Genomic DNA, 72089 nt, shown 5'->3' on the forward strand with positions numbered 1-72089 from the left:
CTTCTTAGGAGCTGAGAACAATTAAAAAGGTCTAATTAAGCACATTATTATTTCAATGAAGGGTCTGATTAAGTAATTGAGAACTCAGTTGGAATGAAAACTAGCACGATTGGGAAAATCTGTTTTAAAGAGTAAAGTTATGCTGTTTTTACAATAGAATCAGCCAGGGGTCAGTTTCATAAAGCACTGCTAGCACTTAGAAGGCTAGCTAGCGCTGAATACTGGAACAGGACCACAGGGAGCACGCCAAAGTAAATGATGGTAGCAATGTGTTTTGCAAGTCATTTTTCAATAGATATTTTAGTGTGTCAGGATGATGGATTACGCCATGTTGCAGTGACCCAACTTACACAGACACTTGACAAGATACACCTGTTTCCATTTGGACAATGGGCTACATACTGTGGCCTATTAAGAACACAACATAAGAAAGTTTACAAACGAGAGCAGGCCATTCAGCCCATCTTGCTCGTTTGGTTGTTAGTAGCTTATTGATCTCAGATTCTCATCAAGCAGCTTCTTGAAGGATCCCAGGGTATCAGCTTCAACAACATTACTGGGGAGTTGGTTCCAGACCCTCACAATTCTCTGTGTAAAAAAGTGCCTCCTATTTTCTGTTCTGAATGCCCCTTTATCTAATCTCCATTTGTGACCCCTGGTCCTTGTTTCTTTTTTCAGGTCAAAAAAGTCCCCTGGGTCGACATTGTTTATACCTTTTAGGATTTTGAATGCTTGAATCAGATCACCGCGTAGTCTTCTTTGTTCAAGACTGAACAGATTCAGTTCTTTTAGCCTGTATGCACACGACATGCCTTTTAAACCCGGGATAATTCTAGTCGCTCTTCTTTGCACTCTTTCTAGAGCAGACGAGGTGACCAGAACTGAACACAATATTCTAGATGAGGTCTTACTAATGCATTGCAGTTTTAACATTATTTCCCTTGATTTAAATTCAACACTTCTCACAATATATCCGAGCATCTTGTTGGCCTTTTTTATAGCTTCCCCACATTGTCTAGATGAAGACATTTCTGAGTCAACATAAACTCCTAGGTCTTTTTCATAGTTCCCTTCTTCAATTTCAGTATCTCCCATATGATATTTATAATTCACATTTTTATTGCCTGCGTGCTGTACTTTACACTTTTCTCTATTAAATGTCATTTGCCATGTGTCGGCCCAGTTCTGAATGCTGTCTAGATCATTTTGAATGACCTTTGCTGCTGCAACAGTGTTTGCCACTCCTCCTATTTTTGTGTCGTCTGCAAATTTAACAAGTTTGCTTACTATACCAGAATCTAAATCATTAATGTAGATTAGGAATAGCAGACCTAATACTGATCCCTATGGTACACCACTGGTTACCTCGCTCCATTTTTGAGGTTTCTCCTCTAATCAGTACTTTCTGTTTTCTACATGTTAACCACTCCCTAATCCATGTGCATGCATTTCCTGAATCTCTACTGCGTTCAGTTTGAGAATTAATCTTTCATGCGGGAGTTTCTCAAAAGCTTTCTGGAAATCTAAATAAACCATGTCGTATGCTTTGCAATTTTCCATTGTCGATGTTGCATCTTCAAAAAAATCAAGCAGGTTAGTTAGACATGATCTCCCTTTCCTAAAACCTGCTGTCCCCCAGGATATTGTTACCATATAGCTAATTTTCCATTTTGAATCTTATTATGGTTTCCATAAGTTTACATATAATAGAAGTCAGGCTTATTGGTCTGTAGTTACCTGGTTCGGTTTTGTCTCCCTTTTTGTGGATCGGTATTACGTCAGTACAACTCATGTCATGAGACTGTTGCATGATCTTGGTTAGCAGTTTGTAAATAACTTTTTTCATATCTTTGAGTACTATTGGGAGGATCTCATCCGGCTCTGGGGATTTGTTTATTTTAAGAGCTCCTAGTCCCTTTAACACTTCTGCCTCTGTTATGCTAAAGTTATTTAAAACTGGATAGGAACAGGTTGACATGTGGGGCATGTTGTCTGTGTCCTCCTTTGTAAAAACCTGTGAAAAGTAATCATTTAATATATTTGCTATTTTTTTTTTTATCTATGATTTTGCCATTTGTGTCTCTTAGACATTTAACCTCCTCTTTGAATTAATAAGGCCATTCTGTTTGTTTTGTTTACACAGTACAGTAAGGGTAGTTCCATCCAATAGCTTCCTGCACAAACTTCAAACGCATCGTTTTAAATACCTATCTTGAAATGAAATAAACAGCACCCACCGCAGGCCACAAATGGAGCACACCATGCTGCAACCCTGTCTGCCAGTGCATGGGTGTCAATAAGGCTTTACATCTCAAATACTGAACAAAAATGCATTCTCACAACATGAGCTATACTATAAAGAAAGGGCACAAAGGAGCAGGCTTATGTCTGTGTGATCAAATGGGCAGGCAAAGATATATATTTTTTTTGTGAAAAATACACGATTTTTGGCAGAATAGTGAGGTTTAATACAGCATTTTACAGACCTTTGATCCAAATTAAACTGCCCATATAACAAGATGCAATGGTTCACATTGAAATATACAAGTTTATTTTTGGATGAATAATGGCACGCTCACCACCATCCTGCTAAATTTGGATATAATCTCATGGCAATATGGATCAGGTGCATGCTGCTGCATGGTTTCTGGATCGGGTGCACGCTGCTGCATGGTTTCTGGATCGGGTGCACGCTGCTGCATGGTTTCTGGATCGGGTGCACGCTGCTGCATGGTTTATGGATCGGGTGCACGCTGCTGCATGGTTTCTGGATCGGGTGCACGCTGCTGCATGGTTTCTGGATCTGGTGCACGCTGCTGCATGGTTTCTGGATCGGGTGCATGCTGCTGCATGGTTTATGGATCGGGTGCACGCTGCTGCATGGTTTCTGGATCGGGTGCACGCTGCTGCATGGTTTATGGATCGGGTGCACGCTGCTGCATGGTTTATGGATCGGGTGCACGCTGCTGCATGGTTTATGGATCGGGTGCACGCTGCTGCATGGTTATTGCTCCGAAGAGAATGAAAGAGAAGAATCTGGATCCACCCTATAAACAAGCATGTGTATAGTATATCCTACAAATTCTTTTTTATTTATTACGTAGTTATGAAATTCAAGGTTATCATATCACATGAGCCCGGGGTGCCAATAAAAAGCGAGCATGAGAGAGTAACTGGGAGCTGTATTGTTGTTGCAGCTTGTATTGTTTATCGAGATATTTCTTGTGCTCCTTATCATAAAGAACAGGATATTCTGCACTGCTACCATCCGATGTTCCCCCAGCTTGCCTATGATTTTTGGCACGCAAGTCTGAATAAAAAAAAAAAATACCAGTGAATCATCGGGCGTAAAAAAAACAGGGAATAAACGCTGTAGTGTGAAGAGCCCTTTACAAGCATTCACCTGTCTGTCTGAAGTAGCCCACTGAAAGATGTTTTTTTTAGAGCAGGGCTCGATGGTCCATGTGAAGCGTCTAATCAATAAGCAGTGGATTCAGAACAGGCGTCACTAATCACCTCCCAGCTATGCTTTCCATACCGAGTAACGACAGAACCGCTGAACAGGAGAGCGCTGTCCGGTTGTTGTATAATTGAGGTTTAACCCCACGCCCATACATTGTACTTGTTATGTAATCACAACACTATGAACATAGCGTGCTGTGGTTACTTCAATCATGAGGAAAGCCGTAACCAACCCACTTGAAGCTTTAGTTTGGGTTACCATGACTCCATGTACAACTCACCCAATGCATTCTGGTACGTTTTACCTGGCTCAGCAACCTTTCACAGCAGGACTACACTTACCAGAATGCATTGGGGTGTGAGTTGAAAAGCCTCACACTGGTCTAGTGTACAGTAAGTCATATGGTAACCCTTGTCAGGGGCTTATTTGGCCATCCTCATTTGTGGAATTACAGCTGCTCCGTAGTGTCTCTTCTTATGAAACTTATTTATATAAAATAAAATAAAAAAGATTTTCAACCAAAATGCTTCAGCTTAAAATAGTGCAGAGAAAAACATTTGGATATTTCAAACAATACGGCTTGAAATATATTCATATAACACAATTTAAAAATTACTATCAAAATATCATGCAAATAAAACCCACTGCATAAATTACATTTTAAACAAAGAATGCATTCTATGGTATTGTTTCAAATTCTTTAAAAGGGGTCCTGGTCTTTGTTCCAACCCTGTTCTAAATTGTTCAATTGAACCAATTAAACCTCCATCCAGACCCTCACATAGCTGATTATCTCATTTGACCTGTTAAACCTGGAGTGGAATGGCCCTCCAGGACTGTGATTGATTGGACACCCCTGCACTAGACCATGTTAACCAATTTAGAACAGGAAGAAAAACACACTTTTTGTTAACAGATACTCTTGAGCTGTATTATACCCTAAAAAACGTTTATTTTATTTAAAGTACTTTTAAAAAGCAGTAACTGAAGAAATTCTAAGATGCATTTATACAAATGGGGAAGTAATGTGCAGTAGATTTTAAAGTTATCTTGCTAAATTATTTTTATATATATAATGTAAGGTTTTTTTTTTTTAGGTAGGATTTCTAGAGTGCAAGAGGGTATTACTGATACAGTACAAGCCATTAGAATTCCACGCAGGGTTAAATATATAGAGTAAGAGTAGAAAAACACAAAGTGAGGCAGATGTCAATGTAGGGGCGTGTGCCAGGGAAGTGTGGGCACTGGGAGTGCAGAGTTGACCCACATTTCCAATAACACACCGGCATGAAAATGTGACCAGTTTCCAATGAAGAGCCTTTTATATAAATTAGGTAACTATTCCCAAGAAGCACAGTAAAAGAATATTATCGCCCTAATCCCCCAGATTCTTCTTCTTTCTGTTTTAAAAGCCTTCATCACTGCAGCATGCGTTGTGGGGAATGTTTATGAAGTGGTCTTTATGCACTGCGTGAATGCTGCAGGCTCACGTAGCTGTCTTAAACTGCACAAGCCAGGAACAGACAGTACATCACCCAGCAGGGCAGGTCTGGTTAGACACACACAATGAGAACCGTGGCTTTAAAATCCAGTTAGTAAGGATGATTAAAGGCTTCACAAACTTGTGCATGGTTTTGAGGAGGAAATCAAAACCGGTGCACAATTTTGGCTCTTGCTTAATTTCATTGTGAATGTTTTGGACTAACCATAAAAATACATTTACTAAAGTCCTACCAACCAACACTTCCATTTCCGACTATAAACAGTACAGTATTATATAATCACCATCACCTACCCAGTTCAGTTTAGTGCCTTTAACTGTTTTTCAACCCTGATAGACCAGAGCTGGTGTCACAATTGTGTATCTAATTTCAGGGATGAAAGTAAAGACTTATGAAAGTATAGAGGATTTGGGCATACATAGGAAAGACAGTTTAGAGGCAAACAGAAATATTTCATCACAGCTTACACAGAAACATCAGCTACTTTCATCCCTGTAATTTGACCCTGATATTTTATTTCCAATAATAATAATAATAATTAAACAAGTTGTGAGGGCTACACACTGTCCTATGTCATTGCTCTTACAGTACGGTGTTTGCAATCATTCTGAGCGCTTCTGGGCTGCTACAAGATTGAGTTTTTTCTCTGCCTGGCTTTCGAGTTTGTCTGGAGAATCCTAAGTGCTTTGACTGAACAGCCTTCCTCAGTGCATTCAAATCACGTGTCATTGTGACCTTTCAACTAGCCCCTGCTACTCTCTCTGTCTACTTAGATGTAGAGGAAGTGGCAGCGTTACATGGGGGGACACATGATTTGAATGGAATGAGGAAGGCTGTTCAGTCCTGACACACAGATTTTGCAGACAAGCTAAAGGTAAACTCAAAGCCACGTAAAAGGCAGGTTCGGAGAGTAAAAACGATTATAACAGAATCCAGAACTACTCAAAATCACTGAACACAAGTTAAAAAAAAAATTAATGAAATATGAAGCTACTTAAGTATGCTGTATGAAAAGGGTTAGCTAGCACTAAACTCAACCAGAGGGGAGAGGGGATCTGGGGGAGGGCGGTGCTGCATTATAAGAGCCCCTGAAGATGATATAAAGGCCTGATGTTCAGCACCTCTTTGAGTACATTTCTGCGTCAGCTCTTTCAATCAGGGTAGCTGGTGAGTGGGGAAGGCGAATGACAGAAGAATGAAGCTGGTACATTTCTGCTGGCTGCTGTTCTTTTCTTCTATAGTAAGAGGCAGCCGTTCTTCCTCCGGCTCTTCTTGGCCTGCAGTGCGGCGCGTGTGGCCATCTCGAACACCTCCCTCACCCCATCCTTTGTCTTGGCAGAGCACTCTAGGTATCCGTACGCGTTGATCCTGTTAGCCATGTCCCGGCCCTCCTCAGGCTTCACCGGCTCCTGAGGGGAGAGAGGCAGGGAGAGGGCTCAGGAGCTGAGGGAAACTGAGGGGGATCTCAGTGCAAACATAGCTTCTCTTGAGAACTACAACACAGCCTGGCACGACGAGAGAAGCACACAGACATCCATTCCCAACTGCTGGAAACAGTGCTCTAGGAAACCCAGCAGGCAGCGCTATTCAAATGTTCCTGAATAAGACAATTCTACCCCCATCTGTACTCTGCACTGTTAGACAGGAAGCAGGCTTCATTGTGTTTGATAAATGTTCTCTATTGGTATTTTAAGAGCTAAGCAAGGTTTCTTACTTCTTATTACCACTAGCAACATCAGTCATGCCCCTTTTTCGTGTTGTATTTTTTGTGTTCTATTAGAATATCCAAAAGCTAATAAAATTGGCGCAATGAGAACTTAAGTATTCAAAAGAACCAAGAAAAAGAAAAAAAAGTAGATTCTTTACAAAAAAACAACTGAAAACAAGTGCATATTATTATACATAGTAACACACAACATGCATTGAGAAACCAAGGTTTTATCATTAAATTCTTCCGTTTCTCATCAAAACTCAAAACAGGCAAAGAAAAGCATGTGCTTTTGGTTAGCTACTAGGGATGTGCTTTTGGTACACTTTTATGAACGTTTAAATGCTATGCAGGTGTCAGTGTTTAAACCATAGCTACATACACACACACTCTTTATATTAGATGATGTATACTGACAGCCCTGGTTAGTATTTTCTAAGCAGAGAAACCCTACATTAAAAAAAAAAAAAAAACACACGTACACACCAAAGTATTATTGAAATTAGTGCTGTCACTCGATTAACATTTTTGATTGGTTAATTTATGGGCATTAGTTGATTAACCAGATTCATCCGTGCACATTTTTAATAAAGGTAACAATCTTATAGCGGCTGTCCTGCATGTAATACTAAAAAATCAATAGAATCTAAAAAAAAAAAGTGCATTTGCATTATTATTTTTATCTTAGTAAATGCCTCTCTTTGTATCTGTACTGCACTATTGAGATGTACCTGCGCTGACCCTGTGGGCACAAAGTGAAGAAACTATATTATATTATATTCAAAGAACAAAACAAAACCAATAATAATAATAATAATAAAAACACAGCTTACATATATTACAGAATCTATCAAATTCACAGCTTCCAATACATTGTTATATTAACTCTACTGTTCAGGGATGGGTGCCACAAACAGGAAATCCATATATATACAAGAACATTTACAAACGAGAGGAGGCCATTAGCCCATATTGCTTGTTTGGTTGTTAGTAGCAGCAGCTTCTTGAAGGATCCCAGGGTGTCAGGGGGTAGAAAGGGGGCTGTCATGGGGGATTCCCCAAATGATCTTCATCAGTGTGCAGCAGTGTGGAGTAGTGGTTAGGGCTCTGGACTCTTGACCGGAGGGTCATGGGTTCAATCCCGGGTGAAGGACACTGCTGCTGTACCCTTGAGCAAGGTTCTTTACCTAGATTGCTCCAGTAAAAACCCAACTATATAAATGGGTAAATGTATGTAAAAATAATGTGTTATCTTGTAACAATTGTTAGTCACCCTGGATAAGGGCGGGGCAAACACAACAATGTGTATATTGTACACATGTTTCCTATGCTGTCTGCTGCTGTGAGTGATGCGAGTCTGTTTCGCAGGCTAATCTCTCCCTAGCGGCCTGCCTGCATGTCAGTTGTGTATGTATGAATGCGAGTGGATATCGATGGGCCAATGGGTGATGAGCGGGCGGAGTCAGCATCCATAAAAGGGCATGCTGCGTGCCAATTGATGAAATTGAGTAGAGCAGGGAATGGGGAGAGAGAGAGAGAGAGAGACCGAGAGAGAGAGAGAGAGAGAGAGAGAGAGAGAGAGAGAGAGAGAGAGAGAGAGAGAGACCGAGAGAGAGACCGAGAGAGAGACCGAGAGAGAGACCGAGAGAGAGACCGAGAGAGAGAGAGAGAGAGACCGAGAGAGAGAGAGAGAGAGAGAGAGAGAGACCGAGAGAGAGAGAGAGAGAGAGAGACTGAGAGAGAGAGAGAGACCGAGAGAGAGAGAGACCGAGAGAGAGAGAGAGAGAGAGAGAGAGAGAGAGAGAGAGAGAGAGAGAGAGAGACCCCCTTTGAATAAAACAACGCGAAAACGATTTGATAAAAAAAAAACAGTTTTACTGCTTTCGCTGCACCCTGTTGTCTGTCTCTTCTGTGACCACCAGAACCCCAGCACATAGCCGACCGCTACAATATATTTCTTGCCACTAAGCAGAAAATTAAGTGTTTTGCAATATTGATTCCAAAGTGCTTGCTGATTGTGGGATTAACAATAGATTTGTATATCAGGTTTTGCATACAATGACATATTGTATTACATTTAAGTCTTGCTATGGTATTGATATCTTCATACACAGGAACGAATAAGAACATTAAAACAAATTAAAAAGTAGCACACATTTTTATTTTAAATTCTTGATTGCGTTTTGTTCATTGCATTTCATTTATGCCTGGCTATGGTATGGAACCTTCAAACACAGGAACGCAGAATAACTTTTGAAAATGAGAAAATAAGTCTCTTAATAGATGCAGCACAGATGCTATATTATTTTTACTGACATGTATCTGGAGTTTACAAGGGCACACTATCACAATTGTTACTTTTTTTTTTTTTATTGATGAGCCGGTTGCCGGTGAAACAATTTAATCTGCATTTTTTTTTCCACCATGGAACAGATATCGATACATTGGGTTGTATATGCAGCATTGCCGCTGGGAATGCAGTTAAAGCTCATATAGTCCAGGGTGCATGGAACATCTTAATGTACGCGCATCAAAAAAACATCAGCAGCCAAAATGTGCCGTGCGACCTGGACAATGATATGAACGATAGGCTGAAATACATCGAAATTGTTCAGTATGTGCTCTCTATGCCATGCACCATACAGCAACACATTTGTAGAGCTCGTTTCTGCGGCGGTGGTGAGTTGAGGATGTAAGTGGCCCACTCTGCGGCTGCCCGCAGGTCATTTGGCCCACCATGAAATTGAATTGCAGACCTGTATAGTGACAGCCTGGAGAGACAGCTGACAGGAGGAAATAGACCCCATTGGGACTAGCAGGGGTTAGCCACTCTAGCTGGCAGTATCCAGCTCTGTGTTTTCAAATGAAACAAGACGCTGGAGACACCCGCCCACGGCTTCTAAGAAATTAAAGAGAAAAATACTCCTAGAGTCTGCGAGAGCGGGGGCGGAAGATGACTCAAAGTCTGACAACACAGTTCACGACTTAGGAAAGGAAACGGATATGAGAACGGAGAGTACTTTGCAAAGGACAAGCTCAAGATCTGCAGTTAGCAAAGACATGGAGCTCCATGTTTGTGTCTGTGGCTGGAGCAAAGTGACAACGGTCAGAGGTTTGAAGATTCATGAAGGGAGAATGAAATGCTTGAGGGAGCAGGGACAAGAGCCTCGCACTGATCAGTACTTCTTACTAAGTCAGTCAAGTCTGTCAAATGAAATCCAGTGACAGGAAGTAAACCAGAGTTTGCAGGATATCAGCACCCCTGTCATAGATTGTAATGTCACCGCTATCTACAGGGTATTTGTGTCCCCTAACAAGCTTTTTTTATTTTTTGGCAATCTAATCAGGAACAAGTCAGCTGATTGGCCAGCTTTCATTCTGATGAGATTTCCTTTGTCATGCATCACAAATCTCCGCCCATTTAGCTTAGTGTTAGTGCGACATGAAAACAGCGGAATTATTTTCTTTAGTGAGGAGAAACTATCTGAATATTCTTACAAACATTGCTGCACTTTAATTCGAAGGCAAAAAAAGTCTGTGTGTAAAATGGCATGTGATGTGTGGTATTAACACAACATCAACAAAGTGATGCTTCAGATTTGGCAAGCGAGTCAGAATTGGGGGACAAAGATGCTGGTAATGCACAATTTAAATAAGTTAGAAATGTACTTTAGCTTAGGTATTGTATTAAGTTATGTGATTGATTAACCTACTACGTTTGACCTGGTGTCAGAACATTTTTTTTTTTAATCTTGTAAAACACCAGATTTGTGTCTCCAGTTTATTATAGAAAGGCTTGGGAAGTTGAGAGGGGCTGCTGTATGTTTGGCTTTATTATAGAAATACATGAAAAACTTAAGTGCATATGTCTAAATTTTCTTTATTTTTCATATGATAAACTAAGTATTTTCAGGACAAAATAACAATGCGAGCACCAGTAAGTGTTCAGGAACAGGAAATTGGTCGAAGAAACAGAGCCTGTCAAAGATCTTTTACTTGGGCTTAAAAAAACCTGTTTGGCAACAGTAAGAAATGCACCTGCAGCACGCCTCTCAATGATGGCACGGTGGATATGCAGTTTATTTCCCCCTCTGTTTAATGTCATGCCATGTATTTAATTTAGAAACTTTTCATCTACATTTAAACACACTGGAGTTAGAACATGCATATTTAAACACCGTGCTACACGTTTAACCAGGCGCTTAATAAGATGCTTATACAACACAAATAAAGCGATCACTAATTGACACGCTTTCATTCGTCAACTTGAATGCTGGCTGCACATTTTCAAAACATTTTCTAGTTTTAATAAAATTAAAATGAATAACATGCTGTTTTATGTATAATTATTTGTTTGCAAGATGTCGTTTGAATATTGTGAGAAAAATATCAGGAAAAATTATATTTCTATTTTTATTATTAAATGACGATCAGACATTGTATCATTGGAAGTAGTTATTTCTGACATGTATTAGTTGATTGGAGTAGTGTAGTGTTGCAAGGTTCTGTTACTGTATGTAAAGTATGATTCGATAGCCAGCTTTTCATGACCATTGAAACAACCCCCCACTTGTACTCACATCTTGAGCGCCCTGTGGCCCCCCATGGTCTGGGCATTGCCTTATCTGGCACACCAGATAATGTAATTGAGTAACCCTCCCATAGGCAGAGAATTATTTATTGTCATAAAGCTGCAGAAGGACACAAGAAGATTTCCAAGCATTTGAGTACCCCAATTTCAACTATTGTTTCTATTATCAAGAAGTACAAGACTCATGGTACAGTCACAACGCTCCCTCGGTCTGGAAGAAAAAAGGTTCTCTCACCAAGAATAAGTAGAAGAATTGTGAGGAAGGTTAATAACAATCCAGGATTGACTGCCAAAGATATTCAAAGTGAATTTGCTGCAAGTGGGTACCTGGGGATTCCATTTCAACCACAGGTCGAGTATTGCATGGTGAAGGTCTCAATGGTCGCAGGCCAAGGAAAAAGAAACTCTTAGGAAAACGTCACAAGGACAATTGCTTAAAGTTTGTAAAACGGAATTTGAATGATGGATATGCGTTCTGGTCAAAGGTTTTGTGGAGTGATGAAAGAAAAATCGAGCTACTTGGTCATGCTGATAGTCGTTACGTTTGGAGAAAGTCTGGTGAGGCGTACTCTGATAGTCAGCAAACAATGCAACGTTGCTTCAAAAAAGCTGGGGTTTCTGCAGTTGAGGAGTAGAGTGCTGAAAAAATACAACTGAAACTGAAACTGAAACTCTGACAACACCAGAGCTGGTAGTGTCACGTGAGCTGTTCAGTGTGTTGATACTGTAACGCAGCGGAAGCTGATTTGCAAGACGATGTGGGAATGGACCTGATTATGGACTGGGGAAGGGGAAGGGAGCACTCTGTAAATAATGTGTGTTTGAAAACGGTGTTATTCTTGTTCAGATCTGTTAGCGTTCTCTGAGTGGGGTGGGAGCAGGTCTAACATGAGCAGTCAGAGACAGGGAGTGTTGGACCAAAGAGTGAGGAAAGGGGAGGGACTGGGGGGTGTGTGTGTGATGAGAGTTTGAAAGAGAGAAGCGGGATGTGGCAGCAGGAGAATTAAGAGAGCGGTTAAGAGAGGTTGAGTTTGTGAGTAAGAGAAGAGGAATGAGAGCCAATGTTTCTCTGTGCGTACCTGCTTCATCTTGGTGAATGTTTAATAATGTCCCTGTTTCTCTGTGCGTACCTGCTTCATCTTGGCGAGCTCACGCCTCGTGTGGTCGTCATTGCGCAGGTCCTTCTTGTTCCCAACCAGGATGATGGGCACGTTGGGGCAGAAGTGCTTCACCTCAGGGGTCCACTTCTCAGGGATGTTCTCTGTCAAAAACACAGCACAGGGGACAGCGGTTTTGATGTGGTATAAAAAGCAAAGCGAGGGTTCCCTGCAGCAACCAGCTTTGTTTGCAGGAACATAAATATATTAAATATATTTAACATACAAGCTTTATAGACGTTAATTGATCAGAAAAGTATATTTTCAGTTTTTAAACAAGAGGATGGTTTTGAATTGACCAAAACATTCACACTTTTTCACTCCTGCACTGTTTGTGTAACACCCTTGGCCGTACTTTCCTACAAAATAAATTACTCTATTTTAGCGAATAATTTTTTGCTGACACATGTCATAGTGTTCAGTGTGCTGATCTAGTGCATGCCTACGATTCAAGAACTTTGTGATCTGTGCACCTGCACTACACTACCTGTTGGACGCGATTGTTTAAGGCGCAGTAAATTGCTACTTGAGGAAATACAGTACAGCCCACGAAACATATTTAAATAAGATTAACATACAGGCTTTACAGACATTTAATTGAAAACAGCATATTTTCTGTCAGTTGTCTCATTTACTCACAGGGAATCTCCTTCAGCTGCATGAACAACTCCTTATAGCAAACTTCCTAGCCCTGGGGGCGCTGTGTTCAGTGGAAATGCAGTAATACCCTGTTCCTAGCACTGGGGGCGCTGTGTTCAGTGGAGGAGCAGTAATACCCTGTTCTTAGCACTGGGGGCGCTGTGTTCAGTGGAGGAGCAGTAATACCCTGCTCCTAGCCCTGGGGGCGCTGTGTTCAGTGGAGGAGCAGTAATACCCTGTTCTTAGCACTGGGGGCGCTGTGTTCAGTGGAGGAGCAGTAATACCCTGTTCCTAGCCCTGGGGGCACTGTGTTCATTGGAGATGCAGTAATACCCTGTTCCTAGCCCTGAGGGTGCTGTGTTCAGTGGCGGTGCAGTAATACCCACTCACCTAAGCTGTCGGGGCTATCGATGGAGAAGCACATGAGGATGACGTCGGTGTCGGGGTAGGACAGCGGTCTGAGGCGATCGTAATCTTCTTGCCCAGCCGTGTCCCACAGGGCCAGCTCCACCTGCACAGGAAGCACATTTATTACAACCTGCCTCTTACAGGACTTAACACCCTCAAAGCACTCCACAGATTATTTAACTACTTCAACACCCAAAAACCCACTTACAGTACCATGCCGTACCTGCGTCAAGTTTCCCATTCTATTCTATGATCGGTTTCTTAGTCTAGCATTTCAGGTTTCATTCTCTAATGCAGTGCTACTCCTGTGGAATGTGCAATGAAAGTTGGGGGAGGGTCAGGTGACATTTGTATCCAATTGAGTGTTGTGTAGAGATTCCAATCTACTTGTGGGCGTTTAGAAGACAGATATATTATTATTATTATTATTATTATTATTATTATTATTATTATTATTATTATTATTTATTTCTTAGCAGACGCCCTTATCCAGGGCGACTTACAATCGTAAGCAAATACATTTCAAGTGTTACAATACAAGTAATACAATAAGAGCAAGAAATACAATAACTTTTGTTCAAGCAAAGTACAAGTGTGACAAACCACAATTCAATAATACAGCAGATAATAGTGATAGTTACATCAGGATATGATTAAATAGTGATAGTTACATCAGGATATGATTAAATACAAAGTACTACAGGTTAAACACTTGGCAGATTACAGTATTCTGAAGTACAGGATTAAATGCAGTAAAATAGGGGGCAGATAAGAGCAAAATAAAGCACATATTGCGGGAAGCCATTCAACTTTTACAAGTATATATATATATATATATATATATATATATAGTGTTTTAAATTATTATTTTTTGTTTTATTATTAGTTTTTCTTGTTTAGTTGTAGTTTATATAGTTTTTAGCAAAAGCTAAACATGGCAACGTACGTGGTCTTTCTATAATGAGCAACGGGAGTGAAGTTGGTTCGGAGGATTTCGATACCAGCGACAGTGATGCTGACTTATCACTCAGCGATGATGATGATGAAGAGGATGTTTAGTGGTTGTGAAGGCAATCCCGGGTTTTGTTGTATTGAACATTTCAATAAAGGCACAGAGCAAGTCGATAAAGCCACACGTTTTTATGTTGTTTGATTTTTATTTGATAATTACTGTTTATGGATTATTATTCGCAGCGTTTTTGTTTTCATTGTTTAAAAAAACAAAACGTGTTTTTATCTCTCTATTGACTATGGGTATGTAGTACACAGCAGCATAAAAGGTTAATGAAAAACACAGTTTATGTCATTTATTTGTGTTTTATTTATCATATGTTAACATTTTATAGCAATTACAGATTTGAAAACATTATTATTTTCAAAATCTGATACCTGATGGGGTTTCATTTTTACATCTGGAATTAAAGTGGTTAATGAAAAAAAAACTGGGTAGGTGTATTTGGAATAAACACAGTTTCATTATTTTCAAAAGTATGTTTTTTGCATTTGCCTATAATACCGTACAGAGTTCACAGACTAAATCCAAGTCATCCTGTTTCAGAGAAGGGAAGTGAAAATCGAGTGGAAAGAGCCATCATTAACTAAAGGCACTATGGAGGGAGAGACAAGTGTGTGGCTCAATGGTTTTAAACTATGATGTTATCTGAGAAGTTTCTCCAAGGTTTAAATGATTTTCCTAAGCAGCACCTCCCTATTTTTTTCCAGTGATAATATAATGATATCTGACATATCATACAACTGTTTTATAGTTCCTTACTTTACTGGAGCTTTTTGCTCCCTGTGCAGCGGTTACTGTGACTCTTTATTCTCACCAGAACCCTGCTGTGCTCAACAGCAAAATCCTGAACTTTATTTTCTGTTTAGTTCTGTTGTTGAAGCGAACGCGAATGGAATGTGATAGATCTTTATTAACAGAGAATGGGAAAGTAAATGTTAGGCTTGAAAGTTCACTACTGTTTTGCTCGCCTTTGTTTTGTGCACATTTCAACTTTTCTCGGATGAATAGCTTATTTCTGGCTGATTGAACATTAAAATAATATAACTCCTCCAGCATCCAACCACCCCGATATTCTTACTGCAAACTTTGTTCATTTTTTAAAAACTTGACTTTTTTTTACATGTGACATAATTTCCTGCTGTACCAAACAGTCCCCTGAAGAGTGTGTTTTTCTCAGAGCCGACGAGGGTCGCATGCAGAACTCTTCAAGACCACAACCAGTTTGACAAGAAGCAAAAGCACTGATAACTCACAATGGAGAATAAATTCATATAAAACACACATATACACGAAACAAAATAAACACAGTTTTGACAAAAAAACACTAACAGGTATCACACTATCTTTCTTTCTTTCTTTCTTTGTACGCCTGCACGCACTCGCAAGCGGGCTCTCCACACAGCAGCCCTGCTTTCCTTTTATCCCCTGCACCTGGCTCTAATTTACAATAATCACCAGGTGCAGGGGATAATCACTAATAAAACAATTAACAAATTAAAGTAAACAATTAAAAACAAACTACGACTGTTCCCCTCTGGGAGATGTAGTCCCATTCCCCCAGGACTACACGAGAGAGAGAGAGAGAGAGAGAGAGAGAGAGAGATTCATTTTAAGGTAATTAATATGGCGGTTATTAGATAGACTTGCAGACAAACTTTATTTGTAGATTCCTCGCATACCAGCTAAAAAAAATGGTGCATTTTTTAAAATAAATTATCATATATTATTCTCTATGATTTTATGTGGCCTACACAAACAGTTTATAGCTGTTGTTTTTTTGTTATTTATATATATATATATATATATATATATATATATATAGATATATAGATATATATCAGTGGCGTGCAGTGGGTTTCCCAGTAGATCATGCAGCGAGACTATATGAATGAAACATTGGATAGAGGTCGGCACTGGTACCCGAAAACTAGGCACTCATCGGGTTTTAAATTACCTGACACGACCCGGGTATCGATTTATTAAATTTTAGAAAATATGCCATTGATTATTTATTTATTTATTTATTTATTTCTCTGTAATTTATTAGTATACCACAAGTCAGTGTTTTGGGTGGCACTAGGACCCAGTGAAAAAGCTAGCCTGCCTGCCTTGGTTGTTGCACAATGCATTATGGGGCGCTCTAAAGGTACAAAAAAAATTAAATCAGTATGAGCTAACGACAGAGCACAGTCGTAGACTGTCGTGCTACTTGAATACAGCATGACTTGACTTAATTAAACAATGAATAATCCTCTCCCTACACTGAAACCCTAGCCTTAAGGTCAGTATCCTATACTACAGTCATACACATCTAAAGTAGTTCATGTTTGGCAGTGAATAAGCGTTTTTTTTAGTGGCCGGAAGTGCTGACTTCCTCAGTTGTCCTCATTTTGTGGTACCTTTGTAAGCACTGCGACTTGTGCTCCACTATGTGCGTGTGGCTGCAAAGTCACTCAGAGAGCCTGGTACTGCTTTAAGTGCCAGACTAGTCATGCAGAGCTAACACAGCATGACCCGAACATAGCACAAAGAATGGAGCGGTCTGCGCAATGAACTGGCAGAAAAAAAAGATTATCCAATGTTACATTCGTATAGTCTCGCTGCACGACCTACTGGGAAACCCACTGCATGTGCCTTTGTTTATTTGTTGTTACTGTCTAAGGCTGGACCACACAAATATTAATTGTGTTGTTTTATGTATGAATGTGTCTGTGTATGACCAGGGAAAGAAACATGTTCCCCGTGAGGCTTCTTTTTTTTTTATCACAGGCATAAAATCTTTTTTCTGTGCTGATTTCTGGTTGTTTTCAACCGTGTAACAGGGGGTCTTAGTACCTGCTACTTTTGTTGTGGGTGTCCGCTGAATGATAAGAGAGAGAGATAGAGGGATGCAGTTGACAACACCACTCAGGCATCCAGGTTTAATTCAAATAAACAAAGTGTTGCAGTGACAGGTGGCCATCACTATGGTATCAGCAATGACAGCCCTAGTGCACGAGGACATACACAGACAGAGTGTAATCAAAGTAAGAGCTCCAAAAATGCAAAACAAAATACAGTGAGAAAGCAGCTAAAAAACAAAAGTTTGCCAAACACTGGCTTAGCACTGCTCCCACTAAAAGGGAGGTCCCGCTCCGGAACCTACTCTATGACACACTAAAATAAACTGTGGCGGGATCAAAATCCCCTAAATGAATCCTTACACAATTCACGCACCCTGGCTCAACACACAGTAGTGAGGCTGCACACTTGCTGGAACTAGAACTAAAAAACTGGTTTTCCAGCTCCTTTTTTATACCATGTGGCTGGGCTTAATTGATCATCAATTGGTCTATTAAGCCCCAGCCACATTCCGTAACGTCAAAATTACAGGGTTTTTTTTGTTTGTTTTTTTTACTTTATGGTGAGTCTAATATGTCACAGGTAATTCATGTTGGCCCCACTCAGTCTTCCAATGTTCTGAAGCTGAGAAACAGCAAAAGCAGGCTACTGCATAACCGTTTTACTGTTCAAACTGCAGCCAGAAAGCAATGCAATGCAGAATAAGGGAAAACTAGCATGCAATGATGGGAAACTTTCTTTGTTAATCTTTAAGACCTATTATTCCCTTTAATGATTGTAAACACAACATGCAACACCTATGTATCTCATCATATGGGATACGCCAAACAGGCATTAGAGTCAATTCTGAACATAAAAACATTGCAAATAAAGAGTGAAATACTGGAAGAATAGTAAACCTATACATCACAGGAGCCCATACACAGTCCCCATAGGCATTTAAACAAGGTACTGACTTTAGCCCTGGCAGTCCCTCCTGAGTTAACCCTTCATGGTGCCTCACCTGCTTGCTGTCCACCTCAATGTCTGCCACGTAGTTCTCAAAGACAGTGGGCACGTACACCTCTGGGAACTGGTCTTTACTGAACACAATCAGCAGGCAGGTCTTTCCACAAGCACCGTCCCCTACGATCACCAGCTTCTTACGAATCGCAGCCATGTCTACAGGAGCAGAGGAGAGGAGAGGCTTCATTAGTGCTGCTGTTACACTTTCAACTTTTTCAGAGTCTGCATGTGAAATACAGTGTGCTCTATGTAGGGCAGCTAGCTTGCCTTACATTAGTGCTGCTGTTAAACTTTTAACTTGATCAGAGTCTGCATGTAAGGTTGCCAACAGTCCCCTTTTATAAGGGACGTCCCTTATTTAAATATAAAATTGCCTGTCCCGCACTAAATCAGTACGGGATATTTTTTCCCGTATATCAACATATTAAAAAAATGATCATTATGCAAAGCCTGTTTTATTATGACCTTATCTTCCAATGATATAGTGTGTGTTTAATTAAACAATTAAGTAATGCAGAATCAGTCCCATACTTTACTAAACCAAATGTACCTATAGCAGAACTAATACTTGGAACTCATATTATTAGCAGCTAACATTAGCTGCAGCACACTTTCACTATGGAAAACGTTAGATGCAATGAGTGAAGCAGCGGGAACACACGACAGGACCTAAAAAGAAAAAAAAATGAAGAGACTGTAGATATAAAAGCCAATGGGAAGAAAAATACACCTGGCTAAAACCTGTCAGTTGCTATTCTGGTAAAGCCTTTTGTAATTTATGCCGGCGTGAATTCACTACAAGATGTCTCCGACGTGCCTATGATATTTTACCGTATCAGACAGCGTTCAGTGCGAGCTGCTCGATTTTTATGAAGACAGTGATGAATCTGCAAAAGGCATTCATCGTGCTGTAATGAACTGCCTAGAGAAATACCAGCTTAACGTTAATTGCATTACTGCATACTCTGCTGACAATGCAAATCTGAACTATGGCAAACAAATTCAGTGTATTAGTTGTTATGTATTGTAAATGACCTCATTTTGAAGGCGAACTGCTCTGCACACATAGCCCACAATACTTGCAAACACACGAGTGATCAGCTATCGGTTAACATAGAAATGATTGTATTGACAATTTACAACCATTTTTCTGTGTCCGCAAAATGCAGAGAAGAACGCCGAAGTTTTTTTTGAGTTTGCTGACATTGAATGGAAAGAAGTGTGAGTAAAAGACGGCGATCCCTTAACCCAGCAGTTGACCGACTTTTAAGAAACTGGCCAGCAATTACAGCCTACTTCAAGTTACTAGGGGATGCTTGTCCAGTAGCATTACAGAACATTCACAGAAGATGGAGAGTATGCTTGCATTGTGGAAACGTACATGTGCTTTTCCACAACGTGGCTTGCTGTGTCTTTGACGAACTTTTGAGAAAGTTGAAGGAATCAAATTGTTTTTTCTGGATTCCAGGCCAAACAACAGATGGAAAAGCTATTACCACAACAAAAAGCAAAGGTAAAGCAAGACTTCATTAGGTTTTATGACTCTGTGCTTTTGTACATCGATAAATGGTTTGATTTCTCTACTGACAATGCAGTGATGAAGGTGAAACCCATTGGCCTCTACGAGAAGCTTAATTTCTCAAATCTTGACACAGACGCACTCAAAATTAGGAAAATCATTAACATGGACCAGCTCTATGGGGAATTCTGCACCAGTCGAGATGTGATCGAAATATCAAGAAATTACATTTCCAAATCTATCACTAGAAAATAGATGTGTGTTTTTCAGAAGTGTGGAAAAGAAAACTTTAAAAACTTGTTCCAAATTGTGTCGTTTGTACTTAGTGTACCAGGATCAAATGCATTTGTAGAGAAGATTTTCTCATTAATGGGGAATAAATGGTCTGACGTCTGGAACAGATGCAGCATAGATTTAATTAAACGTGAACTCCAAATTCGCATCAACTTCGAATTATCCTGCAAAGATTTCTTCATCTCTGCACAACAAGATCGGGAGTTGCTGAGTGCTGCAAAAAGCAGCAAGAAATACCCCTGGTGAATGTAGGTGAGTACTGCTTATTATTATTATTATTATTATTATTATTATTATTATTATTATTATTAATAATAATAATAATAATATCGGGAGGAGGGGTGGGGTGGGGGTACTAGAAAAATAGTCCTGTATTTTTTAAATGCAATGTTGGCAACCCTTTCTGCATGTGAAATACAGTGAGCTATACAATGTAGGGCAGCTAGCCTCCCTTTCATTTCATCAACTCTTGCATGTTAGAACATACTGGGAATGTGTGTGTCACCAGTCAGAAAAATCACTACATGTATTTGTATATAAGACTGCCTGCATATAGCATTTAAATAAAATGTATGCGTTACTATTATTATTTTGTTTATTTAGCAGACGCCTTTATCCAAGATGACTTATAGAGACTAGGGTGTGTGAACTATGCATCAGCTGCAGTCACTTACAACTACGTCTCATCCGAAAGACGGAGCACAAGGAGGTTAAGTGACTTGCTCAGGGTCACACAATGAGTCAGTGGCTGAGGTGGGATTTGAACCAGGGACCTCCTGGTTACAAGCCCGTTTCTTCAACCACTGGACCACACAGCCTCCTATAGATAAAGATACCTTAGATAAAGCTGTCTACCAAATAAATAAATAAATAAATAAATAAATAAATAAAATAATTGTACAGCACCTTTAGTCACTGTGTGTATACTTGTACAATGTTAAGTTTCCTATCTATATATCTATTTTATAATGCATATATGTTTTGTTTGTTTGTTTTGTTTTTTCAAAGTTATTGCAGGGCAACTTCTCAAACTCCATAGAGTTTACATGAACTATTTCAAAATTTCAAATATTGTTGTGAAATACTGAATATGAAATAATTATAGTATCCCACAGCATGTAAAGGAAACACATTGTGTGTGTATATATATAAATATATAAAAGTGGTTAAACATTGAGTAAAATTCATATGTATTTGCAGTCTGTTCCACATACACATCAGTACTGTACACATGAATACTGCAGTCATGAGTGGATGCGTGCATTCAAACTCTCTTAGGACAGTGAAATGCAACTACCCTGGTGCTGCTATGAGAGTAATGCCTCATTCTTCCCCTATGCAAAGTCAATCTGAGAAGGCGCTAGATGCAATCATAAGAAATTTGAATACACACTGATCTGAGCTGGTATTGGGTCTTCTTTTACAATGGGAAGGTTGCCCAGACTTTACTGTATCTATGTACCTCTACTAAAATGAGGCAGAAATGATCATGCTCGTATAAAAATATATAAGTGTAAAAAGAAAAAAAAACGAAAACATCACACAAGAAAACAAATGGAATTGCTGTTGAAATAAATACAACATTCTGCTAGCGTTTATCTTACAACACCCTTATCAAACTACGGAAAAGCAACATTATAAAGAAGTTACTGTGTTCACTCTTAAATCAGCCGCAAACCGGAAGTGCAGATGCAGAAACGCGGCCTGACTGGAAAATATATCCTTCCGCACTTCAATTCAAAAGAAAAATACATATATACATGACATAAACATTATATATATATATTCTATAATGTATTTAAACGCTATATATCCTGGGTAAAACGGTAGTTTATTTTCTCTGAACAGTAATCCAGCCCACCGCCGAGAGCTCCCTTTCAGAACAAGGCCCACGCGCCGCGCCCAAACCGCTCCGCTCACACGATAACAAAAAAATATATAGAAAATGATTATCGTTTAAAATAAACATACATCTATATCCCTAACTAAATCATATTATAATGTAGTTTAGGATGAGAACTCCTTCGTACAATAGGCACCACCCCTCCCCCACTTCTTTGTGTCGTACATTCATCTTCGCATTTGTTTCTCGAAAACTACAGGTGAAAGGAGATAATCACAAATTAAAACTAATATCAAACGTAATGTTAAGATGAATAAAGTATAAATCGTAGCTCTGTCGGATGTTTCGTTTCATAGTCATACCTGAAGTTGTTTTTAAATGTGTACCTTTTTTAAGCCCTCAATTGGAAGCTTCTAATATATATATATATATATATATATATATATATATATATATATATATATATATATATTCTACTTGGGTAGTTTTCTGGAATATAAACGAAATTATAACTATGTCCCCGGTCGGAAAGAGTCATTATAAACCCCGGAACAGGGCTGAAAGTTACATAACTTTTCATTCTAAACTTTTGGGTGTTTTTTTATGTGTTATTTGATAACCCTTCCTTTTCAATACTTAAAACGTTTTTCAATTCAACGAACCACCCCCAGAATATCAGCACTGTAAACACGCTTATTTTCGAGTTAACACATACGGGATCATTTTATTTACCGTATTATTTTCTCGCTGTCAGAATCTTCTTTTTTCCTTTTTCTTTTCCTGTCCGACTCTGAAGCCACGCCTCCAGCTCAATTGCCACTCCAATACCACCCGCCCACTAGGGGGTTAAAGTGACCAATCGAAAGCCAATGTTTTATGAGTGGCAGGGAAACTACCAACGACAGCGTGTCGCTAGTCAATTTTTTTTCTGAAGTGACAGGGTAAAGAGCAACAAGACAATTGGTGTCTTTGATGGCCACGATGTCCAATAAACGGCGAGTTTCTAATACGAGACAACTCTGTTAGCCAATGAATTGTGGTGAATATGAGCGGAGGCGTCCTATGTCGAATTGACCAATCGAGTACCGAACGTCAGTCCGAGAGAGACAAGCAGCATCGAAACTGCAGACGGGAAAAGTGACATTGTCGTGTTAGGGTTTTTAAAAAAATATATATGCTAATAATACTGTTATTATCTCAAAAACCCTCTTTGTTAACGTCCGTGTGTTTCCTGAAAAATGTTATCAGTATAATACAAAGATTGCAATAATAATACTAATAATAAAAAAGCCATATATTTTACTGTACAAACCAGGGGTGGCAAAAGTAGGCCTTTCTGCTCCTGGTCTTTGTTCCAACCCTGTTCCAAACTGTTTAATTGAAACAATTAAACCTGCATCCGACCGATGAGCAAACCTGGAGTGGAATAGACCCAGGACCGGGATTGGACACGCTTTGTATAGGCTGTGTCACCGGCACTATTTTGATTTGCTGGAAGACTCATTGACTCATAAGTACATAAATGGGAATGTATAGGATAAAATGATACAAACATAAATTAAGCTGTATATAAAATAATGTTTCTCACTACAGCAGCTCCCTGTTGAATCCACTATACACATACTGTAAAAACTGTGACAGTTCTGTCTGTATTTGATTGCACAAAGATATGATAGACCTGTCCCCATAATCCTAGGTCACTTTAAAGTAAAACAAAAAATAGTTCTCTACAATTTATCCATCATCCACATATATTCATTATATAGGTCACATGTGCAGTTTTGAAAGAAACACATTTTATAGCAAACATGTATTTAAATTTCAAAACACGATAACTGATGCTACACTAGGTTAAAGAAAACACAAGCCATGCTTTTAGGACTGTCTTACTTCCTAGGTCACCTCCAGGATTATATAATCCTTGGGTCACCTGGGGCCGGTTTTTCACATTTTTTAATCTAGCTCAAAGTGATCCAGATTTTGTAATCGTGATTATTTGTTATCTGGATACATGTAATCCAGTAGTGACATTTTCTGAAAAACCGGATCAAAATGATCCACATAAAAGTAATCTCAATCACAAAATATAGGATTACAAAAGTTTTGAAAATTGGCCAATCAATCTAGCACAGAGGGTCTCCCCTAGTAAAGGCACGACTGTGTGGTGTGCAGGGCAAGTCATAGTCAGGGAAGACCAGGTTGCTGGTCTTCCCATGGATTCCACAGGGAGCATTGGGTCTGGGGCTCCTGCAAGGAGAATGAGATTTAAATCGTCAGGGTCCTTAAAGGGACCTGTCACAGACGGTTCTGGCATGTGCCTTTTGTGCTGTAAGTCATTAGATCCTTTTGCATGGAAGTCCTCGGTTGCAAAGGTGTGCGGTTCTTTGATGGACCCAGATTCAGTTAAAATGTGTTTGCCCACTGACGATGGGAATGAGAACGTAGAGATGGGAGCCCAGCTAACAAGACTGAAGTTTTTGCAGGTATCAGGCTTTTAAAGACTGTCACCCACACCTCTGAGCAGAAACTGACCCAACACTGTCACAGCTACTGCAAGCAGGCCGATCTTTGGGAAACAAATTGAACATTTGTGAAACTGCAACACATATTGTAATGACTAATGTGTTTTAGAAAATATTTTTAGCAGATGTGCACAGGCCTGTCGTGTTCGCAGAACCAGTCTGAGCTGAGCCTGGCGCAGAGTTTGAATCCTGTTGGGAACATGCCGAGTTATTAGACATGAATTGGATGATTTAAACTAACATGTATTGATTGAAACAATATGATATACTCTTTGTCAATAATTATTATACTGTATGCAGTGCCTATAGAAAGTCTACACCCCCTTTCAAAATGTTCACCTTTTGTTGCCTTACAGCCTGGAATTAAAATGCATTAAAATACATATATATATATATATATATATATATTTCATTTATCTACACATCCTACCCCAGGAGAGGAAGGACCTCCATGTGACATTCCTGGACTTGGCTAATGCATATGGTTCAGTGCCACATGAACTTCTTTGGGCAGTATTTGATTTTTTTCAGTGTACCGATGACAATAACAAATTTAGTGAAAGCCTACTTTGGAGATTTGCAATTTAATTTTTCAACTTCAGAATTCAGCACTACATGGCAATGCCTAGAAGTTGGGATAATGGCAGGATGCACCATTTCTCCACTGGCTTTTACCATGGCAATGGAAGTAATCATTAGGGCATCAAAATGGGTAGTGGGAGGAGAGCTCTTGGCTTCTGTAATGCGACTACCACCAATTCGAGCATACATGGATGACATGACAACCATGATTACAACAGTAGCCTGCACTAATCGGTTATTGGGCAAATTAACCAATAACATTGAATGGGCACGAATGCAATTCAAGCCCACTAAATCAAGGAGCATCCCTATAATTAAAGGTGAAGTAGTAGATAAAATGTTCATTAATGGTTAGGCAATACCAACAGTGTCTGAGAAGCCAGTGAAAAGTCTTGGGAGATGGTACGACAGGGATCTAAAGGACACAGTTCGTGTGGGAGAAGTTAGACAACAAGCAGTGGACGGGTTGAAGAGCACAGACAGCAGCGCTTTACCAGGCTAACTAAAACTCTGGTGCTTTCAGTTTGGTCTACTGCCGAGGCTGCTGTGGCCACTGACTGTGTACGAGGTTTCTCTGACAACAGTAGAGAAGCTGGAAGCTTTAATCAGTTCATACATCAGGAAATGGTTGGGAGTGCCACGCTGCATCAGCAGAGTGGGACTTTATGGTAAAGGAATACTGCAGCTACCAGTCTCCGCTCTAACCGAGGAGTTTAAGTGCGCCAAGGTCAGACTGGAAATGACATTAGTAGAGTCACGCGACAAATGCGTAAGGGAGGCAGCACCTGTGTTGAAAACTGGAAGAAAGTGGGTGGCAAAGAAAGCCGTGGAAGATGCAAAGGCTACCCTTCGAATCGGTGATATCATGGGGCAAGGGCAGCATGGAAGAGGGTGTCTTGGTCTCAGTTCAGCTCCTCCTACATGGCACAAGGCAGCCCCAGCTCAACGGATGAAGCTGGTAGTCAACGAGGAGCAAAAGCAGGAGGAGAGAATGAGGTGCGTAAAAGCCGTTTCCCCGGCCAAGCAGGGAGAATGTATGAGATGGGAGAGTGTGGAACAACACAAGATCAGCTGGCAAGACCTACGGACAATTGAACAGAGCAGGATCAGTTTCCTCATCAGGTCAACATGTGATGTTCTCCCCTCACCACAGAACCTAAACCTCTGGGTAGGAGATGATTCCTCCTGTCCTTTCTGTTCATCACCTACAACATTAAGGCACATTTTGACAGGATGTGAGGTGGTTCTTAGCCAAGGACGGTTTACTTGGTGCCATGACCAGGTGCTGCGAGGTTTGGCCTTAGCATTGGAAGACAAGTGTAACATAAGTTGCCACCACTTCCATCAAAACATTACACACAAGAGACAACATTCCTCCACCCAGGAGAGCAACTGCCAAGAAAAGGTGTTAAAACCAAAACCAATCATGCAAACCAGACTCGGCAAGAAAAATATTGACTCAGGATCACTGAATATGAAAAAGTTAAACAGAATAATGACAGATGTACAATATGATATACAGGTTGTGAATCCATCAGCATTACCTTTCTAAAGGTACATAATGCCATTTGGAAATAGCACATGTACTATTTAAAGTATTTTTTTTCCCCAGTGTAGGTTTGTCTAAAAAGATCCTTATGCTGCAAATAAATATTTATTTTGAAATGCAGGCGAAAACAACCACTTCTTAGTTTGCATTGGATCTTACTTGTTGTGAGATCCCACAAATAAAATAAGTTAAATAAAAATTATGTTCAAGAGACATTTATTGGGAAGTTATATCTTAACATAGAAAGAAGAAAGTTTGTCTGTCTGTTCCTTTATGCATTCGGACCCTGCAGGAGCCCGTGTAAGCAAACTTTGCATCGCATCCTCTTTCACCCAGAGGAAGGTCGAAGGCTATGTTTGGATCCAAAATGTTAAAGGGAAAGGGGTCCGAGCGCATTGTGCAACACTCAAGATCAGTAACTTATAGGAAACCACAAGGCTACCGTTCCCCAATTTGTCATGCATGAAATATTGAAATGCTGAATTTCCCCGGCCAACACTGGGTACTTCAAACAGCACAACTTATTTGTTACTAGCTGAATTGTTCATTTCTGCACTATGACTGTGTCTGCAGTTACTCCTCATCTCCTGCAGAGGGCAGGATGATCTTGCTGGGGTCATAGTAATTGCCATCAAGGACGGCGATCCCCTTGGCCTCTCTTTCTTTGATGAGTCTCTCGGCCTCCCGTCTAGCCCACTGCCTCATTCTGAAAAACAAAAGTAAGATTCAGAATAAGAGAAAAAGCAAATGTATTGGAACACCCCATTGCTTCTGTTTTCAATTGTTGTGCATATGAAATCAAACCACTGCAACGGAAAATGTTGGAAAATGGTTAATAGGCAAATTAGTGAGTATAACTGAATTAATGATATTAATAGGCCACACATGCAATCCATTTAAACTTTGTACAAGTTGTTTACGAGGCCTAATTAAAGCACAAAGTGGGCTAACATTTTCACACACGAGTACCTACTGTTTCTATATCATTATTCAGCGGAAATTGAAATTCTCACAGCGGTTTTCATGCAGGTAAGTAAGTATATAATTGATATAAAATTAGCAATCTTCAGGTGTTCTAATACATCATACTGTGATGAGAAGTGCAATCAGCTCATTCAGAGCAGATTTACCACTAGCTTCATGGCATTTCAAGAATATACCTAAACAAGGGGAGCTCTGAAACCCAGGACTGGGTGCAGGGATAGTGGGTTTGTAACTCTGAATAACAAGGGATCAGTGCATTCTGGTGTTAATGTTACTGCCATTACAGTGGTTGTAGCTAGCACATTACTCTCATACATGTCACCTGCCCAATCAGCACTGTATACAGGTCTCGCATGAAAGAAACGTTACATTGCAAAAACACACTTTCATTTTAACGCATGCCTGGCAGGTAGCGTGTTACGCTTGCACTGCCTAGGCCACTCAGTTTCAGGGTCAAGCAGTCATTAGGGGAGGCAGCTGATTGCTGCTCCAATGTCCTCTCCAGGTGTCCATGAAAGTCCCTGGAGATTTCACCAACCAAGCGTAGTGCCGGAGCACAGCATTACTGTAATTGATTACATTTTACAGTAACTTGTAATTAATGACTCCTTTTTCAGTCTGGTAACAATAAAATTACAGTTAATTTTAGTTACATTTAAAAAAGTTCTGGCTAATGCATAAAGTGCTTCCACAGTGTAAGTTAAACCTTACATGTCATATGAACACAATGTCTTGTTTCCAAGTAAAAGGTTGCTGTAACTAGTTTATTGAACTGAATCAGATTCTTTTTAAAAGCAACTTTGGAAACATTGGATATCATGTTTGAAAATGACAATAAATGTTTGCTGAAACATCAAAACTACATATTTAAGCCACGTATAGTAAATATGTGCATTGCATGTTAAATTAAATATGCTACAATCTTTTGAAAGATTCACATACCCGTGGTCTGGTAGATAGTGCACAAAAGTGCCTCCGATCACTATAGCAACAGAGATTCCAAAGAAGAAGGCTACTTTCATGTTCCACACATCCACTTGGGGGTCCTTGTGAAACCCATGGAAATCCCTGTTCTGAGAGGAGGAGAGGAGGAGAGGGGGGGGGACTTGAATCAGTTATTAAGCCGATTCACTTTTAAATCACTTGAAATTGCCTGCCTCAAAAAATGAAGTTCCCAATAAGTGTCACCAGCTATACTTATGTAATTTGATTCACTACATTTAGACTTTTGTGCTTTATTTTAGTAAGTTATCATAACAATATAGTTAGAGAAAATTCAAACAGGTTAAAAAAAAAAAAAAAAAAAACACCACATACAAAAGTAGCCTGTCCTCAAATGGGGACAACAGCACTTAATGGTTTAAACTCCCTGCCTGATAAAACACAGCCTTATTACAGCACAAAGGTGTAAAAGATTGGACTACTTCCCATGGGAGCCGTTTCATCTTCACTGGAACTACCATTGGGGTACATTTGCAGAAAGGAACTTCTCTATCGGGCCCCTTTCTCAGGATGTGCTCATTTTAAGGTAATCTGTCCTACTTTGCAGCAGGGTTTGCTGATTTAAATAACATGATTTAAAAATAATCATTGATTTAAATCATTTTTTCATTTACTACCTATTTTATATAGTTTCTTAAGGAAAATACTTAATGAAAAAGTATGTTTTAAAAAAACTTTTATTACCACAAACATCTTAAACTCTTGCTGTCTATAAGCTAAAACTCTTAGTGCTGTATTCTGATCACAGCACAAATGTGAGTGCAAGTGTGAACGACGCTTGCCCCCGATTTGTGGAGCATAAATGTGTGAAGACATAAAAAAAAAAATAATACTGCACTGAAATGGTATTCTGAAGACATGTCTTGATCCGTTATATAGCTCCTGCCCCATCATTAACATATTCACAGAAGCGATTCTGAGGACAGTGCAATGGGGTCCCAAATAGACTACTGAGCTCTGTGTCAGACCCGCTGAAACCAGGTTTATGTAGTGGTGCAATCAGGAACTTTAACAATTGAACACACTATAAAAAGCAAAGCAGTCCTAAGCAACAACTGTGTGTGTTTGGACAGACACAGAAAAAGGAAATCAAACAAAGAAAAATAAAGAGAAAAGAATGCCTGGGATGAGTGAGAGGTGGTTTTCTCTGGTGTACTCCATCGCTAAATTCTTGTAGTTCACATTTAGAGGATGCCACTATGATAAATCATTTGCTTTGTTTATGTATTCATTTAAGATTGAGCAATTTAGTTTGGTATGTAACCATTCACAAACCACTATTTCCAACATCCTTAAATTTATAGTTTGAAGGTACTGTAGTTTGGGGCAGCAGTGTGGAGTAGTGGTTAGGGCTCTGGACTCTTGACCAGAGGGTTGTGGGTTCAATCCCCAGTGGGGGACACTGCTGCTGTACCCTTGAGCAAGGTACTTTACCTAGATTGCTCCAGTAAAAACCCAACTGTATAAATGGGTAATTGTATGTAGAAATAATGTGATATCTGTATAATGTGAAATAATGTATAATGTGATATCTTGTAACAATTGTAAGTCGCCCTGGATAAGGACGTCTGCTAAGAAATAAATAATAAAAATAATAATACTGTAGAGCTACAATTAGGGTATTACAAAAATAAATTCTATAATTAAAAAAATGTAATTTAAATCAATTCAAATTTAAAAAAAAATCTGACAAATAAAATCGCCAACTCTGCTTTGCAGCCATTATTATTATGATTATTATTATTGAGTGTCACCATTAGCATTATGAAATAATCAATATTAAAAATGAGTGTTTAGAGATGGTGCTCACTTAAAGAACGAATGCAGTTAAAACTACTTAAAAGAGCAACAATTCACTTTATTTCAATACCCCCATTAAGAATGGTTGCAAAACATAAAACAATGATCTAGGAAGTGTCCCGCACAGTTCTAGCATACCGTCTGCTCTGTATCACAGGACATGCACCTGCCTCCGTGCTGTCAAAGTGCACTGGAACATTGAAAACATTGAAATAGTGATGACGCCCCCGGCTCACCTTCTCGTACACGCTGACCTCCACATGCCCGTGGTCGTCACTGTGCTCTACGGGGCTCAGGCCGGACACGGCGGCGCTGCCCGCAGCTCCAGGAGACGGCGTCTGAGACACAAACCGGGCCCCGGGCACCGAGCCGAGTCGAACCCGGGACCAAACGGGCAAAATCCGCATTAACCAAGCGGCCATCTCTCCTGCAAACAAACACACAAACTCACGACCCGGAAACGGAAACAGTCGGCGGGGTTAATGTTAAAGGGAACGGCACTAATTATTGTCGGCTGCAAATTATTAACAGCAAATTCCCAAATCATTTGAACTCTACACGTTAGTAAAATTAAAATAAAGTAAATAAATAAATAAATATATTCAAGTAAACAAAACGTTAAACGTAAATATCAGCATTAAACAACAACTATAAGTATTATACTAACATTAGAAAGCAAAAAAAAGGTTAATGTACTTTAATTTAAATATATATATATATATATATATATATATATATATATATATATATATATATATATATATACTGTATTTCCCTGCAGTATTTACAGGGAGAAATGTTCTAATTTGAATGCTTGTTAAAATAGTTTTCAATAATAATAATTTAAAAAAATCTAATATAATAAAAATCAATAATAATAAGTCGCACTGGCCGGTTTTGTGAAATATCCCTTCGTGTCTCTTCAGAATGGACACCTCCTTGCTTTCTTTTAAAGTTTTAGTTCACATACACGCTAAGTTACGGAAGAGCTACAGGGCCATGAGAGAAAATTCGACTTAAAAACCCCGAAATTTCGCTATTCTACATACTAGCTGGGTCTGGAAAAGGCAGAACGTGCAGAGCTCAGAACACTTGTTTACAGCACTGCTGTCTGAGCCTCAAATTCACTATCGTAGAGCTTTTATGAACTCTGAAAACGGACTTTTCTAGTATACATTGCGTTTTCCGCATATATTATTAGATCAGATCTGTTTGAAAAAAACAGCTGAAGTTTGGAGTAAGCATGTTTTAAATGATCGATAATAAATCTACGTTTCTCTTTAGACAATATACAGTTTTTTAATTAAGGTTGTTTTATCAATAAAAAGAGTCTTGACCCACCAAAATTGATCATTTGTAGACAGCATAGACAAATGTATCTTCAAAAAATACATATAAGTTTGGTGCAATGCAAATTGTTTATAGCTGTTAATTATTATAATGACATCACCAAGGTAATTTCATAAGAACATAAGGACATAAGAAATTTTACAAATGAGAGGAGGCCATTCGGCCCATCTTGCTCGTTTGGTTGTTAGTAGCTTATAGGGGGTCAGATTCAACAACATTACTGGGGAGTTGTTTCTAGACCCTCAATTCTCTGTGTAAAAAAAGTGCCTCATATTTTCTGTTCTGAATGCCCCTTTATCTAATCTCCATTTGTGACCCCTGGTTCTTGTTTCTTTTTTCAGGTCGATAAAGTCCCCTGGATCGATATTGTCTGTACTTTTTAGAATTTTGAATACTTGAATCAGATCACTGCATAGACTTCTTTGTTCAAGACTGAACAGATTCAATTTTAGCCTGTCTGCATACGACATGCCTTTTAAACCTGGGATAATTCTGGTCGCTCTTCTTTGCACTCTTTCTAGAGCAGCAATATCCTTTTTGTAACGAGGTGACCGGAACTGAACACAATATTCTTGATGAGGTCTTACTAATGCATTGTAAAGTTTTAACATTACTTACCTAGATTTAAATTCAACATTTTCCACAATATATCCGAGCACCTTTTTGGCCTTTTTTTGATAGCTACTCCACATTGTCTAGATGAAGACATTGCTGAGTCAACATAAACTCCTAGGTCTTTTTCATAGATTCCTTTTTCAATTTCAGTATCTCCCATATGATATTTATAATGCACATTTTTATTGCCTGCGTGCAGTACCTTACACTTTTCTCTATTAAATGTAATTTGCCATGTGTCTGCCCAGTTCTGAATGCTGTCTAGATCATGACCTTTGCTGCTGTAACAGTGTTTGCCACCCTTCTATTTTTGTGTATGCAAATTTAACAAGTTTGCTTACTATACCTCTCCCTCCCCCGCACCCCCTCCTGCTCCAACCCCTACACCCACTACATCCCCTACTAACTCGCCCTCCTTCTCCACCTTCTTGCCCCTCTCAGACTCTGACCTCTCCTCCCTGCTCCAGGGTCACAAACCCACCACGTGTGCCTTGGACCCCCTCCCCACTCACCTCTTTCAAGCTGCTGCTCCTGCTCTACTCCCATTCATCTCCTCCCTCCTCAACACCTCTCTACTTTCTGGAATCTTTCCCTCTGCCTTCAAAAAAGCCTCTATCACTCCCCTCCTCAAAAAACCTACCCTCGACCCCACCTCCCTCCAGAGCTACCGTCCTGTCTCCCTCCTACCCTTCCTCTCCAAAACCCTTGAGCGGACTGTACACCGCCAGCTCTCTGCTTTCCTCTCCAACCACTCTTTGCTTGACCCTCTCCAATCTGGCTTCCGCTCTGCTCACTCCACTGAAACCGCCCTCCTGTCTGTCACCAACTCACTTAAGTGTGCCCGAGCTGCCTCTCTCTCCTCTGTCCTAATTCTCCTCGACCTCTCTGCTGCCTTTGACAGTGTTGATCACTCTATTCTACTATCATCTCTTGCTGACCTGGGGATCTCTGGCACTGCTCTGGCCTGGTTCTCCTCCTACCTGTCCAACCGCACTTACCAGGTAACCTGGCGTGGAGCAACCTCCACACCTCACCCTCTCTTAACTGGAGTCCCCCAAGGGTCAGTCTTGGGTCCTCTCCTGTTCCCTCTCTACACCCGCTCCCTGGGCCCCCTCATCGCATCCTATGGTTTCTCATACCATTTCTATGCTGATGATGCTCAGATTTTCCTCTCCTTCCCCACCTCTGACTCCACTATCTCCTCCCGTATCTCTACCTGTCTGTCTGCTATTTCCTCCTGGATGCACTCGCATCACCTCAAACTCAACCTCTCTAAATCTGACCTCCTTTTCTTTCCCTCCTCCTCCCCCTGCTCTGATCTCTCTATCTCTGTTCCTCTGGAATCTACCACACTATCTCCCTCTTCCTCCGCTAAGAACCTTGGAGTCACCCAGGACCCCTGCCTCTCTTATTCCCAGCACATCTCCACTCTGGCACAAACTTGCCGATTCTTCCTGAGCAACATCCGAAGAATCCGACCCTTCCTCACCAACTATGCTACCCAGCTCCTGGTCCAGGCCCTGGTACTCTCCCGCCTAGACTACTGCAACTCCCTCCTGGCTGGCCTCCCTGCGTCCGCCACCCGTCCGCTCCAGCTCATCCAGAACTCTGCTGCCCGCCTGGTGTTCTCTCTGCCTCGCTTCGCCCACGCTACTCCACTACACCGCTCGCTCCACTGGCTCCCGATCACCGCTCGCATCCAGTTCAAGACTCTTGTACTAGCCTACAGATGCCTTGACCAGACTGCACTCAGCTACCTCCAGACCCTCATCTCTCCCTACACCCCCACTCGACCTGTCCACTCCGCCTGCACTAGAAGACTGGCTCTACCTCTGCTACGCTCCCCTGCCTCCAGAGCCCGCTCCTTCTCCACCCTTGCTCCGCAGTGGTGGAATGACCTTCCTACAGATGTCAGGACTGCCCAGTCCATGACCACATTCCGGCGCCTCCTTAAGACTCACCTCTTCAAACAGCACCTGTAGAACTCCTCTGTTTGTACCCTGAGACACTATCACCCTTCATTTAAATGTGCTTTATTTTGCTCTTATCTGCCCCCTATTTTACTGCATTTAATCCTGTACTTCAGAATACTGTAATCTGCCAAGTGTTTAACCTGTAGTATTTTGTATTTAATCATATCCTGATGTAACTATCACTATTTAATCATATCCTGATGTAACTATCACTATTATCTGCTGTATTATTGAATTGTGGTTTGTTACACTTGAACAAAAGTTATTGTATTTCTTGCTCTTATTGTATTACTTGTATTGTAACACTTGAAATGTATTTGCTTACGATTGTAAGTCGCCCTGGATAAGGGTGTCTGCTAAGAAATAAATAATAATAATAATAATAATAATAATAATAATAATAATAATAATCTAAATCATTAATGTAGATTAGGAATAGCAGAGGACCTAATATTGATCCCTGTGGTACACCACTGGTTACCTCGCTCCATTTTGAGGTTTCTCCTCTAATCAGTACTTTCTGTTTTCTACATGTTAACCACTTCCTAATCCATGTGCATGCATTTCCTTGAATCCCTACTGTGTTCAATTTGACGATTAATCTTTTATGCAGGACTTTCTGGAAAGCTTTCTGGAAATCTAAATAAACCATGTCGTATGCTTTGCAATTATCCATTGTCGATGTTGCATCCTCAAAAAAATCAAGTAGGTTAGTTAACACGATCTCCCTTTCCTAAAACCTGCTGACTGTCTCCCAGGATATTGTTACCATATAGGTAATTTTCCATTTTGAATATTATCATAGTTTCCATAAGTTTACATATAATAGAAGTCAGGCTTATTGGTTCTGTAGTTACCTGTTTCGGTTTTGTCTCCCCTTTTGTCGATCGGTATTACGTTTGCAATTTCACATGTATGTATATGTGTGCGCACATATATCTTGGAAAAAATAAAGAATGTTTCAGGGCAACGCGTTTAGCACACCTGCTGATGAGATCAAATGCGGTCCAGAGAAAAAAAAAACACATCTATTCAGAATGTCGTGTAAAATTCAACTGTCTAGAACTGTCAGCGGATACATTCTTTAAAAATAAATTTAAAAACAATTGTAATTGTACAATTCTGAAATTGGTGACGAATAAAAAATAACAGGTTTGTGTGATTCGTAATTTTATTGGATGCAGAGCTCCACAGAACAAAGACAGGGGGAGGACGTTGTGGTGATTGAAGTCCTGCGCTGGTGATGACCTCATAATCAAAAGGAATAGAAAAAGAACATGCACGATAAAAAAAAAAAAAAATAACCAGACCACAGAAGACAGTATTTCCCGCAAGATGCTTTCAAAACTATCAAAACTAGACACATTTGGCTGTTAAACCGCGAATCTCGTAGCACTGACTGGGGGAGTAGTCAATAAAAGTCGCACGTGAGACATATTAAATGTTAACTTAAGCTCAATGAACAAATAAACGGTAATTTGTATCACTTTTGTTCAGGAAATCGATATTTTATTGGCGTTCCGGTGTTTTTTTTTAATTTGGACTACACCGCTGTCTGTAGCGGTGAGGTTTCTTCACGCCGCCGGTAGCAGGGGCGCTCTTTCGGGCAGCCTTGGTAGCGAGCTGCTTCCTGGGCGCCTTTCCTCAGGTAGACTTACGAGAGGTTTACTTGGTTCGTGCCATTTTCAAACTCTTCTACACAGTATCATCAGTGCGTTTACATGAGCATGAGAATTCCGATAGTTTTCGGAAAACGCTTTGTCATATAAACGTAATAATAGACTCTGAAAACTATAATATAACACATACAAGCCGATACCAGAGAATATATTAAGTTACTCAGCTGCACTGATAGGATATGAGTCATTTAGGGCGGGTTTATGTTCCTCATTGGTTATATTCCTGATTCTCAATAATTGATTGGATCATTTGAATTTTGCGCGCATTCTATGACACGGTCTCTGTCCCTGCCCGGTTTGCGCTCCTTCTCTTACGGTTCTCATTTTGTGCTTTGTTATTCAGTGTCACAATAAGCAATTCTATTGAAAGATACATGTCATTGAAAGAAAGCAATCAAAGACAATACAATATCGATTCAGATTTATAAAGAACCCGTTGCTCACGTCTCACTTTGTGTTTAACAATCCAGAGTCATATAGTAGGTCCTACAGTATTTAAAAATAATTTACATATGTTTGCAATGAAACGAGGCAGACAGTGTTTAATTGTATTGTACAGCAAAAACATCCGAAAATACACAACACCCTTCTTTGTGGCAAAGAGGGAAATAAGCTTAGATAAAAATGAGTAAATAGAAAGAGAAAAAACAACAGTTCTTTTAAAGGCGTGACTGGGGACAACATTATGATCCCGAGCGGATCTCTCAGTCGAGTTCTACGTCTCTCGGCTGCGGTGAGTCTTCAGAGACGCTGCCTTCATGCTGGAGATACAGATGACTGCGCACTGAGAAAGAGCGGGGCTCAGACAACACAGGGAAGTTGGATATACAGTGCCTATAGAAAGTCTACACCCCCTTGAACTTTTTTTTCACACTTTGTTGTGTCAGTGCCTCAGAGTTTCATGCATTTAAATGAGGATTTTTTCCACCTATCTACACACCATAGTCCACACTGTTAAGGGGAAAAAAGTTTTTATTGAGAAAAAGATTATATATTAAAAATGCAAAACTGAAAGATCATAATTGGATAAGTCTCCCCCCCCCCCCCCCCCCCCCCGAGTTAATACTTGGTGGAAGCACCTTTGGCAGCAATTACAGCTGTGAGTCTGTTGGGATAGGTCTCTACCAACTTTGCACACCTAGATTTGGCAATATTTGACCATTCTTCTTTAAAAAACTGTTCAAGCTCTGTCAAGTTCCTTGGGGAGCGTTAATGGACAGCAATCTTCAAGTAATGCCACAAATTTTCGATTGGATTTAGGTCAGGACTCTGACTGGGCCACTCAAGGACATTTACCTTTTTGTTCCTTAGCCACTCCAGTGTAGATTTGGCTGTGTGCTTTGGGTCATTGTCATGCTGAAAGGTGAACTTCCGTCCCAGTTTCAGCTTTCTTGCAGAGGGCAGCAGGTTTTCCTCAAGGACTTCTCTGTACTTTGCTGCATTCATTTTCCCTTCTATCCTGACAAGTGCCCCAGACCCTGCTGATGAGAAACATGCCCATAACATGATGCTGCCACCACCATGCTTCACAGTAGGGATGGTGTTCTTTGGGTGATGCGCTGTGCTGGGTTTGCGCCAAACATAACACTTTGAATTTAGGCCAAAAAGTTCCATTTTAGTTTCGTCAGACTTTTTGCCACATGGCTACAGAATCTCCTGAGTGTTTTTTGCATACTTCAAACGGGATTCAAGGTGGTCTTTCTTGAGTAAAATACAGGCCAGATTTGTGGCATGCTTGGGATATTGTTGTCACATGCACACTTTGATCAGTCCTTGCCATAGCTCTTGGTAACCTCTCTGATCAGTCTCCTTCTTGCTCGGTCATCCAGTTTGGAGGGACGGCCTGATCTAGGCAGGGTCATGGTGGTGCCATACACCTTCCACTTCTTCTTCTTCTTATTATTATTATTTATTTCTTAGCAGACGCCCTTATCCAGGGCGACTTACAATCGTAAGCAAATACATTTCAAGTGTGTATGGCACCACCATGACCCTGCCTAGATCAGGCCGTCCCTCCAAACTGGATGACCGAGCAAGAAGGAGACTGATCAGAGAGGTTACCAAGACAATAAGAGCAAGACTGTAATAATCGTCTTGACTGTACTCCAAGGGATATTCATGGATTTTGATATTTTTTATACCCATCCCCTGATCTGTGCCTTTAAACAACTTTGTCCCGGAGTTCTTTTGAAAGTCCCTTGGTGCTCATGGTTGAGACTTTGCTTTGAAATGCACTACCCAGCAGAGGGAATGCTTTTCCAATATTATAACAGCAAGAGAACATTCAAAGAGGAGGATAAATGTCTAAGAGACACAAATGGCAAAATCATAGACGAAGAAAAAAAATAGCAAATATATTAAATGATTACTTTTCACAAGTTTTTACAAAGGAGGACACGGACAACATGCCCCACATGTCAACCTGTTCCTATCCAGTTTTAAATAACTTTAGCATAACAGAAGAAGTGTTAAAGGGACTAGGAGCTCTTAAAATAATCAAATCCCCAGAGCCGGATGAGATCTTCCCAATAGTACTCAAAGAAATGAAAGAACTTATTTACAAACCGCTAACCAAGATCATGCAACAGTCTCTTGACAAAGGGGTTGTACCGACAGACTGGAAAATTGCAAACGTAATACTGAGCCACAAAAAGGGAGACAAAACCGAACCAGGTAACTACAGACCAATAAACCTGATTTCTATTATATGTAAACTTATGGAAACTATAATAAGATCCAAAATGGATAATTACCTATATGGTAACAGTATCCTGGGAGACAGTCAGCATGGTTTTAGGAAAGGGATATCATGTCTAACTAACCTGCTTGATTTTTTTGAGGATGCAACATCGACAATGGATAATTGCAAAGCATACGACATGGTTTATTTAGATTTCCAGAAAGCTTTTTTTGACAAAGTCCCGCATAAAAGATTAATTCTCAAACTGAACGCAGTAGGGATTCAAGGAAATGCATGCAGAAAACAGAAAGTACTGATTAGAGGAGAAACCTCAAAATGGAGCGAGGTAACCAGTGGTGTACCACAGGGATAAGTATTAGGTCCTCTGCTATTCCTAATCTACATTAATGATTTAGATTCTGGTATAGTAAGCAAACTTGTTAAATTTGCAGACAGCACTTCAATTGTTTTTCAAATGGAGATGAATTTTGAACAGAGCCACACGTGGGCCATTGAGATTTTTCCTTACTCCACTAGATGTCACTGTTCTCTCAATTTTAAATAAAGAAACGGATCCTAGTCTCATTTTTTTTCTGAATTGCTGAATCACAATTGGCAGTGCTGTAAGTTAATGCAACATGTAGGGTAGGGTGCCCATGACGTCGATCGTGGTCGATTCCAAACTTGTATCTAGTCGACCAGAGAAAATTTTAAAAAATGCATGCGGTGTAAACTTATTTTGCCAATTCACAGCGTGGATATATTATAAAAGGCATGTCTTATGCAGACAGGCTAAAAGAATTGAATCTATTCAGTCTTGAACAAAGAAGACTACGCGGCGATCTGATTCAAACATTCAAAATCCTTAAAGGTATAGACAATGTTGACCCAGGGGACTTCTTTGACCTGAAAAAAGAAACAAGGACCAGGGGTCACAAATGGGGATTAGATAAAGGGGCATTCAGAACAGAAAATAGGAGGCACTTTATTACACAGAGAATTGTGAGGGCCTGGAACCAACTCCCCAGTAATGTTGTTGAAGCTGACACCCTGGGATCCTTCAAGAAGCTGCTTGATGAGATTCTGGGATCAATAAGCTAATGAATGGCCTCCTCTCAGTTGTAAACTTTCTTACGTTCTTATGTTAACCCCTTTCCGGGATTCAGGTCTCGTGGTTACTGTTGAATAATCACACAAGGTGGCGCAGCTTAACTCTTAACTTTATTAACTGGTTTTGTATGTATAGTAGCTAATGCTATCAGTTGCTATTTCCTCGCAGTTTCACGTTTAAATCACATACGCACATTTCCAGCAGTCTGGTTGCGCAGTGCGGTGTCGGTCTAAGCAGGAAGCGCTGCTGCCGAGCTCGTGTGGAAGTTATTTGAAGAAGGGTAAATCAGCACCCGGCAATAACACAGAGCTGTATGTTGCTGTCGGTATTAAAACTGTTAACTTCTCTATGCTTTTAAATAATAAACCGTGAAAAATGAAAGTGACCCTGTGTATAGTATACCCTGTTACTCGCTCACCAGTGGTTTGTGAGAAGTGTTCCTTCATGTCTGAATGCATGCTTTATACATGTGATCAACATCATTTGTTATAAAGGAAGTCCAAATGAATATGGATGATTAAATCTCCATGAATTCACATGGCTGAATTGAAAATGAAGCACATCAGAAGTCAGAAGAAGTGCATGACATATTCACCTGTTATTTATGTGTTATTCATCCGGAATGGAGTGGTTTATAGTATTTTAGAATAATAGTTTATAAAGAGTTGGAAGTTCCAAGTTGGTTCCAGATTAACCGCAATTCTCTGTGTAAAAAAGTGCCTCCTATTTTCTGTTCTGAATGCCCCTTTATCTAATCACAATTTGTGACCCGTGGTTTCTTTTTTCAGGTCGAAAAGGTCCTCTGGGTTGTTATTGTCAATAACTTTTAGAATTGTGAATGATGAATCAAATATTTTAACTTGGTTTGTGGCTCCTGTTCGTTCACCCTGGGAGTCAGAGGTGGTGACTGAGAATCCAAAGTTCCTGTGCAGACAGAGAAGGACAAGGTTTAAATTAAGCTGTTAAGTTGCAAAACCTATAGTCAACTTGTTGTCTCTCGACCAGCGGGTGTGGTAAAGGCAGGGCCTAATTGTGGGGTATTGAGAGTGTCACTGTTTTGCATGCATTATTTTGAATCTCTATTGTATGTGGTTGTATGTATATAACATATTGATGTCTATTTATTCCTGTTCTTTGTACAAATTATGTATGTATTTATTTAATATGTAATTGTACACTGCAGTTTAGCATACAGAAGATATATGTAGCAGCGAATCTTGTAAACTGGGATAATGGCCATTTTCGAATTGAAACAACAGATTGTTAAAAAAAATGTAACCTTAATATTGAAGTGTGTATCCCTTTCAATAATCTATTAGTTTTCAGATCAGAATTGAAAACTGCGAGTGACTTCTGTGCTAATGGGCATGTTACATTTACAGTATTTTCTATTGTACACAATCTATTTAATATCAGGAAATGGCTTAGATCTGTTTAAATTAAACTTACATTTTTTTGATATTTCTGAATTGTTATTAAGGCAAACAAAGTTTTTTTTTTATTTACGAGTGTATCAATCCTATATTTCAACTAAATACATGTAAATGTTGTAATACAAAGTTAGTTTATGGGTAACAAATCACAAATATCCCAATGTATAATTTCAGTGTGTTTTCTGTATTACTACTGAAGGGGTGCAGAAACATGTTGTAGGGTTAACATGGAGCGGATGGGTGAATAGCAGCTCTAATTCTTACACATTTTAAACCAAACACGTTACTTAACATGGCAGGGCTATGAAGTACAGATAATACTTACTTACAATTTCAGCTATTTGTTCTTTTGACAGAAGACAGGTAGCATTTCCTATGAAATACATCATCAGTAAAATATTTAAACTACTGAGAGAATGCTGTGGTGATGCCAGGGTAATTAAATTGTTGCAACAAGTGTGGCTCACGGATAAAGAGAAATAAAAAATTCAACAAAGAAATTCTCCTAATCCATTACAATGGGATGTGCCGACAGTGTGTTAACCACACCTAAGAGAAAGGCGATTAAATGTCCAGTTTTACAAATCTCACTCTTCAAACTTATTAAGTTGTGTTTGACTAGCCTTCTCGTTTGTGAAATGAATTATAGAGTTACTTTAAACAGTACATTTATCATTTTATACAAGACAAATACAGCAAAGTATTGAGAGAGCAGTTCGGTTTCACTGGAAGATAGTGGCGTTTTGGTCACCTCAATTTAACATGCAGTACATTTCCTGGTTAAAGAATAAGCTATATTGTAAATGCAACCCTTCTCTTTTGCTACCATCGGTTGTTTGTGTTTATTTGCTCGTATTTCACTATCAAATTGTATATTTTGTGCAGGTAGAAAACACAAGACATGACGTTTTCAAAATGAGTGTGTTACCTGCGGTCCAGTTGAGTCTATACGGCTCTCAACACGTTTATAAATTCCGCTCTGCCTTTCTGCTCACATTCTCTGACAGACAACACTTCAGTATTGCGCGTCGGCATTATTGATATTAAAAATCTTAGCAATGGCAGAAACTGTTCCAGCACCAGCCGCTCCTGCTCCGGCAAAAGCTACCAAGAAGAAGACCGCAGCAAAGCCCAAGAAATCGGGTCCCAGCGTGTCGGAGCTGATCGTCAAGGCTGTGTCTGCCTCCAAGGAGCGCAGCGGGCTGTCCGCGGCGGCGCTCAAGAAGATCCTGCAGGCCGGCGGCTACGATGTGGAGAAGAACTCCATGTCAATAGAGCCCTCAAGAGCCTGGTGACCAAGGAGACCCTGCTACAGACCAAGGGCACCGGCGCCTCGGGCTCCTTCAAACTCAACAAAAAGGCGGCTGAAGCCAAGGAGAAGGCGGCCAAGAAGAAGGCAGCTCCCAAGAAACCAGCGGCAAAGAAAGCGGTTGTCAAGAAAACAACGAAAAAGGTTTCGATAAAGAAAGCAGCGACACCCAAGAAGTCTCCGAAGAAAGTGAAGAAACCAAAAGCTGTAAAGAAGGCGCCCAAGAGCCCCAAGAAAGCGGCTGCCAAGCCTAAAAAGGTCGTAAAGAAGAGCCCGAAGAAAGCAAAGGCGGCGCCTAAACCTAAAAGAGTAACCAAGCCAGCTAAACCCGCAGCGAAGAAGGCGGCTCAGAAAAAGAAGTGAACAGTTAAAGCGACGATGCGACAATGAAGCCAAGGCTCTTTTCAGAGCCGACACGTCTTTCTAGGAAGAGCAGATTTTCCTTTCAAACATGGCACTGCTGTAATGTTTTAGCAATTTTTAATCCTCTAATATAAAAGTAAATCAGCCGATACACACTTATGTGTAATCACAATAAAATTGACTCGGCATATGAACTTTTCTCGGCTTATGTAATAATAATATCTTAATTTTTATAGAGCGCCTTTTATAGTGGACCACCATCACAAAGCGCTTTACAGAGGCAGGCTGTGAACTGCATTATATGCAGTCAATTACAATAGGATATTGATTAAACATCTCATCCACAGGACGGAGCCCAGAGAGGTTAAATGACTTGCTCAGGATCACAGTGAGTCAGTGGCAGGATTGGAACCGGTGACCTTGTGGTTACAAATCCTGGACTTTAACCACTGGACCACACTGCCTCAATGTGGCCTTTCTTTTCATCTATGTAACAACCATTATTTGGTAGTTGTAAAAACAAACCTACTTCCATTGTATATAGACAACATTTCAATTACTAAATATTAGACAATTAAAAACAATAGTTATTGGAATATAACACTTTCAGAGAAGTGGGTAGCTCTGAAAAGAGCTTTTGGATTACACTTTTTTTTGTTTGTTTGTTTCAAGGGTTAAGCGGTTTACGCGCGTTCTCCACGGATGCGGCGGGCCAGCTGGATGTCTTTGGGCATGATGGTGACTCTCTTGGCGTGAATGGCACACAGGTTGGTGTCCTCAAAGAGCCCGACCAGGTAAGCCTCGCTAGCCTCCTGCAGCGCCATGACAGCGGAGCTCTGGAAGCGCAGGTCGGTCTTGAAATCCTGAGCGATTTCGCGGACCAGCCGCTGGAAGGGCAGCTTGCGGATCAGCAGCTCGGTGGATTTCTGATAGCGGCGGATCTCCCGGAGAGCCACAGTCCCGGGCCTGTAACGGTGAGGTTTCTTCACGCCGCCGGTAGCGGGGGCGCTCTTTCGGGCAGCCTTGGTAGCGAGCTGCTTTCTGGGCGCCTTTCCTCCGGTAGACTTACGAGCGGTTTGCTTGGTTCGTGCCATTTTTAAACCCTTCTACACAGTATCACAGACTCTGAAAACTATAATATAGCACACACTAGCCGATACCAAAGAATTTATTGTGTAACTCAGTTGCTCTAATAGGATACGAGTCATTTAGGGCGGGTTTAAGTACGTCATTGGTTATATTCCACAGACTCAATAATTGATTGGATCATTTAAATTTTGCGCGCATTCTATGACACGCCCTCTATCCCCGCCTGGTTTGCGCTCCTTCTCTTACGGTTCTCATTGTGTGCTTTGTTAGTCAGTGTCACAATAAGCTATTCTATTGAAAGATACATGTTATTGAAAGAAAGCAATCGAAGACAATACAATATCGATACGGATTTATAAAGAGCCCGTAGCTCACGTCTCACTTTACATATGTTTGCAATGAAACAAGACATTTGATTGTGTTTAATTGTATTGTACAGCAAAAACATACCAAAATAGACACCCTTCGTGGCAAAGAGGGAAAAAATCAATTGAGTAAACAGAAGGATAAAAAACAACAGTTCTTTTAAAGGCGTGACTGGGGACAACATTATGATCCCGAGCGGTTCTCTCAGTCGAGTTCTGCGTCTCTCGGCTGCGGTGAGAGTTCTGCGTCTCTCGGCTGCGGTGAGTCTTCAGAGACGCTGCCTTCATGCCGGAGACACAGAGATGACTCTGCGCGCTGAGAAAGAGCGGGGCTCAGACAACACAGGGCAGGGGGATATATAATACATCCAGCAACTAGATCAGGGGAGGCGTGAAGAAACATTTATTTCAAAATACTGAACATATTTAACTGCAATAAACGAAGCAGATTATAAACGCAATGTGTCGATCAGTTCACCCGCTACAGTGTGGCAGCTAATGTAGGTGTGTGATACTGCGACATATCTTTACAGCCTGAGTGGGTAACGTGAAACTATGGACTGTAAGACAATCACGACAAAGGGCCGTTTGCACCAATTTTAGTGAGAGAAAATAAAACTACTAACAACAATAAACTAAGAATGAAAGGAATCAAATGTGGACCACGGTTATTTGTTTAAAATTAACAGTTTTATTTTAATTTCACCTTTGCTTGCTTTTTATATTACCGGAAGCTCTATCCAAATGTATTTCTTATACAGTAATCCAGTCTTTGTGTAAGCATCAGGGAAAAACAACACATTTTGTTACTGTTATTTGTACTTATAAACTCAGAAACATGGTGTGCTTAAAATAAAATAAAAATGGCCATTGTTGCTACTGTATTATATTGGTTTCCTTTGGAAATAATGGATCATCTTCACAAAATCGACTGCCTCAAGAAATGTTTTAAGTGCTGTTTCATGGTTTGTTTTCTCTTAGGGTTGAACCGTTCTTTGAAAACTGAAAAAACCGGCCAATTTTCCCGAGAGTTTTAAAAAAGTGCATATGAATCAAAATGAGCTTTTATAAAATCCTTAACAAAACAATCCTTAAAACAGTGCTAAAGCTTTGTTAATAGGGCCCAGTAGTGCAAATGACCTAGTACACCCTGTACTAGGTCATATGGGTCACAATGCTATCACTGTTGCATTTTGAGCTAAAGAAGTCAGAATTGAACATATTTAACTCTGCAATAAACGAAACAGATATAAACGCAATGTGTCGATCTGTTCACCCGCTACAGTGTGGCACCTACTGTAGGTGTGTGATATTACGACATATACATTGTGAGGCTTCACCATTTACAAAAATAGTACAGGGTTTCAATTTAAACTAATTGCTTATTTTATATATAATGAAGTGGATTGCTAAACATGAACAGATTCAATGCTCTCACTGAAAAAAAGTGGTTGGTTCTTGAAAGAGCCTTTTGTATAGATCTTAAAAGCGGCGTCGGAATGATTTATTTCTTGGCTGGCTTCTCGGTTTTCTTGGGCAGCAGCACGGCCTGGATGTTGATTGGACAAAACGGTTCAATGCTATTAGAATTTTAAGAACGTCACAGAGTAAGAGGGCGGGCATTATTTCATTTGCATGCCTCTGATTGGTTATATCATTCCCCGCCCGCTGTTTCTAGTTTGGCGCTGTGCTGCAGCTGTTTGTCTTTTGTTCTCTCTTGGCGCTCATTTTTGAATTTTAACCCAGTTGGAACAAAATGCAACATTTCAGGGGCGTAGCTAGGATTAGATTTTTAACAAACCTCTTGCAGATCCTGTTCATGTTACAAATGTAAAAGTTATCATTTTATAAAACCTGGAGATTTTTTTGTAAACTGCAAAGCAATATTAAGTCCCTTGGATGATGATGTTAATGTTAAAATTTGATGACCCATATTATTTCAAAGATTAAAACTAATTGTCTCCCAGTTAACAAAGGCTGGGAAGGTAACGTTCCATTTGTAAACGCCGGGAGCTGTAGATTCTTGTTTTTCATATTAATGTATGGAATGTATTAAAGTGAACCTTTGTGTTAAGAGTATGATACAACAATACACCAGTGTCACCAGTCAACCTGCTATGAAAGAATCGCATTTGGTGAAGAAGCAAGAAGTATAAAAAATATATTTTCTGTTTCAACGTGTAACTTGTTATTAATGAATACTGAATTGTTGGTGCGTTTAATACATGAAAAAACATAAGACCTAAACAAATCGTTCTAGATAAAGGCGCTGAACTCGATAAAAAAAATTTAAAAAACTTCCGACGGGACAGACCCTCCCCATTGCATTTCCAACCAATCACATCGAACTACTCGTCACCCCGGAGCGCTGCTTGGTTCATAGCTGAATATTCTCAATGTAAAGGATTGTTGGGTAATCATTTGCATACAGGATGTATAAATACTGGGGCTCGTAGGCTGCTTATTCATTCGTCTTTAATTGCATCAGAGAAAGAAAATGCCAGAACCGAAAGCTGCACCCGCGCCGAAGAAAGGCTCCAAGAAGGCTGTTGCCAAGACCCAGCCTAAGGGAGGAAAGAAGCGCAGAAAGACCAGGAAGGAGAGCTACGCGATCTACGTGTACAAAGTGCTGAAGCAGGTCCACCCCGACACCGGCATCTCTTCCAAGGCGATGGGCATCATGAACTCGTTCGTCAACGACATTTTCGAGCGCATCGCCGGCGAGTCGTGCCGCCTGGCTCACTACAACAAGCGCTCCACCATCACTTCCCGGGAGATCCAGACAGCCGTGCGCCTCCTGCTGCCCGGAGAGCTGGCCAAGCACGCCGTGTCTGAGGGCACCAAGGCCGTCACCAAGTACACCAGCTCCAAGTAAACCGAGACCGTCCCCGCTCCGTCCTTACAACAACACAAAGGCTCTTCTAAGAGCCACCCAAAATATCAAACAAAGAGTTTCATTCCTATTTCTATTGTACCCTGTATATTAAAGAATCGTCTTGACGGTACGGACTTTGTTTCTCCTTTCTTTAATTTGAGAGAATGTGTGTTGTTGGAGAAATGACATTTCAAATACATAAACTAGAATATCTGCAGACATTTATTTGTAGTAATGTTTTTTAGAGCGTATACCTAGTTATTAGTTAGGTAATGATTATAATTTGTTTTAATTGTAAACTGTTTAAACAGCATGTTTTAATAGCACTGGCGAGAGCAAACAAACTCCGCATTCACACTCCCAGAGTTACAGTATAACTGGTAGTTACTCATTTCATGGACTTTACTGCCCCTTAGTGGCACACATTCTTCATGACATTTCACATTATTTTTTAGTTTAATGTTTTATGTTTTTTCAGGACCGGTATTACTGTGGCATATTTGGTTCAGGTTGTTCTTCATAGAACAGTTGTTTAACATTGATGTACATGTTAGAACCAATCATTGCGATGCATTTCAGAGGATTATACAGAGTGGCTGTGCTTGACGTGGTTCAGTTGTTAACCCAACAGCAAATAAATATGCGGAGACACTAAAAACGTTCTCTGATCTGTTTTAGAAATGTATCATGTTTTTACATTCTGATTTTTGAAGTTTTATATAGCCTGTTTTTTAACTTTGCATACCACAGAACAGTTACATCATAAAGCAGATTACATGCATTTTGATGAAGTATCTGAAAAGCACACCTATTATTTTTGCAAACAGAATCACATGTGTTAAAGTTTTCTGACCAAGAAAAACCCGAATTTGCCTCTAAATATTCCACTAGGAGTTGTTGAGTTATACAGCGTTTTACCCCGCTTTCCCGGTATGTGTTCACGTTTCAAAGTATGGTCAGATACAGTTGTGTTACTCGGTTAATTCGTTTACACTGCATAGACGGTTGCTATGGGCCAGGTGAGATATGGCTGTTAGTGGGTTTCGAATTACCTTTCTCGTTTAGAACCTCCTTTTAATCTGGAGCCGGTCCGGCAATAAGGGACATTACTCTTTTTCACAATTACCTGGAAATGGCGCAGAAAGAAACAAAAGCTTTGAGGATAAAGCGCTCCACTTAACGAACCGGTCTCAACTGGATCGAGCAGAGCAGTCCACCTGCAGCGTGATAATAGCATCTACATCGGCACGTGAGGTGCAAGGCAGGATGATGTTTTAAAATGACACGCTTCTCACAGCAAACAGTCTCCAGGGCGTACTCCGGGTCGTTATAAGCACACTCAAGCCAGAAGAAACCCCCATACATCAAATACAATGTATTATATGAATATTTTGTTTTTTGTGTGTGCAATGAATGTGTTTTAAGATTGTGCAAAAATTAATACATTTAAATCTGAGTCGAAATTAACCGGTTAACATGACACTCACAGACGAGTGAGTTCATTGAGGGCGTGTCTGGGGTAAAGGCGCTCATTCCAGGACTGGGAATTTCAATCAGGTCCGCTTAGTATTTATAACACCGCGACTCGCTTTGCTAGTCCTCATTTCAACTTGAAATTGCGTCCTGTTATTGTGAAGATGTCTGGTCGTGGCAAGGGAGGTAAAGGACTCGGTAAAGGAGGCGCTAAGCGTCATCGCAAAGTGCTCCGTGATAACATCCAGGGCATCACCAAGCCCGCTATCCGCCGCCTGGCTCGCCGCGGAGGAGTGAAGCGAATCTCCGGGCTGATCTATGAAGAGACCCGCGGGGTGCTGAAGGTGTTCCTGGAGAATGTGATCCGGGATGCCGTCACCTACACTGAGCACGCCAAGAGAAAGACCGTCACCGCTATGGATGTGGTGTACGCTCTGAAGCGCCAGGGTCGCACTCTGTACGGATTCGGAGGTTAAAGATTTGGACACAAGGACACGAACACAAAGGCTCTTTTAAGAGCCGCCCACCCTTTCTTTTAAGGAGCTTTGAATTATAAAATAAACTACGTATAGGAAACCAGTAAAATGAACACCACGTATTTTTGAATGTTTTACGATGTCTACAAAGATTTGTTTCAGTTTATTTAGTCATCGGTAAGGGGTGTTTTAGTATTTAGATTTTTCACGCTGTTTTTATATTAACAATGATTGTGTACAACTAAAGCCCGATAACATATTTTTTAATCTTACCCAATTTTGTTTTCCTAAACCAGTAAAATAAAAGCAGTAAATCCTGACCCAAAGCCTACTGAATCCACATCATCGTCTTTTCTGAATTTGAGGCGAAGTATCACCATTCAAGCTACTATGAAACAATTGGTATCTTAAATTGAAGTGTCAAAAAGCATTACTATTGATATTGTGTTTCAACATTTAAACTTGTTTAATGAGCACAAAAAAGTGACTTGGGTTTCAAAATATATATGTATTTGTCGTATATTTAAGACGCACCGGGAGTGGGTTTTAGTATTTCTGTTGATTGAATTATTGATGCATTTTAAAAGAAAAACAAAAGATCTGAACTAACCGTTGTAAAAAAGGCGCCGCGTTCAAATCTGAACTCGAAAGAAAAAAACACTCAGCTCGCGGCAAAGTTACCACCCCTTCTTCCACTGCGTTTGCTTTACACAACCAATCACATCAAACACTTTGTCACCCGGGAGCGTTCATTGGTTCGTAGTTGAACAGTCTAACTCTAAAGGATTGTTGGGTAATAATTTGCATACAGGATGTATAAATACAGGGGCTCGTAGGCTGCTTATTCATTCGTCTTTAATTGCATCAGAGAAGGAAAATGCCAGAACCGAAAGCTGCACCCGCGCCGAAGAAAGGCTCCAAGAAGGCTGTTGCCAAGAGCCAGCCTAAGGGAGGAAAGAAGCGCAGAAAGACCAGGAAGGAGAGCTACGCGATCTACGTGTACAAAGTGCTGAAGCAGGTGCACCCCGACACCGGCATCTCTTCCAAGGCGATGGGCATCATGAACTCGTTCGTCAACGACATTTTCGAGCGCATCGCCGGCGAGTCGTGCCGCCTGGCTCACTACAACAAGCGCTCCACCATCACTTCCCGGGAGATCCAGACAGCCGTGCGGCTCCTGCTGCCCGGAGAGCTGGCCAAGCACGCCGTGTCTGAGGGCACCAAGGCCGTCACCAAGTACACCAGCTCCAAGTAAACCGAGACCGTCCCCGCTCCGTCCTTACAACAACACAAAGGCTCTTCTAAGAGCCACCCAAAATATCAAACAAAGAGTTTCATTCCTGTTTTAAATTGTCCCTTGTATATTAAAACAATAATCGTGTTGATGGTAAGGACGTGTTTTCTTTCTTTTTGAAAGAGATATGTAGTGTGTTGCAGAGTTGACATTTCAAATATATACACTTTTATGTTTGCAGCGATATTTCTTCCAGTTAATGGCTAACCATAAAGCTCTAACTATTTGAGATTTCCTTATAAACGCTTTTTTAACTTCTTATTTTTAATAGAACTGGCCACCCAAATACCCCACAAAGTGTACAGTTATTTCAGTTACAAATTCGTCGTGTTTTATTATACAGTTATATTTTTCCCTGTAATATCGACCCGGTCTATTTATTTTCTGCGGGAATAATTTAATTTAGATGTGGTTCAACAAAACTTCAAATATTACAAGAAACTAACTTTCATGTATGTATTCTAATAAACGTTCTTCATAATTTAACAATTGGCTCAAGTTGGTATCTCATTTATTTCATGTATATCGCTGCCTCCACTAGCATACATTCTGTTGTACTTGCAATTCCGGGGTTTCTTTCTGTAATGTTCTAAATTGAGACTAGAAACGAGGCATTTTGATTTGCATTTAATTTACAATCATTTCTTTGTTTTAATCCAGTGAAATACACTGCCCAGGTGGACTCCTGCAGCATGTTTAATTTGCCAGGTTGCACACACCTCAGTACTTGTGTCCCCTTTATATTATAATCATGTATTCCTAGACCTTGATAATGTTGGTTGTCCAGTTTGTTTACATGCTTTGTATTTGCAAGTAGCAGCGCTTGCTGGAGCACCTTGACAGGAAGTGCAGCATGTGTTTCAGTGTGTTAGAGAGGTCTCAAGACATGACACGTGATCTTTATTCGGTTTGCAGTGAGATCACCTCGAGCAACGAAAAGGACATGGATCAATAGAGAGATAGAGATTCTCATATACTGGAATTCCCATAGGCTATAATTGCAAAACCTGTCTATTACTACACTCTTATTTAGTTTCCATGGGTATCGAATATGTAGGCCCACATGTCCAGTCTTGTTTTTTCTCATTTTAAGGTATTTTTTTATCCTGCTTTAATGTGAGCACCATCATCAAACTATATAATTTTTATATGAATCACATCTCAATTCTAAACACCATACAGGAGACTGATGTTGTTTAAAGACGGCCCTCACATTAAACATGGAGGAAAAAATGGCTCAAGTGGCGATTCACAAGCAGTTCATTTCTGCTGATATACCCTATAGCAGTGCCATTAAAGGTGAATATTTCATTTTCATTTTTGGCTTGTATGCAGAATCCTCTTGGGCTTTTTTTTTTAAAACTAATAAAAAAAACTTGGATCAGTGCAGTCAAGGTCGTCTTCAGAGCTGGTATTTACTCGTTTGAAAGCACTTCAATTGTTTTTCAAATGGAGATGAACTTTGCACTGAGCCACACAGGTGCCATTGTGCTTTTTCTCCACTAGATGTCACTGTTCTCTCATTTCTAAATAAAGAAACGGTCATAGTCTCATTTTTTCTGAATTGCTGAATCACAGTTGCTAGTGCTGTAAGTTAATGCATCATGTAAGGCAGGGGTGCACATGACGTCGATCGTGGTCGATCCCGAACATGTTTCTAGTCGACCACAGAAAATGTTAAAAAATGTATGCGGTGTAAACTTATTTTGCCAATCACAGCGTGGATATATTATAACCCCTTCCCGGGATTCAGGTCTCGTGGTTACTGTTCAATAATCACACAAGGTGGCGCAGCTTAACCCTTAACTTTATTAAATGGTTTTGTATGTATAGTAGCTAATGCTATCAGTTGCTATTTCCTCGCTGTTTCACGTTTAAATCACATACGTACATTTCCAGCAGTCTGGCTGCGCACTGCGGTGTCGGTCTAAGCAGAAAGTGCTGCTGCCGAGCTCGTGTGGAAGTTATTTGAAGAAGGGTAAATCAGCATCGTCAATAACACAGAGCTGTATGTTGCTGTCGGTATTAAAACTGTTAACTTCTCTATGCTTTTAAATAATAAACCGTGAAAAATGAAAGTGACCCTGTGTATAGTATACCCTGTTACTCGCTCACCAGTGGTTTGTGAGAAGTGTTCCTTCATGTCTGATATGCATGCTTTATACATGTATTATTACAGTATTATTACAGATACCTACTTGTGTCAGAATGTGATACTAATGCTTACCTCTAACAGTTAATACTTGCCTGTAGAGGCTATTTCAGCATAAACTGTATTCAGCTGTAAATAGTGATTCTGATTCATTGTGTTTGCTTGATAGACTTATAGAAATGTGTTAGTATTGTATATACTTACCTGCAGGGGATAATTCAGTATCGCTTACATCAAATTGTTAAATGTTGGTTTTGACTTGCTATGCCTGTCAAATGATTCGAAGTGCCGTGTGTATGTCTAATGAGAACATAAGAACATAAGAAAGGTTACAAACGAGAGGAGGCCATTCAGCCCATCTTGCTCGTTTGGTTGTTAGTAGCTTATTGATCCCAGAATCTCATCAAGCAGCTTCTTGAAGGATCCCAGGGTGTCAGCTTCAACAACATTACTGGGGAGTTGGTTCCAGACCCTCACAATTCTCTGTGTAAAAAAGTGCCTCCTATTTTCTGTTCTGAATGTCCCTTTATCTAATCTCCATTTGTGACCCCTGGTCCTTGTTTCTTTTTTCAGGCCAAAAAAGTCCCCTGGGTCGACATTGTCTATACCTTTTAGGATTTTGAATGCTTGAATCAGATCGCCGTGTAGTCTCCTTTGTTCAAGACTGAATAGATTCAATTCTTTTAGCCTGTCTGCATACAACATGCGTTTTAAACCCGGGATAATTCTGGTTGCTCTTCTTTGCACTCTTTCTAGAGCAGCAATATCCTTTTTGTAACGAGGTGACCAGAACTGAACACAGTATTCCAGGTGAGGTCTTACTAATGCATTGTAAAGTTTTAACATTACTTCCCTTGATTTAAATTCAACACTTCTCACAATATATCCAAGCATCTCGTTGGCCTTTTTTATAGCTTCCCCACATTGTCTAGATGAAGACATTTCTGAGTCAACATAAACTCCTAGGTCTTTTTCATAGATTCCTTCTTCAATTTCCCATATGATATTTATAATGCACATTTTTATTGCCTGCGTGCAGTACTTTACACTTTTGTCTATTAAATGTAATTTGCCATGTGTCTGCCCAGTTCTGAATGCTGTCTACATCATTTTGAATGACCTTCTCTGCTGCAACAGTGTTTGCCACTCCTCCTATTTTTGTGTCATCTGCAAATTTAACAAGTTTGCTTACTATACCAGAATCTAAATCATTAATGTAGATTACGAATAGCAGAGGACCTAATACTGATCCCTGTGGTACACCACTGGTTACCTCACTCCATTTTGAGGTTTCTCCTATAATCAGTACTTTCTGTTTTCTACATGTTAACCACTCCCTAATCCATGTGCATGCATTTCCTTGAATCCCTACTGCATTCAGTTTGAGAATTAATCTTTTATGCGGGACTTTGTCAAAAGCTTTCTGGAAATCTAAATAAACCATGTCGTATGCTTTGCAATTATCCATTGTCGATGTTGCATCCTCAAAAAAATCAAACAGGTTAGTTAGACATGATCTCCCTTTCCTAAAACAATGCTGATTGTCTCCCAGGATATTGTTCCCATAAAGGTAAGCATAAAGGTTGATTTCACCCATTCTCTGCTTAAACTGAAAAATAAAGATTAAAAAAATTCTGAATTCTTTCTAAAATAAATGTTGATATTAATCTTTGATTTGGCAAAAAAAAAAAAAAAAGAAATCGAATAGTAGCAAGCCTAATTATAATAGAAGGTTTTAGGTATTAATAGTATAACATTGAGATTTGTATTCATAGTTTTAAGAATAATAGCGGCTTTTTAAGGTATTAAATATAAGTTAGTTTTATATTGTCCTTTTTATTACATAGTTAGTGCCCTGGCCCCCTTGAGGCTTTTAGTCAAAATTGATTTCTGCTGTGCTGTTGTTTGTGCAGTATTGTGTGTTGGAAAATAAAAACATCTGATTCTTACCTGCTGTGGTCCCTCCGCTCTCATACCCCTTCTCCACTGGCACATCCGACCTGTGAGGGTTCGGTACGGTACAGGTACTGGTGGTTCTCCATTGGCTACTTGTCGAGCCGAGCAAGAACCAGACCATGAAACTCTGGCCTCACAGGACATCAGAATCCGGCTGCGAGCTGAGCCGAGCCAGGGGCGGGGTTAAGAATTTTCATCATTAAACAGAAAAAAGAAAAACAAACCTGGCAGGCAACGAGTGTGATGAGAGAAAAGTCAAGCTTGGGACACTGCGGAAGTGCAGGCTCTAGTTTCTCTGTGGGCAGAGAGAAGTGTTCAGGAAGATCTGGAGTCAGGTGTCAAAAATGAGAAAGTTTATGCCCGAATTTATGATGATTTGAAGCAAATGGACATAAACCGTGGGTACGGTACACTTAACTCACACACTCAAAAACACGCAATTCTATTAAATTTTTCATCCTTGACCTTTATTATATTAATATAAAGATATAAGTACAAATAAGGCTCTCGTTGTGCTCGCACTGCTTCTTTTTCTTTAAGCACCCAAACAAAAAACTACTAGAAAAAACTTTAGGTATCTTTGGCAAATCATATTTTTAAAACCTTCTTATTTTCCCTTCAACAGAACTAATCTAACTTTAGTAAGTCGATCTAATCAATAAAATTTGTGGATTATAAAAATTCCTAAATATATTTACAAAATATAGCAATACAAGATACAGCTGTACCAGTGATCTATTCATTTTTGAACCCCATTTGTTTGCACATCTTTTGGCAAACTGAGTTAATTAATAACAATAATTAATAACTGTCTTGTTGTGTGTGACGTCAGTAGCACGGCTCGGCTCTGCAGTGGAAAAACAACCCAGGCTCTCCTTAACCGCACGTGAGGGCTCGGTACGGTCCTGGTGCGGCTCTGCTGACCAGTGGAAAAGAGACATCATTGTCCAGTGGTCTGGATGGGAAACCCGAAATCCAAAGAACCTATAAAGGGGGAAAAGAGAAACATTGTTATTTATTAAATACTACTTATCATTGTCCCGAGTCCCCATGTGACATTTATATAGCCTATACATAAATATCAACAGTATACTACCAATCCTTTGCTAATTCAATATACTATTGAGCACAACTTTGGCAATTCATTTTTCTTTCTTTCTACGAATGCATTGACTACATGTGTGTTTTATTAGCCACATTGTTTTAAACTCTGCTGTTATAATGATACTGCCCAATCGTATTCAGATCATTGTGTTAACCACTTGACATTTGATGTTTTTCACACATTAATTTTACTTCATGCTTACAAACCATTCAGACTGATACACCTCTTTGTTGTTCACAAGAAACTCACATTTCAGGTTTTCTTTCTAACAGTAAATTTTCCACTGACTTCCCTCTGCGTGCTTGACAAGCTGTTGTTTCTAATCTTCAAATAAGAATATAAGAACGTTTATAAACGAGAGGAGGCCATTCGGCCCATCTTGCTCGGTTGGTTGTTAATAGCTTATTGATTCCAGAATCTCATCAAGCAGCTTCTTGAAGGATCCCAGGGTGTCAGCTTCAACAACATTACTGGGGAGTTGGTTCCAGACCCTCACAATTCTGTGTAAAAAAGTGCCTCCTATTTTCTGTTCTGAATACCCCTTTATCTAATCTCCATTTGTGACCCCTGGTCCTTGCTTCTTTTTTCAGGTCAAAAAAGTCCCCTGGGTCGACATTGTTTATACCTTTTAGGATTCTGAATGCTTGAATCGCATCACCACGTAGTCTTCTTTGTTCAAGACTGAATAGATTCAATTCTTTTAGCCTGTCTGCATACAACATGCCTTTTAAACCCGGGATAATTCTGGTTGCTCTTCTTTGCACTCTTTCTAGAGCAGCAATATTCTTTTTGTAATGAGGTGACCAGAACTGAACACAATATTCTTGGTGAGGTCTAACTAATGCATTGTAAAGTTTTATCATTACTTCCCTTCATTTAAATTCAACACTTCTTACAATATATCCGAGCATCTTGTTGGCCTTTTTTATAGCTTCCCCAAATTGTCTAGCTGAAGACATTTCTGAGTCAACATAAACTCCTAGGTCTTTTTCATAAATTCCTTCTTCAATTTCAGTATCTCCCATATGATATTTATAATGCACATTTTTATTGCCTGCGTGCAGTACTTTACACTTTTCTCTATTAAATGTCATTTGCTATGTGTCGGCCCAGTTCTGAATGCTGTCTAGATAATTTTGAATGACCTTTGCTGCTGCTGCCACTCCTATTTTTGTGTCATCTGCAAATTTAACAAGTTTGCTTACTGTACCAGAATCTAAATCATTAATGTAGATTAGGAATAGCAGAGGACCTAATACTGATCCCTGTGATACACCACTGGTTACCTCACTCCATTTTGAGGTTTCTCCTCTAATCAGTACTTTCTGTTTTCTACATGTTAACCACTCCCTAATCCATGTGCATGCATTTCCTTGAATCCCTACTGCGTTTAGTTTGAGAATTAATCTTTTATGCTGGACTTTGTCAAAAGCTTTCTGGAAATCTAAATAAACCATGTCGTATGCTTTGCAATTATCCATTTTCGATGTTGCATCCTCAAAAAAATCAAGCAGGTTAGTTAGACACAATCTCCCTTATTAGGAGTTGACCGCACAGATTTCAGATTTTTCCATCACTTTTTCTAACTTCGTGCCGATTTTTATACTAATCGGAGACGTTTGGTGACATTGACTGTTTGAATGGACACGGAATGACCCAACTATAATCTGTGACAAATTGGCTGTGTAATAAAATACCTTGACTTTGATTCTTGTCTCCTCTCCATTGTGTTGACCAAACCGACCACCATCCTCTAAGTCAATTAACCTGGTATTAAGAATTCTGGGGTAAAGTTAAAATCTATAAATACTATTCTGGGCATGGCCCCCTCCCAGTGCAATAGTTGGTGTAACAGGGTGAGGTGCCCTGTACATTGTTTTGTTTATTTATTTTTAGAACGGGGTCCCCCTCCGCCACTGGGTTATTTTGTATTTGATTATTATTATTATGATTTAGTATTGTAATTTAAAAGGCTATAGCCCAGCCTGATCGCGTTGTTTGTGTTCGTGATTTTGTTTTGTTTAACCTTTTTATTTTGCTCTGCGAGCACATGGTGTGTTTTTGTTTAAATATTTATTTTATTTTTGTTATTAATAAAAACGGCAAACGCAGCCTTTACCTGCAGTACTTCCCTGGTGTCAGTGTTTTCCCGTCCCTGCTTCTGCCGTGACGTCACCGCTCAGTCACCCTGTCACAGTCGGTTACTGGTTTGTCATGTTAAAGGCGGTCAGATTGGGTTGGGGGGTTAATTTGGTAAAATTAATCTTTCCTGGGGTATTTATTATATCCTGTGTAACTTACCTAATTAGTTTATTGTTTAGTCTTGTCAAAAATAAATACAGCCAGTCTAACTGGTTTCACAGCCTAGTAGAGGAATGTGGAACAATGTGCTGCATAATGTGACCCTACCTAGCTCCCTCTTACCTAACTGGTGCTGCATAATGTGACCCTTCCTACCTCCCTCTTACTTAAATGGTGCCACATAATATCTGGAGAGAGTTTTGGTGACCTGCTGCTTTCCTATTGCTGCCTCTTCTCCTGTTGCTTTGTTTCTCAATCCAGATACATTAGTGTACGATCAGGACCAGATTAACCCCTCTTCAGAGGACTGGACATGGCTGCAGCAGAAATCACCCTCAACAGGAAACCTCTCTCGTCTTCTAATAAGAAGAAGATTTTATTTCTGCTTCTCTTTCCTTGTGTCATCTTGACATCCTGGCTGCAGGTAAGATTGTCTTTTACTCTGTCCAGTAAATCAACGCTCCCCCTGTATTTTTATCATTGAAGAGGATCTAGTGGAGGTTGTCGTATGTATGTATATCACACGTCATATTTCTCCATAGACCTGGAGAATCGCTTATCCAATTGTCATGAAACTTGGCATTACAATTATTTAGCATTTTAAGAGTATTAGATTCTGGTGATATTGGGGGGTGTCTGTCCGTACATTCATCCATTTGTATGTCACACATTTCTGCTGACTTTTTAAAATAGTATACATTTTTTAAGGAGGCTCCCCTCTGATGTATTTTAGTAAAATTTGTAACAAAGTTTAGACACAGATAACACATTGTTCTAAGAAACCTAGAACTCTGAAAGTACTTGCTGTTTATGCATCTGTTGTATGAATGGGTATGGCTTTAGAATTAAATGCTCAGATTTAAAGTAAATAAACCTTTTAAATATTTCAGCTGTGGTTTGTCAAATTATGTTTGTATACATTCATCTTTCATTTGGCAAGAACTGGACTGCTTGTCTAAACAAACAGATAAAGACATCAATGGAAAAAACTGCTGAAATACAGAAACACCAAAATAATTAAACAGAGAAACCCGTAGACACAATAGGACACATTTTTGTTAGTTTTTTTGTTCTAGCACAGACATTTTTAAATTAATCCTAGATAAATGCAAGTATCAAATTGAAATGAAATTTACCTGCAACTTCATGTTAAAACCTGACTTTCTATCATGTACAGGTAGTGAACAAAAAAATGAAAACACCTGGGTAAATGAGGGACACCAAGTATATTGAAAGCAAGGGCTTCCACACAGGTGTGGCTCATGCGTTAATTAAGCAAGTAATATCCCAGTATGTTTAGGGTCATGTATAAAAATGCTGGACAGGCCTTGTTGCCTATAATTATGGCCAGCATGGCTGCAAGAGGAGACCTCAGTGACTTTGAAAGAGGGGTGATTGTTGGGGCGCGTTTGGCAGGAGCTTCAGTGACCAAGACAGCTCAACTTGCTGATGTTTCACAAGCAACGGTGTCTAAGGTGTGGCATGGAACTGTGATGGAATGACATCATCAGCAAAGGGCAACAGTGGGCGGATGCGCATACTCCAGGATCGTGATATCCGTGCATTAATTTGAAGTGCAAGGCAAAGCAAGGGCTTCCACACAGGCGTGGCTCATGCGTTAATTAAGCAAGTAATATCCCAGTATGTTTAGGGTCATGTATAAAAATGCTGGACAGGCCTTGTTGCCTATAATTATGGCTAGCATGGCTGCAAGAGGAGACCTCAGTGGCACTGAAAGGGGTGATTGTTGGTGCGCGTTTGGCAGGAGCTTCAGTGACCAAACCAGCTCAACTTGCTGATGTTTCACAAGCAACGGTGTCTAAGGTGTGGCATGGAACTGTGATGGAATGACATCATCAGCAAAGGGCAACAGTGGGCGGATGCGCATACTCCAGGATCGTGATATCCATGCATTAATTTGAAGTGCAAGGCAAAACAGGCGAGCAACTGCAGATCAGTTGATTTCAAATTTCAACCTGGGGCGCGAGCATCCAGTTTCATCAAAAATGGTCCACCGAGAACTCCGCAGAGCGGGATACCATAGCGGCCCAACGCCCTATTAAGTGACTTTACATTGGGGTTTCCATTTTTTTGTTCACTACCTGTATGTGCATTAATGTGAAAAATGTAACGAAAGTATTTTAGTTAAAATGAAAATAATGAAATATGATAGAATCCCCCATTGCAACTCCAATAATGAAGAATGACTCATATCATTTCACTCTTGCAGCTTGGTAAGTGGTTTGACAGACCACATCTGTTAACTTCCAACCCAGGATTACATGATACAGCCAGACCTACTGAAGTAAAAGTCAATGAAATATTGCAAGCGCTCAAAAAACTTGTACCTAAAGTAAATCAAACTCAATTGGAACTCACCAGCAGTGGCGCACACAGCCTGGTCACCTTAATGAACCCAAAGGAGAATTACTGTGTGGGAGAGATCGTCAGTGTCCGAGTGGAAATGAACGACTACCGGGGCAAACCCAAGACATACGGAGGAGACTTCATTCTGGCTCGGATCCATTCTCCAGAGCTGAAAGCAGGAGCGGCCGGCGTGCTTGAGGATTTCAACAACGGGACCTACCGCGTCAACTTCACCTTGTTTTGGCCAGGCAGCGTGAAAGTTTCGGTGCTTCTGATGCATTCAAGCGAGGTGCTCTCGACATTATGGCAAGCTAAAGAGTATTGCAATGACAAATTTATTTTCACAGGCACCTTTCGTAACAGCACGCTAGAGGAGACATCAATATGTGACATTCATCTGAGCACAAATGAACCTGTCTGCGAATTCAAAGACGAGAGGAACCAGGAGTCGTTTTCCTGTTTCAAACCTAAAACACTGCCGTGTGAGACCCTGCATTACACAAGATCAAGGAACATCGAAGCGTCCTGTCTAACCCAAGCTGAGAAACAGCTTCTGAAGAGGTTTGGTTTCTCTTTACTGTATATTCTGTATTTGTAATTTATATTTCTAAAACAATGTACGTGGGGACGTAATGATGTAGATCTGTGCCCTTTCCCTGGTTGGCATATTTGTTTTTGGTTTTTTTTTACAGTGAGTTCCATGGGCTCTGCGTTATTTGTTCATGTAACATGAAACTTGCAATGAGATTACAGGAGTTTAGAAAGTGTATTTCTGCCTCAGTAAAGTGATCATTCTTCAGTTTGTCCCTTGAATTTGATGTATTTCAACCACTGGAACAATGTTAGTCATACCAAACTGGCACTGGCCTCCCTCCAGACGTTCCACACTTGGAAAGCACATTTCCAAAATCTGGAAAAGCCTAGTGCATTGACAGTGTAAGAAAACAAAGGCCTAATGTTTTCGTAATATCTATTAAAACCTGAGAGTAAAAATGACCAGACACGACAAAGAATTTCAAATCACGGTAATCAGGTTTTATTATTAACATAGAGGTAGAATTATACAGAGAAATTGACTACTGCTAGAGTTTATGAATTAACCCTGATAAAAAGTAACATAAAATACTAATCTGTTAGCTCTGAACAATTGGCAGTGTTTCTCCTCTCCTGCATTTTACAACTGTGAGTTTAACATTGTAACAATACATAAATCCGAAACTCCACCCCAGCCCAAAATAGATACATTCTACAATGCCCAAACTCTGCTGCACATTCCTCAGATGTGGTAGGTGATGAGAGAGAGAGAGAGATGCCCACACACACAGGGATGGAAATAACTCCTATTGTATAGCATTTTCATCCATTCGCCCCATAGCAACCATTACACGTATTACTAAAATGGTTAAAAGTACTAGATGTTCCAACAGTATGATGAAATCAAAAGTCTAAAAAAATAAGGCTCCATTTTGAACAAAAACTGCAAATCAGTGCTCCAAAGGTCCTTGTAAAGATGCTCAGTGTTGAAAATGGTGTAAGGAAACTAATATAATATCTGTAAACAAGTGTGTACAATACAAATTGATGTGTTAGTAAGTTACCTTTAGTGATACCAATAATGTAAAGTTACACACACATAGCTTGAACATTATCATTATACACAACAATGTAGCACCTATTCATAACAGAAATCAAATAGTGATCAGTTACCTTATTCAAGGAGAAGCCTTCAGGAACAGTGATGGTCTGCCGTCAGGAGACCCACACTGGCCAACCTTCAATTACAGGTACTATCCATGCAAATACTGCAATATACATGGTCTCTGTGTGTTTATTCATGCCTCTTTAAAACATAAAACTATACAAATGTAATGAAGAGGTTTTCTTTTTTTCTGAAGGTCTAAGGCTGGTGTGACAATCCAGAATGAGTTCCGAGACATTACAGTTGTTACCCGTAAAGGTAAGTTTACTTTGTGATTCATTATGTAAGTGATTTGAATTCTTAAATTAAAATAGCACGACTTGACACTGACATCAACAGCTATTTTGGTATGGGGCGTAAACCACTGGGCTAATTAACTGAATTATTTTAGAAAAAACAGCAACATAAAGGTTTGTTTGGTGAGTATTTTTTACATGCAATGAATATGTTTTTGTTGTATCCAAATGCTCACATGTACCACATACCTGTTTAATTAGGTCAATAAAACAAAACCTTTTTTTTTCACAAAACCCAGTAAGTCAAGATGTATTATAAAATGTACAGTAAGTATAACACAGCAATGAAATGTTCTTATCGTGTGCTGAATAGAAAGGAGTGAAATGCAGCGAATTATAAAGAAATGTCAAGTGTTTACTAGCATGAGCAAAATAAAAGGTTTTGTTAATTTGAAACACAGTGAATGCTTTATATATTGAAAGCTTTGATAGAACTAGAAGTCAGAAATATGAACCACAAAAATACCAATGAATTTGTATGAAACACCATAATAACAAACAATTGTTAAGATCTTGATACACAACAGAATTGTGTTGATCTTGTGATCTTGGCATGACATACCAGTGTGAAATATCTGGATGGAGAGATAATCTATCTTGTGATCTCGACATAACAAATCTGTAATTATTTTCTCCCTGTCCTTAATGAGCCACCATAGTTTTGGTCTTTTTTCTAAATCTAGAAACATTTTAATAATACTGTCAGGCTCTATAAATATAATGTTTTCTGTTTTAGATCGTGTTCCACAAGCTGCTGGGAAGTGGATTTTTCCATTCAGACAGGTGGAGTTCTTCCTATTGCAGAATGAGAAGCTTCCAAAATGTGAGCGACATGAACCAGTGCCTTCAGGGGAAACAGGTTTACCTGCTGGGGGACTCTACAATACGCCAGTGGATTGAATATTCCATATACAAACTAAACGGTAAAAAGGTTTAGCTTTGACTAACTTGAATGACAGAAATGTCTTGATAAGCAGATCCAGAGCTTGATATTTCATCTGTTTAGTTTTGCTTTGCTTTTATTTGACTACACATTATACTTTTTATTTAAACAGTAGATTACCTATAGTATGTGTTTATTTCACACAGTGAATGGAGCATCCTCTAGTTCAGCAATGGGAAGTCTCTTCTCAATAGAATTAATTGTACCAGAATTATTCTCACCTTGTTAATTCAACATTTGAAAGACAGGCAAAAGGGGCATTTGCATGGAATTTAAAAAGGGGAAAATGTGTAGCTGTCTTGATAGACTATGCTCAAACCAGACATATAAACAAAGCAGACAGAAACCTTTGAAAAAGCATTTTCAGGTTAAAAAAAATCATCCTTACAAACTCAATGTAAACCCACTTACCATCTTCTGAAACCCATAAGTGTGATTAACAGACCTCCCTATGAAATAGCAAATCAGTTTCAGCTGTTTAAATGTAAATTACAAATACAGTATTGTAAGGGGGATAGATAGCTTGATGTATACGACTAGATGTTTATTTTAGTTATTAAGGAATTTAACAATTGGTATTCATTACAGTATAGAAATCCCTTGTGATGCCATCCTCTGAAAATAACATCAGATTTATATGTAGGGCTTCTGATTTTCAGTTTTAACTGATACAATCTGATAAAACACCCCGCAATGAAATCGGTGGATAGCCAATAAACACCGGGAAAACACAGGAAAAACTGTGGAAATGTTGACTTTACCCTTTTCCCATTAAAAAATAAAACCTACTACAAAAATAATAATAAATGCATGTCCCAGTGCTGCTGGGCAATGTCCCACCTTCCTGACTTGTATCTATCAGTGATTCGTTCTGAATACTTTAAACCCGTCCGACTACTGAGTGACACCACATTCCTATATGTCTATTGGAGACTGCGCTTGTGAGATTTAAAACGAGATTACAATCAGGAATGGAGGCTTGTTAGCATGATTTAAAGCTGTATTACAGTTAAGATACGGAGGATTTAAAACATAATTGTGGCGAAATGTACAAAAATGCCTAACACAAAAACCCCAGAAGAACGTACCCGTGACAGAAGGAAAGAAGGTACAACTTAAGTGTGCAAGTACTGTCGAGTTACTACTATACATATTTTTACAGAAACAAAAAACGCTCAAGCATTTTGGAAAGTAACCGAAAACACTAATTTCATACAATATATCAAAAACGAAAGCCTCGAAAAAACACGATTGACATAAAACTCAAAAACAGCTAAAAAAAATAAGCACCGAAAAATACAATTAATAAAAACCGAAAAACAGAAGCCCTATTAATATGCTATAACAAATATTAGAAAATGGGTCCTAAAATTTAGGAAATTGTGGTAACTTAAATACTGAAATGTACACAAATACATGAAGCTGCACTCAAATCTTAATTACAAAATAGAAAGTTATCAGTACTTTCATTCTTTTACATGTTTTGCAAATAGTTCACAAACCATTGAAGAGCAGCTCCATGTAAGTAGAAGGTTTTTTAGTATTCTGGTAGTCTGTGTATAGGAACACTAAAGGAACAGTAACTTCACAAGAACACCTTCTTGGCACTGATAGTGATTCGTTCACAATGGATACTGCACTGTTTTGTAACATAGAGATATGTCATCGCGAGAGTGTCTTGAGGGACACTGGTTAGTTTATTATTTTGTATTCTGATTTCCACGAGTGCACCTCATCGCTACAAAATGGTATGTAAACAAACAGCAAAATGCGCCGCTGTTTCTCTCTCTACACAAAGTTGGAAATTGTTCGAGCTCTTGAAAAAAAACCTAAATCAGACACAAGTCGCCGAGCTATCATCACCATTCTGTTAAATAATGTGCATGTCTTGTATATTGCTGTTGCATTTTGTAACGTGTGTAGGGGTGCGGTGTTCATTTAGTTTGACCGTTATTAAGTTAACCCTAAGTAACAGCCATTATTTATGCCTCTGCCATTGTGATAGAAACACACCCGCCACTTAATTTAATGTACATAGCGATTTAAGCTTTTTGACAGTGTTGTTTTGCTTTAATTTTATTAACGTTAGTTTGTCTGTTACTTTATTATTATAGTTTATTAACATACACTTGCCTGTTTTGCTTTTACTTATTCAGTTCATTTCATATGTTGATGCACGTGCGTCATGACGAGTAATACATACAGACGTGCTCAAATTTGTTGGTACCCCTCCACAAAAAACGAAGAATGCACAATTTTCTCTGAAATAACTTGAAACTGACAAAAGTAATTGGCATCCACCATTGTTTATTCCATATTTAATAGAAATCAGACTTTGCTTTTGATTTTTTATTCAACATAATATTGTAAATAAGAAAACAAATGAAAATAGCATGGACAAAAACGATGGGACCGCTAACCTAATATTTTGTTGCACAACCTTTAGTGGCAATCACTGCAATCAAACGTTTTCTGTAGCTCTCAATGAGACTTCTGCACCTGTTAACAGGTAATTTGGCCCACTCTTCCTGAGCAAACTGCTCCAGCTGTCTCAGGTTTGATGGGTGCCTTCTCCAGACTGCAAGTTTCAGCTCTTTCCATAGATGTTCGATAGGATTCAGATCAGGACTCACAGAGGGCCACTTCAGAATAGTCCAATGTTTTGTTCTTCTCCATTCTTGAGTGCTTTTAGCTGTGTGTTTTGGGTCATTATCCTGTTGGAGGACCCATGACCTGCGACTGAGACAGAGCTTTCTGACACTGGGCAGTACGTTTCGCTCCAGAATGCCTTGATAGTCTTGAGATTTCATTGTGCCCTGCACAGATTCAAGGCACCCTGTGCCAGGTGCAGCAAAGCAGCCCCAAAACATAACCGAGCCTCTTCCACGTTTCACTGTAGGTATGGTGTTCTTTTCTTTGAAAGCTTCATTTTTTCGTCTGTGAACATAGAGCTGATGTGACTTGCCAAAAAGCTCCAGTTTTGACTCATCTGTCCAAAGGACATTCTCCCAGAAGGATTGTGGCTTGTCAATATGCATTTTAGCAAATTCCAGTCTGGCTTTTTTATGTTTTTCTTTCAAAAGTGGAGTCCTCCTGGGTCTTCTTCCATGGAGCCCACTTTCGCTCAAAAAGCGACGGATGGTGCGATCAGAAACTGACGTACCTTCACCTTGGAGTTCAGCTTGTATCTCTTTGGCAGTTATCCTTGGTTCTTTTTCTACCATTCGCACTATCCTTCTGTTCACTCTGGGGTCGATTTTCCTCTTGCGGCTGCGCCCAGGGAGGTTGGCTACAGTTCCATGGACCTTAAACTTCTTAATAATATTTGCAACTGTTGTCACAGGAACATCAAGCTGCTTGGAGATGGTCTTGTAGCCTTTACCTTTACCATGCTTGTCTATTATTTTCTTTCTGATCTCCTCAGACAACGCTCTCCTTTGCTTTCTCTGGTCCATGTTCAGTGTGGTGCACACAATGATACCAAACAGCACAGTGACTACTTTTCTCCATTTAAATAGGCTGAATGACTGATTACAAGATTGGAGACATGTGTGATACTAATTAAAGAAACTAATTAGTTTGAAATATCACTATAATCCAATTATTTATTATCTTTTCTAAGGGGTACCAACAAATGTGTCCAGGCCATTTTAGAATATCTTTGTAGAATAAGCAATAATTCATCTCTTTTCACAGCTTCTTTGCTTTATTCTATGACATACCAAAGGCATGCAAGTATACATGATAAAATAGCTTTTAATTTCATCACTTTTCAGGAGGAATGAAGCATTATTTCAATGAGCTGTAAGGGTACCAACAAATTTGAGCACGTCTGTATATATTTATTTATTGATTCATGTTGTGTCTGGTGGCTAACTTGGTCTTAGAGAACACCTCGGCTATAAGAACACTTTGCTTGCTTCCCGATGGGCGTTCTCTTAGCGGGAGACTAGTCTATTATTTAGGCTATTGGAAATATCCACAAAGCGACATTCCATCGCTAGGATAATGAAGCCTGAGGGCTACCAGACCACAGATGGAATTATGAGAAAACCACATTACTTGTTGAAATATTAAGGAACATTTTTATTTTGACGTACCCATTTTCTAATGGCAACAGAACCCTCATAAGAGGGCATTTAACATGGTGAGAAGGGCCTTACCATATGACAATGCAATGTATACTCCAGTATATGGCAGTGTTGCACACGATTACGTGCTGTGTGTGTACATGAGGAGATGAGACTAAGGTGGCACTTAAGTAAAAGTTAATTGTACTGTTGCCTGATTCTGTATTTTATTATCCTGTTCTCTGTCTAAATACCACAAATTAGCAACGAGGAGGTCCATGGCTGTGTGCCCCTACGTGCTCCCTTTCTGCCTTGCCTGGGAGACCCTAAAATTCCTTTCAGAGCGTGGATGAAAATGTTTGAAAACGACTTAATTGCTGTAGATGCTATAGTGGATGCGTGGCCTGAAGCCTGAAAGTGTGCTCCTTTTCTCCATTGAAAGATGTGATCAGGTTTTCATGTGGGTCTCCACGACTCCAGCTGCAGGATGCAGTTCAAAGCCTTTTGGCGGTGCCTGTGGTCTCAGTCAAAATAATCAAATTCATAAAATAATAGCTTTAATTACATTTATGAACAGTACTCCAAAGCCTTATTAATTTTATTTATTTATTTTTATAATGACTCTGTAACAGGGTGAAGTGTTACATGTGTGGGTAGTCACTGGAAAATACTCACAGACACAGAGCATTGGTGTTGCTACGCTGCTCAGGCGCGCAGATTTAATGTTAACACCGAACTGACACTAGGGTACCAGCGATGGTAGACCTAGTTTCACATTTAATAAAGCAATAAATACAAAAGTTAAAAATAAAAGTTTGCCACACAAAATGACGAGCGCTAGTGGAACCTACTCGGTAACCCTCTATACTGTTTTGGGATCCACAAACCCTAAGCTGACCTACTTCTGTTGTGTTATTTCGAGGTATGACACAGGCCCGGTTTTTGGGATGGAACCGCATGACAGTCTCGCGTTTTGATTGGTCCATGTCTGTCACATGAATATGTCGTCACACGAGTGGAAAAGCTTGCAGGCATTTTTAACATTGTGATCAGAGAGAGAGAGAGCAAGAGATTTGCTTTTCACAACCTTTCAATTAAAATATAATGTGGTATTTTGCTGTACTAATATAACAAACTATGGGTGATTACTTTATATGAATTATCTTGTTATGCACAGATGTAAGAATTGGCTTTCTGTGGTGGTGTACTTTTTTCTTTCAAGTAGCATATATCTATAATCGTTTTTGCGATATATTTTAATATAAAATGTATACACTATTGCAGTTTTGTTAGAGGATACATTAGTTTATCTCTAATGTAATCACAGTTTTACATTTAGACTGCCCCTGTTTTCATTTACGTCGCAAATTCTGGGCCGCTTTGCTTTTCAGATAATGTCTCAAATTCTGGGCCACTTTGGTTTGCAGACAACGTCCCAAATTCTGGGCCGCCTTGGTTTTTCGTATTCAGCCCAGTTTTGGGGACTCAGCTGACAGCCGGGTTTCTAAGTCATCCATGCACAGTTTACCATAAACTGGATCGTGAATTCATTTGAGAGTAACCCTTAGTACATGAATCAAAGTTAATGTATTTTTTACTCTCCCCAGAAATCTTTTTTTTTTTTTTTTATGAAAAAACAGAAATAAAATGTAAATGTTAAAAAGAAATGTATTTCTTATTACGTGAAGAAACTACATTGCACTGAAATAGATACATGAAAATTAATTAAAGCAGTCGTTTTCCTTTATTAAAGGCTAATATTAAAACACATTTTTGGGAAGGAACATGGTATTCCGAAAAAAGGACATCTCATTTTCTTATGTAACGTCCATCAATATATTGTAGTGTTTCAGGTTCTTTTTGGACAGAAATGAGACTGCAACTGTGAGTAGATGAAGGCCGTTTATTTTGACAATTAAATAATCACAAAATAAAATCATAAAGTGAGGGAAAGGAGACTGGGAGTCGAAAGTGAAAATAAATGATTGCAGTAATTTTTCTTTTACCCTACCCTTCCCAGTCTTTTGCGCAAAACCTGAACTCCAAATCCCCTCCACACACATGTACCACCATGCAACCCCTGCACGCACACACCACCATGCAACCCCTGCATGCATACACCCACCGTAGCAATTCTTTGCAAAATATATTTTCAGGTATTCAGCCCCATTCATGTCTATGGCAGTGTTAAAAAACACATTTTCAGTCATCTCTCTCGAACCAGAGCACCTACAACCACCGTTCGAAGGGTTCTAGACCAGCCTGAATGTAACATGCCCAATTTCGTAACAATTCTTTGCAAAAAATATTTTCAGGGCGTTCAGGGTGTTCAGCCTCACTCATGTCTATGGCAGGGTTGAAAAACACATTTCAAGCATATCTCTCGAACCCGAGCACATAGAACCACCATTCAAAGTGATATAGACGCAGGGGAGCACCCCAAACCAACCCCTAAAAAAGTGTGGTGGTTCACCCAAAAACTCATGTCATGACGAAAAAATTCACTTTGCCAAGCTGTCCTGGCATCTGAACCATGAAAATGGTGACTCCTTGTGCGGGGCCCCATGGGGCCCCACCGCAAAAAAAAAATCAAGTTCCTAACCCCCACAGAACCCGAGATACGCCCTGTAAAAAATGTCCAAAAACTACCCTTTTCGGAGTCATATCTCCATGACCCCGGGGCCTAGAAACCGGGTTGAACTTCCTAGGGTCATGTCTGGGGGCCCTCTTTCACAGGGAGCCACCCATTTTCAAAAGCTACATTTTCAACAAATTTACACATATTCAGCATGATGGCATGTCAAGGTTGCATTTCCAATAGCTTTTGAGCTCCAGGTTGGCAAAAAGTCTGAACTGGTGTCCTTTCTAACTGGGGACACGTCGCTTGGAGGGATCGACAGGGGCCCCGAGGTGGACCTCCGTACCGATTTAAGTCTCGGGGACCCCCAGAACCCGAGATACAACACCCTGAAAAATGTCTATGGGAAATCCCATTATAAAACCCCTTTGGGGCAACGCCCACCATCTGACGGTGGGGTGGCGTTTCAACCCGTGGCCGATGTCTTTCTTTAGCTAAGACTCTTGTGCACGCAGAGTGCCCTTCTGAGTTCGTTGGCCCAGGGGTCGTGGAGATACGGGTATGATAAGGGACCACCCCCTTCCCTATGGCAAATGCCATTATAAAAACAACATCGGGGTAAGGCTCGGCCAATGGTGGTCGTGGTCGTTCGAACTCGAAGGAGCCCATTTTTTTTAGCTAAGACTGTTGTGCATCTAAAGAGAGTACTAGCGAGTTTGTTGGCCCAGGATTTGTGGACTCATGGGGTACCACAGAAGGACCCCCCCCCCCCCCCCCGACCACGATTTCCTATAGCAAAATACATACAAAAAATGTCCATTATATACAACACCTGAAATGTGCACATTTTGTAGTGTATTTATGCAACAGAAGCACCAATTTAAGTCAATTCCAAGTGTTTTGTGATCACAGTATCAGCTTGAGTGTATCGGAGTATAGTTTTGCACCAAAAGCGAGCAGAGGCGAAAAAAAGCACTATATACCCTATTCTTTAAGATATCACTTTGCAGTGCAAATTTGAGGAACACAACCACTTAGCAACTTGCAAATTGGTACTGCAATTCAAAGGCCTGTAGTGTCAGACTGGTAGTCCCTAACTGATTCAAGTGTTTTTGGAATGATTCCTGCAAAGACTGATTTATAAGAAAAAAGAGAGATTGACAAACAGCATTTTGCTTTATATGCAGAAACGGGCAACTACAAGAGGGTGTCAAACAAGCTGTGAATACTTGTCTTTTTAATTCTGTGCATCCAAATACTTGTAGTTAAAAGTTTTAAGAATTAAGCCTACTGTTTGTTGTTCTGTCCTAAACCAGCAATTTGTCACCCAAATTTATTAAATAAACAGGAGGGGGGTCATCAGATTATTCTTTAGTATTAAAAGGATATATTTTCTAACACTTTAGTATCCAAGGCGACTTACAGAGACTTGGGTGTGTGAACAGTGCAACAGCTGCAGAGTCACTTACAATTACGTCTCACCCGAAAGACGGAGCACAAGGAATGTTAAGTGACTTGCTCAGGGTCACACAATGAGTCAGTGGCTGAGGTGGGATTTGAACCGCGGACCTCCTGGTTACAAGCCCTTTTCTTTAACCACTGGACCACACAGCCTCCTAAATTCTCCATTTTATTGCAACTGAGGTACCGTTCAGTTGAGCGAAAATTGTAAAGGGGTACTCAAGCTGAAACCTCCAGATAGAAGGGGTACAGTTTCAAAAAAAGGTTGAAAACCCCTGACCTACAGTATAAACTATCAGGAATAGATAAGGGAAATGTTGACTAATACAATAGGATTTATTTGAAGTTGTTGAAGGACACTGGTCTCTTAAACCCAGAAGTTCTGATAAACCCCTACGCCTCACTATATATTGATGGACATTACATAAGCAAATGAGATGTCCTTTTATTTTTGGTATACCATGTTCCTAAATGTTTTCTGGGAGAGTAAAAAAACACATTAACTTTGATTCATGTACTAAGGGTTACTCAAATGAATTAACGGTCCAGTTTATGGTAAACTGCGCATGCACGACTTAGAAACTCGGCTGTCAACTACACAGAATCTCTCAAAAACTGGCCTGAATTCGAAAATGCAGAATTTGGGACGTTA

At 39.8% G+C, this 72089-nt stretch overlaps 3 protein-coding genes and 1 pseudogene across 3 annotated transcripts; 1 reads left to right on the plus strand and 3 right to left on the minus strand.

Annotated features, from left to right (window-relative positions):
* Window positions 1–2382: 2382 nt before the first annotated feature.
* On the minus strand, window positions 2383–22866 carry LOC117401697 (rho-related GTP-binding protein RhoA-C). The gene is made up of 5 exons (XM_034002499.3): window positions 22718–22866; window positions 18328–18485; window positions 13451–13571; window positions 12395–12525; window positions 2383–6374 (listed from the first exon to the last, which is right to left on the minus strand). The coding sequence occupies exons 2-5, from the start codon at window positions 18481–18483 to the stop codon at window positions 6201–6203; spliced, it is 582 nt and encodes a 193-aa protein (XP_033858390.1). The 5' UTR covers window positions 18484–18485; window positions 22718–22866; the 3' UTR covers window positions 2383–6200.
* A 3971-nt stretch (window positions 22867–26837) lies between these two features.
* On the minus strand, window positions 26838–30901 carry LOC117401701 (NADH dehydrogenase [ubiquinone] 1 beta subcomplex subunit 11, mitochondrial-like). Its single transcript, XM_034002503.3, has 3 exons — window positions 30661–30901; window positions 28565–28695; window positions 26838–27344 (listed from the first exon to the last, which is right to left on the minus strand). Exons 1-3 carry the CDS (start codon window positions 30844–30846, stop codon window positions 27212–27214), a joined length of 450 nt encoding a protein of 149 aa, XP_033858394.2. The 5' UTR covers window positions 30847–30901; the 3' UTR covers window positions 26838–27211.
* An 11383-nt stretch (window positions 30902–42284) lies between these two features.
* Window positions 42285–42961, plus strand: LOC117401696 (histone H1-like; annotated as a pseudogene).
* A 594-nt stretch (window positions 42962–43555) lies between these two features.
* LOC131723393 (histone H3) lies at window positions 43556–44093 on the minus strand. The gene has a single exon (XM_059017133.1). The coding sequence runs from the start codon at window positions 44029–44031 to the stop codon at window positions 43621–43623; it is 411 nt and encodes a 136-aa protein (XP_058873116.1). The 5' UTR covers window positions 44032–44093; the 3' UTR covers window positions 43556–43620.
* Window positions 44094–72089: the final 27996 nt, after the last annotated feature.

Source organism: Acipenser ruthenus, chromosome 55 (genome assembly GCF_902713425.1).
Source record: "Acipenser ruthenus chromosome 55, fAciRut3.2 maternal haplotype, whole genome shotgun sequence".
Lineage (NCBI taxonomy): Eukaryota > Metazoa > Chordata > Actinopteri > Acipenseriformes > Acipenseridae > Acipenser > Acipenser ruthenus.

What these genes read in the sequence shown, in the direction of transcription:
- LOC117401697 (XM_034002499.3), bottom strand. Translation starts at nt 18,483, where the DNA reads ATGGCTGCGATTCGTAAGAAGCTGGTGATCGTAGGGGACGGTGCTTGT. An exon ending in TTGAGGTGGACAGCAAGCAG is followed by an intron (nt 13,572 to 18,327) that starts GTGAGGCACCAT and finishes CTTCCTGTGCAG; the next exon opens with GTGGAGCTGGCCCTGTGGGA. An exon ending in AGCTCGCCAAGATGAAGCAG is followed by an intron (nt 6,375 to 12,394) that starts GTACGCACAGAG and finishes CTCTCCCCTCAG; the next exon opens with GAGCCGGTGAAGCCTGAGGA.
- LOC117401701 (XM_034002503.3), bottom strand. Translation starts at nt 30,846, where the DNA reads ATGGCCGCTTGGTTAATGCGGATTTTGCCCGTTTGGTCCCGGGTTCGA. An exon ending in AGGTCAGCGTGTACGAGAAG is followed by an intron (nt 28,696 to 30,660) that starts GTGAGCCGGGGG and finishes TCCTCCTCTCAG; the next exon opens with AACAGGGATTTCCATGGGTT. An exon ending in CACTATCTACCAGACCACGG is followed by an intron (nt 27,345 to 28,564) that starts GTATGTGAATCT and finishes TTTGTTTTTCAG; the next exon opens with AATGAGGCAGTGGGCTAGAC.
- LOC131723393 (XM_059017133.1), bottom strand. Translation starts at nt 44,031, where the DNA reads ATGGCACGAACCAAGCAAACCGCTCGTAAGTCTACCGGAGGAAAGGCG.